General features: G+C 38.3%; 4 protein-coding genes, 1 long non-coding RNA gene and 1 pseudogene across 6 annotated transcripts; 3 read left to right on the forward strand and 3 right to left on the reverse strand.

Moving 5' to 3' along the window:
* Positions 1–3550: 3550 nt before the first annotated feature.
* Positions 3551–18793, forward strand: LOC104119020 (protein MICRORCHIDIA 1-like). The gene is made up of 18 exons (XM_009630411.4): positions 3551–3840; positions 3922–3996; positions 4225–4259; positions 6591–6669; positions 6759–6848; positions 7062–7137; positions 8228–8306; positions 8426–8554; positions 10184–10282; positions 13828–13935; positions 14023–14172; positions 14442–14531; positions 14998–15049; positions 15124–15235; positions 16161–16395; positions 16597–16685; positions 18229–18271; positions 18413–18793. The coding sequence occupies exons 1-18, from the start codon at positions 3588–3590 to the stop codon at positions 18518–18520; spliced, it is 1902 nt and encodes a 633-aa protein (XP_009628706.2). The 5' UTR covers positions 3551–3587; the 3' UTR covers positions 18521–18793.
* A 7709-nt stretch (positions 18794–26502) lies between these two features.
* LOC104119039 (uncharacterized) lies at positions 26503–40483 on the forward strand. Of its 2 annotated transcripts, none has more exons than XM_070195243.1 (13): positions 26503–26728; positions 26894–27052; positions 27524–27775; positions 27880–27999; positions 28234–28314; positions 29881–29976; positions 30499–30594; positions 34161–34214; positions 34303–34506; positions 37987–38112; positions 38365–38430; positions 39153–39425; positions 39611–40483. In XM_070195243.1, the coding sequence occupies exons 1-13, from the start codon at positions 26666–26668 to the stop codon at positions 40085–40087; spliced, it is 2067 nt and encodes a 688-aa protein (XP_070051344.1). In that variant the 5' UTR covers positions 26503–26665; the 3' UTR covers positions 40088–40483. The 2 variants fall into 2 exon arrangements, with proteins under 2 accessions (XP_070051344.1, XP_009628729.1); XM_009630434.4 differs by having other exon boundaries at positions 26505–26728; positions 39126–39425.
* Positions 34513–37629, forward strand: LOC117273142 (uncharacterized). The gene is made up of 2 exons (XR_004503099.1): positions 34513–34836; positions 37426–37629. It is a non-coding gene; the product is annotated as an uncharacterized lncRNA (long non-coding RNA).
* A 713-nt stretch (positions 40484–41196) lies between the features above and the next one.
* Positions 41197–42815, reverse strand: LOC104119043 (serpin-ZX-like; annotated as a pseudogene).
* Positions 42816–52198: 9383 nt separating this feature from the next.
* Positions 52199–52618, reverse strand: LOC138904698 (uncharacterized). Its single transcript, XM_070193206.1, has 2 exons — positions 52358–52618; positions 52199–52315 (listed from the first exon to the last, which is right to left on the reverse strand). The coding sequence occupies exons 1-2, from the start codon at positions 52616–52618 to the stop codon at positions 52199–52201; spliced, it is 378 nt and encodes a 125-aa protein (XP_070049307.1).
* Positions 52619–69322: 16704 nt separating this feature from the next.
* LOC138904699 (uncharacterized) lies at positions 69323–71868 on the reverse strand. The gene is made up of 2 exons (XM_070193207.1): positions 71731–71868; positions 69323–69607 (listed from the first exon to the last, which is right to left on the reverse strand). Exons 1-2 carry the CDS (start codon positions 71866–71868, stop codon positions 69323–69325), a joined length of 423 nt encoding a protein of 140 aa, XP_070049308.1.
* Between the last annotated feature and the right edge of the window lie 221 nt (positions 71869–72089).

The raw sequence follows: 72089 nt of genomic DNA on the forward strand, positions 1-72089 counted from the left end.
TTAGCTTGTTCGACATTGGATTTGGCTTGTTCGTGGTAAGTAACTCTTCTAATCTTGGAGCTGAGGGTATGGACCCTGAATATTTGTATTATGTAAATCGTTGGGAGGTGACGCACATGCTAGGTGACGGGCGTGTGGGCGTGCACTATAGAAATTATGACATAATTATTTCTGTGAAATTTTGTAGTTAAATAATCTTGGCATTTTTCATGCAGTTTTATGTGTTAAAGAAATTGAACTGAAAAGCATATTAAAAATTAAATTATGTTGAGGCTATGTGTCAGTATTTTGGGGCCCGTAGAGGTCATATTATTGTGAATTATTTGTTTTAAATTGAAAATTCATACCCAGTCATATTGTTATTCATTGATACATCATATCATCATTTTTGGGCTATTCTCATGATATTGTGAGCCCATGAGAGAGAGGCTGGAGAGATTGATGACTGAAGGAGGCCGAAGGCCTGATTGTGAGGATATTTTTGGATCGGGCTGCACGTCGCAGCAGGCCATATTGGCTTTATATATATTATTACTATTATATGGATCGGGGTTGTCCGCTTGCAGCAGGCCTTATTGGCTTATTATGGCACATAAGTTGTCCGTGCGGATTCTGATATGATATTATAGCACGTGAGTTGTCCGTGCAGCACATGAGTTGTCCGTGCAGATTATAGCGCTTGGGCTGTAGGAGCCCCTCCGGAGTCTGTACACCCCCCAGTGAGCGCATGTACGTACTGAGTGCGAGTGTCGAGTGATGAGTGACTAGGAGGCATGAGTGATTGTGAGGTATGCCCGAGTGGCATGAGTGATTGTGAGGTATGCCCGAGAGGCATGGGTGATTGTGAGGTTTGCCCGAGGGGCTGTATATGAGTGATAGTGAGGTATTCCCGAAGGGCTGTTGTTTATGATTTTATCATTGAGTTGCATCGCAATGGCATGCACACATGACATACAAGCATAGAAATGTATTTTTCTCATGTTGTACTGCATCACATCATTCATGATTTTCACACATTTTTTGACAGATGGGCATAGTGATACATTTATTTTTACACGGGTTATATGGAAAGAAAAAGAAATATCTCATTTATTATTGAAAGGATTTTTAGGAAAAATTATTGTTTTCAAACTTATTCATATTTTCAGCAATTTCGGTAAACGATTTGGGTTTTCACTGATGTAATTGAAAGGAAGAACTATTATTTTTGAAATCATGATTTTGTTGAGCATTGTATCTGTGAGTTACTTCTGATATTATTTGCTTTATGTTGTTATGGATTGTTGTGGACTATTGATTTTGGACCCGACCTTGGTGGAAGCTCGTCACTACTTTCAACCTAAGGCTAGGTTTGTTACTTACTTAGTACATGGGGCCGGTTGTACTGATACTATATTTCTGCACATTGCGTGCAGATGTTAGTTGTTGTTGTTGTTGCTGTGCTCGATGGTTGCGGGATTTGAAGATGTACCTGCGTTCCTATTGTAGCTGCCTCTTGTTCATGGTAGCCTTAGATTTATAAAAGCTCTGTTTATGTACTATTCAAACCGACTATGTATTTATTTCATTTCCGCTTTGTAAAACTCCATTCTTAGAAGCTCATGATTTGTACTACTAGTTCTTGGGGATTGTATAAGATTAAGACCTTTAATTACTTAAATTGATTTAATAATTATTATTGGAATTGCATAGTTGGTAATTGGCTTACCTAACGGGTTGTGTTAGGTGTCATCACGACTAGTTGGATTTTGGATCGTGACAACCACATTCCTCAATCACAAACACAACCACTAGCCACCATTACTAATTATTACCACCCACCACCACCATCCTCAACCATAATCTCTATCACTACCAATCATCACTAGCTACTACCAAAACCACCACCAACCGCCGCCTCTAGTAGGCATTTACAAGCACCACTGTTAGCCATCACCACCACTAACTACGATCTTTTAAAATTTTTTATTTTATTGATAGAATATTAGATTAATTAGTATTTTATTTGATTTTTGTGTTTATTAATTTTCAAATAAAGATAAATTTTATACATTCAGATGTTGAAAAATAAACAATCTTAATCATTGTATTCAGATCTTGATACGCGTCTTAATATCCAGACGTGTATTCAGATTCAGATGTCTTAATCTTAATGCACATCTTGATATTCATATGTGTATTCAGGTTCACACGTATTATTCTTGAAAAAAATAAATAAGACCTAGGTGTTTAATGGGAATAAGGCTTAGTTTAAGTGTCCAAATGAAAAGATGAGGGAAGTTTGAGGGGCTGGATATGTATTTGGCCTATAAGAATAAATACCGAATAGGATGTATAACTCATATATTAGTTATATATCTATCTATACTATATTAAAAGCACGAAACCCCTTGACGAAATATTGTTCGCCTTTTTTATCCTTTAAAAAGTAATTTTACACTAGATAATATCGTCATTTAACTATTTACCTAATATTTAAGATTTTAAAATAAATAAAATATTAACTATTAAGTATTTCCTTATTTGAACTACGTATAAATTCCTAATATTTAGGAGTTTAAAGTCAAATAAACTTTTATATATATATATATATATATATATATATATATATATATATATATATATATATATATATATATATATATATATATATATATATATATATGTATGTATGTGTGTGTGTGTGTCCCTTATTTGAATTGAGTAAAATAATCAATCTTTAACTCCAAAAATATGAACCCTCTCACGTTAGGTAGACGTATAATTTATTTTATTATAATTATGAGTATGTTTACCTAAATATTTATAAAGCTTAAAAGTACAAACAAAGGCAAAAAACAAAATATTGATCGGGTTAGATAGCTTTTTTTTATGTGTGAGTCTAAAATCTTTCCAATCAATCGGAAAGCCTACCATCTAAAAATTTGTAGAGTAATTTATATCAATCCCTTTAACAAATAATTCCATGTTAATAAATTATATTAACATTTAAAATTTTATGTAATATTTAAAATTTTAAATCCAACTAATTAAATTTTACCATAATTTTGATGGAATATGATTTAAGGATCAATATTCGCACTAAAAACTTTTCGATGGACGAGTCTAATTTGTCTATTTATATTGACACAATAACTATATCATAAAAATATGAAATATTAACATGAAATGTTGATAAACTTTGATCCTTCATAAGTGCCCTTCATGTTGAATAAAAATCGTAATTATAATTAATAATCTAATTTTGGTAGAACTAACATTTAAGATTTTAAAGACTTTCATAAGGTAGAGCTTATTTTTTTATTGAGTTAATTAAATAGGATCGACATTAATCATCATTTTCATAATTTTTCACTTACTTCCTTTAAGTTTAATATATATATAACTCAAACGTAATTCTTAAAATAATATTTATATCACTTTTAAAAAAAAATGATACTTATAGATTAAAAAATATTATCAAACAAGAGATCAATAAAACAATACATATATTATTTTTCATAATACATGCTACGAATGACCTCAAGTGTTTGTTTTGAAGGAAGTATAAAGTGTTACATACTTCCCTCAAATTGAATTATTTCTCAATGTCGCCTAAGCAAGAGAAGCCCCCAATCGAGGTCGTCGAACTCGACAGTAGCGACGACGAAGACGCCGGCGTTTCCGTCGTCGGGAAGAGAAAACCAGACATGCCTCACGGAGGAACTTCACTGAGTAAATCACCGGTAATAGAAAGTCCCAACGCGATTGTTCCATCCAATTACAGGCCACTGGAGTCTCGAAGTTTCTGGAAAGCTGGCAATTTTGAAGTTGGTCGTATCAAATCAACTGCTATGCATGGTTCATTTCTCATCTTTTATTTTTTCGCAGTTCAGAGTTTACTTTTACTGCCAACATGATTAAATTTTATTTTACCTGTAGGTGAATTGGAACATGCGCGTGTTCATCCCAAATTTCTGCATTCCAATGCTACTTCTCATAAATGGGCGTTCGGAGGTAAACTTTATTACTGTGTACTTTTTCATTTGCATGTGGCACTTTGATCTAGTTTTAAAAATAAATGAACTTTGGATTGTTTTGGGTTTGATAGAAGTCTAATCTTATAAATCATAGTCTTATGGTGGTAGAAGATAGTTAATTAATAAGTACGTTTTGCAACTTTCACTGTGGATCCATTTTGCTCTTGTTATTGTACGACCACTGATACTTTGAATGTCATTGCAGCAATAGCCGAGCTTTTGGATAATGCTGTTGACGAGGTATTTACTGTAATGTTGATTATTTTTGTTGTATTGTGTTCTATGCGGTGAAAATAGAAGTTCAGGCTTTCTACTTATAATTTATCGATTCTGCTTGAGGTCTGGTTTCTGTTGAAACTACAGCATTGTCGCCCCATATGTCTTTAAGAGTTCTGCTATATTTTGCTGCTTTGGTTAACTCACCTCACACACTCGCTTTCATTGTCGTCCGACGGACTTTCCTTCAATTAGAAACCTATTGTCACAGAATCATGTCATTTCCTCCATGTTGAGCACAATCTAACTAAAATATTACCAAGTTGTTTCATTTTAAGCTTTCTTTCCCTTGTTTGCCGATAATATCCTCATACAAAAAGTTAGTAGTGGTACTACCGAGGATTTAGGCATTTTTGAATTGGTTTCTGGCGAGAAGAATAGCTTTGAATTGTTCTTACGGGCCATTGCATTTTTGAATTAATTGTTGTTAAAGTTGAGATGTTCATCGTTTGATTGGTAGACATCACTATTCGCAAGAGAACCATTCTCTTTTTATTTCTATTATTTTCATTTGACTTCTTGTTGTCTAAGGTGGCCCTAAGACGTAATTGTGGTATTCAAAGGTTAAATATCCTAAGAGGTTTTGCAACTAAAATGTGGTTCTTTTGTCTAAGTTTCTTTGCAGAGGTAGACATGAGGCCTCACAAGATCATCTTCTTAGCCAAGAGCTTGTTGGTCCCCTTGGGGAAGTTTGATTGAGTCTTGTAGTGAATCTTGTTTCTAACAACTTTCTAATTTAACATAGCATCAAGCAATCAGAACCAAAAGGCCGCAAGTTTACCCTTCTTTCTCTCCCCCTTGTTCTGTGCTGAGTAGGTAACAGAAGCTCCATTTTAGTAAGAACTTTAGGTTAGACACCTGTTGGTTTGGATACCTCACAACTTTCTAACCTTCGTGTGTTTCATTTCCTCCTTTTTCGTTTTGGATGGAAATTCAATTATTTTGAGACTTGAACATCTTAACAATAATTCTCACTAACCTTTGGTTTCTTCAATTAGACTTTCTAATACTCAAGGTTATCGCATTTGGCTCCTAACATTTTGTGATTTTCAGTTGTAAATATTTATTTTTCTCATTTGTTGTTTGTTCTAGCAAATGTGCCAGAGAGTACTAAGGCACATTTTCTTGATGAGGAAGAGCAGTGAGACACATTCTCATGTCTCTATATTATTATTTTGCAAAATATTAGAGGCTGCAATTGTTTAATTAATCTAAGTAATTGTTTGCTATTCCCTCTTCATTTTATATTTTTTACTCATGAAAGAGGTGTTCTTCAATTTATGGTGTCCTGGAGTAAATAAAAGGGGTGATGCCAGGCACTGTGAAGGAGTTAATTTTCAGCTGGAGTGGTGGAAAACGAAAGAGAAGGCGTAGGGCATGGATGTGGTCTTCTCGCACTAATGTGGGTCTTTTGGAGAGAAAAATAGGAGAGCTTATGAGGGTGTAGAAATGAATTTTGTACAGTTTTGGAGTAGTTCTTATCCCTTATACCATTTTGGTGCACTCATTAGATTCCTTTGTGTATTGAAGATCCGGTGTTGTTCGTAGAAAAACCATATGTTTTTGTAGGTTTTACTTTTTGATATACTACTCGTATACGGGCTTCTTTATGCCCCTTCATTAAATTTTATTACCTTATAAAAAAAGAACATTCTTATGTTGATTTTTTAAATAAATTATGTGATTAACTATCCTCCGTTGTTCAAGACTAAAGATTCTTCGGATATTTTGCTCACAGCTTCTCCCCTTTTCTTGGACCTACAATAGAAATTTTTCTGTTAGTTCTACCTAAGTTGTTGTGTCAGTTGCATTAGGGCAAAAAGGCCTAGATCTTTTGATGAGTTTTCTTCTTCATTATGGGCATGCAGATAACATAGCTGACAATTTTAGCTCTTTCAACCTGAACCGATCACCACTTTCTATTTTTAGTCCTGTGAGAAGTTTCCTTCTACAGAAGCTTATACGCTGGCAAACTCATATCATTTAACTGAGAGCCACCATTTCCCAGCCTTCAACATCGAAAGTCGTATGATTTATTTGGACGAAAATCTTTCTCCACCATGCCGACTTATAAAAAAATCTCTGGCTATGCTGCTTGCACTGGTAGATTCTGTACTTTCACTTTCATGTGACTCTTGTTAAACAATTTAGATAATGTGGTGAAGGGAAAATCAAGATTGTATGTTAAACCAGTCTCTCTTGCACTTGTATAAATTTTCTTTTGTTTAATGGCCGTTTTTCTTCTTTGTCTTAATCTGGATGCTTTGTTTGATAAGGTTTTTATCTGCATACTAGATAAGCAGTGGGGCAACTTGCGTGAAAGTTGACAGAATTTATAACCCAAGGGACAACTCTCCTGCATTGCTCTTCCAGGGTGTGGTATTGCTGTTATTTTCATCACTATCATACTACACTTTTTACCTTGTTACAATTGCCATAACATATACTATATCATCTGAGCAGACGATGGGGGTGGTATGGATCCAGAACGTCTTCGCAAATGCATGAGCCTGGGTTATTCTTCAAAAACATCAAACTCAACAATTGGACAATGTAAGCATCTAGAGTTTCAAATAATTGGATTAGGTGTATTAATTTGTATTACTGGCATAATCTGTTTTTGCGCTCCGTTGGTGCTTGGGAATCACTTATACTTCTGTGAGGTTTTGAGGCATTTTATGCTGCTTGACTTTTTCTTTTTGATGAATATGCTACTTGATATTTTGAAAGCTAATTTGTTTTCTTTGGTCTTTTCCTGGAGTTTAGATGGTAATGGATTTAAGACGAGTACCATGAGGTTAGGTGCTGATGTAATTGTTTTCAGCCGTTCATCTCAGTCAGGGTATCTCTCTCTCTCTCTCTCTCTCTCTCTCTCTCTCTCTCTCTCTCTCTCTCTCTCTCTCTCTCTCTCTCTCTCTCTCTCTCGTAGTTATGGAACCTGAGGGTCCTTCAAGATATCACATTGATTTCAATAAAGAATTTTTAGGAGTTGTTTTATGAATCACCAACTCTCAAGGTTTATATTATGTCCCTCTTAAGAAAACATAGCTTATTATATAATCTATCTATACTGTTATAAAAGCGGGAAGCCCCTAAACTGAAAAGTTAAATTACCATAATATCCTTCTTACTGATTTAAATATCCCATTTGTTAAAATATAAATAAATAATCTAAGTTTTTTTGAAGGGTGTAACCCTTTAGATTAGTAACTAATTATTCCTATTTTCTATTTGGTTTTCAAATAGAGCAAGGTAGGGAGCACCCTTGCTCTGATGGTAAGCACCCTCCACATCCAACCAAGAGGTTGTGAGTTCGAGTCACCCCAAGAGCAAGGTGGGGAGTTCTTGGAGGGAAGGATGCCGAGGGTCTATTGGAAACAGCCTCTCTACCCCAGGGTAGGGGTAAGGTCTGCGTACACACTACCCTCCCCAGACCTCAATAGTGGGATTATACTGGGTTGTTGTTGTTGTTGTTGTATTTGGTTTTCAAGCGTTGCTACTGTTGGTTGGTTTTTGTTAAATGGGAACAGAATATAAAAGGCTATCTTAACCCTTGCAAACAAAAGATTGATCCCTTAATTGAGAAAAGGAAGAAGAACAAAATGACACGAGTCCAGCGGCTGTGATTATACCAAAAGTCAAAGCACTTTACTGAATACTCATTTTTAAATAATGATACAACAATATTGCCCGACGTTTTATGATGCAATTATCATACCTTGTTGTGGCTTCAAAACCAATTCAGAAACGTTTCCTTGAAGTGTTTTATTTCAACGAGAAATCGCTGCGAGACTCCATACTATATGTCAATTAAAAAACCCTGTCATCTGAAACTTACTGCTCACTCGTATTACCAAACTGTTAGTTATGTTACTAGAATTGATATTATGCTTGATAATCTAATTTGATATTTTCTGCCCTTTATGGTCTAGCCGAGCAACTCAAAGTATTGGTCTTCTGTCCTATACATTTCTTCGGAGAACAGGGCAAGATGATGTGATTGTTCCAATGGTAAATATTCTTTACAATCTGTTGAATTTTTTAATATTTGGCACTTGAAGCTTGTAATCTGTTATTGAACATGAACATCTATTCTTATTCTTTCTCCTTTTAATTGAAAATTGATGCAGATCGATTTTGATATCTCTGACCATTGGGCTGAACCAATACTATGTGGCTCTCAAGATGATTGGTCAACTAACTTGAAAACAATCCTTGAGTGGTCCCCTTTTGCAACAAAGATGGATCTTATGCAACAGGTTGGTTGGTTAATTGGTGCAGATACTATAAAGCTACTTTTTTATTTTATAAATTTGTTTTGTGTGAAAAACCGTTTTAGAAAGTTACTTTATAGATTCAATTCTTTGTTGCAGACTCAGAGCTTCGATGTGTTATCTGAAGTTCTTTTTTATGAGAAGATGCCATGATCACAAAACAATCAAATATTAAAATATGCATTTATGTTAACTCATTAAGCATATCAAGACAAACCTACGAAACTCTGAGCGAATATGTACTTCCTTTTTCTCAAATTTAGATACACAGTTTTTCTCGGGGTTTTTTTTTTTGGGGGGGGGGGGGGACATTTTCTCTTTCCCATTTTTTGATCTGTTCGATTGTTGCTCCTTGCTTTTGTCTATTTGTAAAATCATAGATCTGTCAGGAAATTATTCAGGGTGTGTTTGGACGCTGTGTAATTGCTAGGCTGTGCAATTACGTAGACTAGTAATTTACAAAGACATGTTTGTTTGCCATAGTGTAATGTAATTACAAAGTAAGTTTCAGCATCATGTTTGGTTATATTGTGTAATTACGTAGCTAAATATTCTGAATTTTTAAAATAGAAGTGATTATCAAAAATTAAATCAACTTTCTTTCAGATGAGCAAATAAATTAACTTTAATTTGTGACTACTATATATTTGAATATAAGAAATATTAAATATTACTCCCGCCGTCCCAATTTATGTAGCATTCTTTCCTTTTTAGTCCGTCTAACAAAAGAATGTCACATTTCATTATTTAGAAATAATTTATTTTTAGAATTCCGACTTTATCCTTAATGAATTGATTTACAGCCACACAAATATCTATGGTTTGTTTTAGACTACAAGTTTCAAAAAATTTCCTTTCTTTCTTAAACTCCATGCACAGTCAAAGACCGCCACACAAATTGAGACAGAGGAAGTACGTTATTAATGGGTATTTAAAATACATTCTCTATAAAATTATATTATCAACTATGAATTTAAATTATATCATGTGAAGAGGATATGAAATTCATTATTTGTTGCATCTTTTAAATAACAAAAAATAGACATGAGTTTAAAAAGTTCTTTTTTTTAAAGTAATAAATTATTTATGCTAATGAACAGAAAACAAAGCTAGTAAAGTAAGAAATTATTTTAACATGTGTTCCTCATAAAAGAATTCTCATAACAAAACTTTATAAGCAATTTTATCTAATTGCTCTAGCATTCATATCTGTTGAAGAAAAGAAATGGAAGAAAAAGAGTGTAAAAAGAATAATATATTTGGAAAAGAAAAATAATAGAGAATTGAAAAGTCATCTTCTACACCCAATTCCATGTTGACCAAGTAATTTGCTTGGCGAGACAAACACACCAAAACTGTGTAACTGCATCGAGTTATACTCAAATCTAATTCCAAGGTGGCTTTCCAAACAGGCCCTTAGTGAAATTACTGCAAAGATTTGGGATGATTTGACACCACGTCCACTCTTGCTTGAGTACATAGCATATAACTCTATATATGCAACTATAGCAACTGCATGTACATGATTCTGCTAAATAAAAGCAATTATTGTTACAATAATTACTTTTATTTGTTATTACTGAATGTTCTGTCTTTCTCTTGTATGTTCTCCAGTTTGAGGATATAAAATCACATGGAACTAAGATTATAGTCTACAACCTATGGCTGAATGATGAAGGAATTTATGAGCTGAACTTTGATGACGATGATGAGGTATGTCTATTTCCTGAAAACATTTGGCTCAGCTCTCTCCAGTCTGAGCTTGGATATCTTGGCATGCTAGCTAATAAAGGTCAAAGGATTCTATTGCGCCTTTCACCTAAGACTGAATTGTCGACCATAAAAATTAGTACTTAGAACTTTTTGGTTTGCTGTGAAGGTCAGAACTTTTGGATTTACCCTTTGTAAACATGTTAAAAAGAATAAGGACGGAAAGTTTATACATGGCTATAACCATTTTTGTAATGTCCAGTAGTGTTAGAGAGTGCTACGCCTGTCAGGAGTTTATAATAGTTCTGGACTACTCCACCTATTGTCTTAAGATTTTCTGTTGGGTGCTTAGATTCTTTGACATGGTATCAGATTCAAACTTCGGGGAATTCATAATTCTCACAACAGCCTTTTCTTTTCATGCTCTATCTCTTTGAGTTTCTCTCTTTCAACTCAACCCATGGAGCTGCTCTTGGCTTCGCTTTCTCTCTCTATATTCAACTCATCGAGCAAACTAACATTGCTCCAGGCCAACTCATTAATCTGATGAGCCTAATATGACTCCCTTTACTCCAAGATCGAGCCTCCTCTCTCTCTATTTCTTAAAAAAGGTTCAAATCCATGTGTAAACCCCAGAATTGGGTTACACATTCGGAGGGAGTTAGAGAATGTTACACTTGCACAGCCTTGTGATTGCACTCTCTAAACCTGCAAAAACTGCGTATTTTTAGAGTTGATTTTCATAGACTATTTTGGCTTTCATTTCCATATAGGTGTCCACAACCTTGAACTTTCTGTTGTCCCAATAAAAAGTTTGTTCTGTAGTAGAGAGACAACTCTGTTTTGGTCCTTATTCATTAAAAAAAGAATGAAAAGAGAACCCAAAGAAAAACTCTATTGGTCGTTTGGAGGTATGAGTGTCAAAGAAAACCTTCTAAAGATAATTATATTTGAACATTTAAAATTTTATTTGAACCTTGTAAAGATGGAGTTCGTTTAGAGCTTTTTTTCTGCTGCGGTCAAGCTTCATGTGATTGGCAACCCACAAATTCCTTTTTCTCCAGAAACTTTTAAATTTATGGAAGCTTCTTTACTTGGGGTTGACCTTCCAGCAATCCATAAATGTCATCTTTCGATTGACGACCATGTGAAAAGTATGTTATTGGAAACATCCCCCTATGCATTTTTTGGACCATCTGGGAAGAAAGGAACAATGCTTGCTTTGAGGACAAGAGGACTCACATTGCTAGAATAAAAAATACTTGTCTTCAAATTTAATTTCTTTGGTGTAAGAAATGTTTAGTTGAAAGCTTAGATCAGTATATGGAGTTTCTGGATGTGCTAACTAATTTGTAACTGGAAGTATGTTGTTATAGGTGTTGGCTAAACTTGGTGTAGTCTTATGTACCATCTTGGTACTTTTATTAATAAAATCTTTACCTTACAAAAAAATGTTATTAGAACTCATAAATCAACATGTTCACCATTTCCAAAAACCAATCGCTGACAATGTTTGATAGCCTTGGTGAATAATTGGTTCCCCACCTTTGATGTTGTATGTCTATCCATACATCTCAAATCCTTGCCGAACTGCTGGAGCATGTTAGCAAAATGCTTTTTGTGCTTCTTTAAATCCCAATTCCCTAATATTAACTGATCATTGTTTAGGTCTAAGAGTTATGCCCCAATACATGATGGTTGAATTTATTTTTGAAGCGATCCATGAGAAATTATGTTTGATTGTGTTCGTTTTGATCAAGTAATAATTCTATTAGTAATAAATATGGCTAGAAAATGCGTATATACAAGAAGTATACCAAAAAGTAAAAAAACCTAAAAAAAAGATATGATTTTCTACGAACGACATCCAATCTTCCATACATAAAGGGACCTCATGGGTGCACCATGAAGAAATAGGGGACAAGAGGCTATTCCTCATATGTACAAAATGCATCTCAACACTTTCAAAAGCTCTCCTATTTCTTTATATCCATACGACCCGCATAAGTGCTAAAGGAGGAACATCCCAAGCCCGGCGTCTTCTCTTATGCCACCCCAATTGAACATAAGCTCTTTCACTGTCGTGCTATTTTGTTGAACTTGTAATATCAAGTTTTCAGACTAGGTCCTATTGGTTGTTATGGGTAGAGCTTTTCTACTTTTTCAAAATCTTTAAACTTGTGTCCTTTTTTTTCTTTCAAAGGGTAGAGCCTCATTCGGGCCGCCCCGGTGCATGACAAGATGCACGAAGTGACGCTTAGATGGTTTGGGCATGTGAAGAGGAGAATCACAGATGCCCCAGTAAGGAGGCGAGAGAGGTTGGCCTTTGGCGGGTCTGAGAAGAGGTAGAGGTAGGCCTAAGAAGTATTGGGGAGAGGTGATTAGCAGGATATGGTATTGCTTCAGCTTACCGAGGACATGACCCCTGACAGGAAGGTGTTGTCGAGAATTAAGGTAGATGGTTAGTAGGTAGTCGAGAGTGTTTCCTTCCCATACTAGTAGTATTAGTGTTAGTCTTGTATTCTATTATTACTAGATTTCTATTTCGCTTCGTTTTCTTATTATCTTATTGTTATTACTGCTTGTTACTATTGCTTTCTTCTCATCTTTCCTTGAGCCGAAGGTCTATCGGAAACAACCTCTCTACCTTCCAGGTAGGAGTAAGGTCACTACCCTCCCCAGACCTCACTTGCGGGACTATACTGGGTTTGGTTTGTTGTTGTTGTTGTAAAGGGTAGAGCCTGGCTTTCATGTAAGTAAGGCATCGTCATTGAGTTTCTTATGAGGATGTTTTACACAACCTTTAGGCGTGGCAATGTATTGCACATTTTAGATTTCGTACATGACCAGTAAATTTTGAGCGCATTGTAATGTTGAGCACACTAATAGTTGATTTAGTTTGGTATAAGCCTCAATGAGAGGCCAGTTTCATGGAGTGGCTCTTGTTAACAACTATGTCTCAACCTGAAACTAGGTTGGGCCAGTTACATGAATCTTCTAAATACATTGTGATCTAGTTGGGCCAGTTTCATTCCAGTACTTAGTAATTTGTCTTTTAGGACAAACCAAGGCTTCTCTAAAACTAGGAATTCTCCAAATTTCTCACCTATCCTTACAATATTGTAGAATCTCTTAGCGGGCTCTAGAGATTCCTGTGAAGCATGAACCTTATGTAAGTGTGTCTTTGACTTGCCTTGATCCCAACAAAGGAAGAAAAAGGAGAAAGAAGGTCTTGATAAACAAGTGGTTTTTGACGATTCCGTCTATGTCTAATGCTCTTGTTATGGAGTAAACTCATAATTCTCTTCATACAATAAGCAGCTAAACGTCATCTCCATTAGGCTAGAACTTTATTTCATTCATCTAACATGATTATAACTCCTCTGATTACTCTTAGTATGTGTCTTATAACAATGATTGTTGATGTATTATATTTTTGGACTCACGGGTCATGCCGCTGCTGTTCTTTGAAGATTTCCTGCTTTTCGCCCTCATCCTCCTCTTGCTATTTAAAGGATGTCGTATTTTTTCTTTTGTTGGTCAAGCAGGATATAATGTTGAGAGATGAAGCTAATTGTGGAAATACATCAAAAACAAACAAGAGAGCGCTTGAACAGCAATCCCATATTTCCTATCGCTTACGCTACTCACTAAGAGTAACCACTTAAATTTGCTTAATTCCTGTAAACATCCCTGCTGAATATTTTGCTAATGTATCTTAATGCCTGTGTATCTCTTGTCAGGCATACACATCCATATTATACCTCAAAAAATTTACAAATTTCAGTATCATACTAAGAGGGAAGCCCGTTGAGCAGTTTAATATTCTTGAGGAGTTGAAGCACTCAAAAGTAATCACCTACAGACCACAGCTTGCTGGGACATCAAAGGAGGTACGGTATGATAAGGGTTCTTGATTTTCCTGCTTCGGGGGCTGCATGTTCAAATTAGATTAGAAGAGTCCAACTTTAGATTGTAAACTGTTCTATTGTGTTAAATATTCACAATGAGAATAAAATAGCAGTTGTAATATTATATGAGTTTCTCCTCACATATGATTTTCTGAGTGTGGGTATTCACTAATTGCAAGTCTGTTGCGAAGCTTGTGGTAATATTTGACCATCATCTAAATATGTGGATTCAAACAACTTTTCTGCTGCAGATCTTGGTTGAAACAACTTTAGGCTTCGTCAAGGACGCTCCATCACCAGTTTGTGGATTCAACATTTACCACAAAAATCGCCTCATCAGGGTATGCGATGTTGTGGTTGGAGAAACATGTCATCTTCCAGAGCAGTTTTTTTGTTGCAATATCTTTCTTTTTTTTTGTGCAATCGCCTCACCTGAGTATTTTCAAAGAATTTTGATTACCATTATATGCAAAATATCTTTTTTTTCTTAGCTGAAGAGTTTAACAAAACAAGATTTTCTTTTTCTTAGTTGAAGCTGTTAACAAAAACTTTATCTGCTTTGGCCTCAGTTTAACCCCTCCCCCCCTCCCAGCGGGAAAAGAGAGAAAAAGAAAGAGGACAAACATTTGAGTAGACCTTGAAATTCATGAATAAATATTGGGATGTATGCGGGCATGTAGGTGCATCCAAACTTTGCAGTTGGTCTGAAATGAATTTTGCTGGACTTGTGATTACTTTAATAGATAACTTTTCTAAGTTAAACTTGAAATTGCCTATTGCTGATTATGTTCTTCTGGGTTTTCTTAGCCATTCTGGAAAGTTACTGCAGATGGTTCTTCCAAAGGAAATGGTGTTGTTGGTATGTATTTTGAGTTCAATTTAGACTCACTCTACTCATTACGACGATGATGTACTCAATTTCCCTTGACTCAGGTGTTCTGGAAGCAAATTTCATAGAACCTGCACATGACAAGCAAGATTTTGAAAGATCGTCTCTGTTTTTCAAGCTGGAGACTAGGCTAAAGCAAATGGTGATGGACTACTGGTATGTTCTATACCGTAATTTCAGATATTTAACAGGAGTTAATTATCTTTTTGTATGTTCAGTTATGTAAATTTGTTGGTCATATTTTCAATTCCTTGTTGGTTTAATCTTCTCTCAGAACCCTTAAGGGTTTTTTCCTCCTTTTTTCTGGATGAAATGGGGGCTGTGGAAAGACTAAAGAGAGGTTCTGCTTGTACTTTGTTGTGTGCATTTGCAAGTCTGAGTACTACATAAATCAACTAAGCTTTAGCAGTTCAAATATAATTTCAATGTAGTACATAAATATACTTTTTGATTGAAAGGGGAAATAGATGTAGTTCAGTGGTAATTATGCCTTCAATTTGCGAGTGGGCTGTCAAAGGATGGCTTGTTTTGAAGAACTTATACTGCAAAATGTAAAATAGCAAATAGTGAAACATGTAATTTTGACCTCGCGTCTGACTTCAGATGGTTCTGATTCATTTTGTTGGCTAATCTGAGTAATAATCAAATGGGCTCATGCTGAGAGATTTAAAATCTTAAACTAATAGAGATCTAGTAATTCTCACTTTTTCTTTAAAACTCTCTCGTAGTCAAATCCTGCTTCAAGTCATGAGCTAGCTATAGCACATGTGGCCAGTCTTGATTGTTAGTGCTCCCGCCCAAGATTATACCCTCTTGATCTTGCTTACTGAGAAATACAATTAAACGTTCCATCAGATAAAAAGGGGATGGGGTAGAGGTTATACTTTATTTTCCCAGCTTAAGGTATCCTTGGCTGTACTTTTCTCCTCTATCCTGTCTCCATCTACCTACTATTACTTCTACAAAACTACCGCCAAAATTGTAATTTGTCATCATCATTGTATTTTATCAGTGTTAGTCACTAAACTAGTAGTACTTCACAACTTGTGATATAGTCATGTCTCTTGTGATCATAATACAGGAAAGGTCATTGTCACCTGATAGGACTGAAGCCTCTTGAACCACATTTGCAAAATCTTCAGAGAGAGCAAGTGGCTAATGCTCAAATACAGTCGCCAACTATTGACCGTCAGCCAGTTACCGGCCTTGCAGCTCATCCCAGGCCAGATTTCCGTTCTGTGCAGAGTGACAAAGTGGGAAGAACCAATTCCAATAGGGAATTGCCAGCTGTACAACCTATTACAGGGAATGCAACTGTAGGACCTGGTTCTTTCTTTTCTCGGCATTTATTTGAGTTACTTTATCGTCTATGCTGGTTTTGCATGGTTGAGAAGTTAATGTGACAACATTCATGTTCCTAAAGTTATCAAATGTCTAGTTGAATAATGTCAATTTATTATAACAGTACAAAAACGGGGTTGACTGTTTCATTTTTTTCTTTAATGGAACATTTGCAGGGATCTGTTAAAAAAGATACACAAATAGCCAGTTCAAGTTGCATGTCAATTGATCAGATTTGTGAAGAGAATATCCAACTCTTTAGGAGGTACATGCTTCTTTAAAAATATGCCCTCTTTAAGATGCAGCCTCATGGCATATAGTTAACCTTGCATAATTGATTAATCAATGATGGATTTATACACTTAAAGAGTCATTTGGTACCTCATATAGGATAAGGTGGGTGTATCCCTTCAGATTGGATTGTTGATAACAGGATTCATGGCCATATTGGATAAGGTGGGATTATATCCACCCAGATTGTATTTCTATTAGGGAATTGTAGGCCAAATTGAAATCTTTGTCCTACGTATGCTATGCTGGAGTACTCAGATAAAATCTTAGTACAAAAATGACCTTAGATAATGTTTAGCAATATCATAGATTTGTTATCAAAAGTTAAAGGAAGAGAACAAATTTTAAGCCTTTTGCTACTGTAGAACTCTTCTACATATGCATTACTGTAATTTTCGTTTGTGTCCTTGTTCTTTGGCTTGCAATTGCTTTTTTTTTCTGTTACTAATCTCTCTCTTCTTTTTCTTTTCAATAATTACTTCCTTCTTCTGGTGTGTCTCTTCTTCGTTTGTTAGTTATGCTTTCGGGTTTATCTTGTTGCTCATTCTTGTTGTCAAAGTGTTGTCACAACGCCAAAAAATGAAGGGTCGTGGCCTGGGTTGGCTTACCAGGCAAACCCTGTACCTTGTGCTAAGACAAACTAAACAATCATAACCACGAAATATAACAAAACAGAATATGAACGATCTTTGGCCCGCTCTGCCAGTATTGTCAAACCTGGTCAGAAAACACATCGTAGGAGCTGCACATGATTAATCGTTGACAAGTTCTGGTGGAAATTAAAGGATCATGATGTGATGTAAAAAGTCATCTCTCCTTCATTAGAACAGAATAAAAGCCTTTAACATGGTGGGTGGCAGGAAAATCAAGGGGTGTAGTGGCATGCAAAGTGTCTTGTCTAGCAATCAATGAAGCTTGGAATGGACCATGAAAGAATAGAATTGAAATCCCAATAGAGACAGAAAATGCTAGGTGATTCTTCCCATATATCTAAGCCTTGGTGGACAAAATTATCTGGCACTTGGTGCTGGTGCAAGGCAGCAAGTACCCCGTGGGTTAGTTTAGGTACGCGTAAGCTGGCATGGACACCACCATTATTTTTAAAAAAAAGATTAAGGGTTGCAGTGTAAAGCAATTGAATTTGAGGGGAAGAAGATTCTGCAGAATTCATGCTACTGTTTCCTCTCGAGTTTGTTGATCAATGGATGAGTGACAACCGCATGTTGCTTCTTGTGGCATGAGCCTTCCAATATGAGTACATGATTAATGTTTTGAACCTTTGAATTTGGTTTTGCACTTAAATTTGCCTTGGAGATTTAAAGATATAAGCTTCTCGTCCTTTATCTCTCTTACATCTCTGATTTAGGAAGCCTGAATGTAGTTTCTGGACTAATCCTTATTTCCTGTTTCCTTCTCTAGTTTGTATCGGCTTTTGGCCTCCTCGTGTGATCACAAAATGTTTAGCAACTAAACTGATTGGCTCTACCAGTTTAACACTTTGAATCTTTGTTCGACAGGTGTGAGTCATACATCCAAAGGGAAACCGAGTTGAAACGTACAGTATGTAGCACTTCCATGCGGAGCATGTGTTTGATACTTAGTTTTTCTTTTATGTTATGTTATTGAACTTAGTCTAGTAATGGCACCTTTTTTATCTAACAAATTTGCATCAATTTTATTCTGTCCTGTTGGATGACACAGATAGAGGAGCTTGAGAAAGAATTAGAGGACACTAAAAAGAAATCTGCCGATCTTTCTTCACGCCTGGAAAGTCAGAAAAAGCTTAAACTTCTGAAACAATTTGGGTAGAAGGCATAACAAAGGGTCTATCCTCTCATGAATTGTATGCATTCGGCTTGATCATGTTGAATTGATAACCATAGGCTTCTCGGTGCATATTCTAGGGAATCTTCAACCTTCCATCCCCTCCCCCCCCCCCCCCAAACCCCCTTATGGGCTTTCCTTAATCCCCATCTCTTTTGTATTTTATACAGCAAATGCATGGGCGCACAAGTCCCCTAAACTATTCTACTATGTAGTGGCGTATGTATGATGCTGTCTGTTTATGCTGCCCCAACCAAACGTTCCCTCCCCTACCCCCACCAAAAAAAGAAAAAGAAAATTTAATTAATAATCATTAAAAAAACTCAAGATGAGTTATGGCTGTCCAACGGGACGTCCCGTCCCGTCTCGGTCCCGTCCCACTTAATTTTAAACGGGATGGCCCCATGTTAAACGGGACACGGGATGGCCATTTCGTCCCGTTTATCCCGTCCCGTTTCGTCCCGTCCCGCCCGTCCCGTCTGTCCCATCCCGCCCATCCCGTCTGTCCCGTCCCGTCCCGCGTCCTGCTTCTGGTATGATTTTACGCCCATATAACAAAGATAGAGATCGTGAGAACTTAGCAAAAATGGTAGTTGTATGTGGCTTACCTTTTACCTTTCCTTCTCACCCTGCTTTTGTTCATTATATACAAGAAACTTATAATCCTTCTTTTCAAGGTTTTCCTAAGACTACAGTTAGAAATGATGTTTTTAAATTTCAAACCGAATATCTTCAGTATATTCGTTGTGTATTTTTTTACTTAGATTGTAAAGTGTCCATCACATATGATATAGGTCGTAGTCCTAATGGTTGTGATTATTTAACTGTTACATGTCATTGGGTTGATCATCACTTGAACATGCAAAAACGTATTATTGGTTATAAATTTGTTGATTCAAAACACACTGGAGCATATATTGCAACTACTGTTTTACAAATACTTGATTTTTATGGACTCATTGATAAAGTTTTAACTATCACCTTAGATAATGCTTCTGCTAACACAACTGCAGCAACTAGTTTAAGAACTAGATTTTGTCCAATTAATCCGCCAATTTTTCATGTTAGATGTGCATGCCATATTTTTAACTTGGTTGTAAAAGATGGTATTAATTTATTTTCTGATGCTTGTAGTAAAGTACAACATGCTTGCGGCTATATTTTTCGGGCTAATAAAGTGAGTAGAATTCGTGAATTTGCTCAACAATGTGCTAGTGCTAACCTTCCATATAGAAAAGTTCCAAAAGATGTTTGTACCAGGTGGAATTCTACTTATGAAATGCTTAAAGTTGCTTATGATTATCGGGTGCCTATACAAAAGGTATTTAATATGCATAATGGTATTCCCGCTGATCAAATTGTTGATTCTGATTGGGATCAGATTAAAGAGCTTACTAAATTTTTAGAAAAATTTTATTATGCTACAAAACAATTTTCTGGTATATATTATCCTACTATTATACAAATATTATGGTATATTTGTGGAATTTCTGTTGTATTTGGTAAGTATAAAACTAATCCAACTTACGCACCGGCCATTAATGAAATGATTACAAAATTTAAAAAGTATTTTTTCCCTATTCTCCAAATTTATTTAATTTCTACTATACTTAACCCATCTTTAAAATTAAGAGGTGCTAAGGGACTTGTTCGTAAAATTTATGAGAATTTAGCAATTCAAGAAAATGAACAACCATCTCTCGAAGAATGCCAAACAAACATATATTCTTATGTTAGATCAATATTTGATAAATATAAATCTATGAAAACAACAGGTGGTGAAACTGCTCCTTCTACTTCTAAGTCTAGAGTAGAAGTTCTATGGGAAGATATGGATGATATAACAGGTTTTGATTCCTCTATTGATGATGAACTTGATTCTTATCTTAATCAAGGATTGGAAAGTATTAAAGACGAAGAAGGCAACGAACAACTTTTAGCATGGTGGAGGGAGCGTGGCAAGGCTTTTCCAACACTTTCCATAATGACTCGAGATATCCTTGCTATTCAAGCATCATCAGTAGCATCGGAGAGTGTTTTTAGCGCGGCAAGATTTCAAATCGGAGATCATAGACATTCATTAGCGGATGACAGCCTAGAGATTTCCGTATTATTCAGAGATTGGATTAATTCAGAAAGAAGAAATCTTGGTTTTGAAAAATTAACCACTAGGGAAGAAGAAGAATACAATGAGATACTTAGCACTGGGAGCGATGACGGCATGGAGCTCATGGAACATCAATCAACATTGCCAATTCCAGAACAATGTCCGAGAGAAATTATAGATAAGTTACAACGAAGTTATATAGGAGCTTACAAATATTAGTATGATAATTTTTTATTGGCTACTAAGAGGCCTAGTTCAAAGTTCAAACAGAACCCTTCCTAGAAGGTGGCTGCATAGATTAGGTGCTCTTCAAAAGAATTATATTTGTATGTGAGATTTGAAAGTTCTATTAATAAAATAAAAGGCTCTAAGCGTTGAATTTGTTTTATGAATTCTCTTACACTCGAAATTATATTAAATAAATTATAACTCTATTATATATTTATAATTGCTAGAATATTTTATTACAAGTCTTTTGTTTTAATATTTTATAATTCTTTACTTAGTTTCCTAATTTTCGTTTAATTTTTAAATTTATTGAATAAGTCAAAAAACTAGATGTTGCAAACTTTAAAAACTTAGTCATTGCCAAAAGAATATCCGTTGTCAAACTCAATGCTTAAATAATTTTTTTTAAAATGGCACTTAAGGCCCGCGAACCCGTCCCGTCCCGTCCCATCTCGTTTGTTAGCGGGATGGGATGGGCCTACCGTCCGTCCCGTCCGGTTCCGTCCCGTCCCGTCCCGTTTGTTAGCAGGACGGGATGGGCCTACCGTTTCATCCCGTTTGTCCCGTCCCATTTCGTCCCGTCCCGCCACCGTCCCGGCTAAATGTCGTCCCGTCCCGTTAATTTTGTCCCGTCCAGTCCCGTCCCGTCCCGTCCCGTTGGACAGCCATAAGATGAGTGAATCCCACAGTGGGGTTTGGTAAGCGCATTAGATGAGTGAATTGTTAAATTGGTTTTTTGCTTGTCCTCAATTAAATAAATATTTTTTCCATTTAAAAGAAAATAGAAAAAAAAATATTTCTCCTCAATGTTTAAATTTATTAAGCAACTTGTATTTAAAAGATATGGATAAATCTTTTTCTAATAAAATTTTACTTTTGGAGAAAATGAAGTAAGGGTTGAACAGAATCCTTCTCATGTCAGCAAGTTCTCTCATGTTGGTGACTTGAACATTTTCATAGTATCAAAACCTAGTACGGAATCATTCTGATCAAATGACCTTTGTTAGTTGACAATCTGCTAGCATAGGAGCATGCTTGTAAGGTGCAATGTTTGATAGCCAATTGTGCTTCCAAATTTCACGGCATTTACTATGTAACAAGCTTTCTAAAATCATGACGACAAATCTGCATTTGTTGCTTCCATGAGTTTGGAATATGGGTGATATTTTTCTTTATACAGAATTGGTTAACTCATCTGCTTAAACTTGTTATAGCATACTCAAGTTCAGTGGAAACTTTCCCCATCTTGTCATCCCCTCTCTACCAAAATAATGTTATCAGCTTGTCAATGTTCCTGCACACCTTCAGTTATTTAAACATAGACAGGGTAGGACAGATTTTGCAAGGCCTCTCTCCAGATTATTGAAAAATCCCTCTCTCCTTTGCAGATGTAGTTGCATGAAAGTTGGTATTCTACCAATCTACCCCCTTCCTTGAACCAATGATGAGAAAGAGAAAGATGATAAAAACATATGAGCCGGATCGAATGCATGTTTTGTACTAATAAGAAAATATGTTCTAACAATCGAGACGTTTCCTTAAAGATTGGTTCAGTGGTGATGTCCCTGTCTTGATAGCAACTATTCCAAGTTGCATTCAAGAATCAAGTATCCGTCTTCTTGTACTGATCCATGATTATACGTCGTATCCTTTTTGTGTATTTCAGACTTCAGAGTTCATACTGTAATGTAAAGTAAGTTTTTAACGTAATAGGCTCTTTACATCCTAATTGGATTCGTTTTGAGTTTTGACAACATAATACTATGTAATAAAAGAGAAGGTAATAAGTGAAATCCATTTTTCTTTTCCTACGTTAGGTTCTTCCATATCTATAACAAGATATCACACGTAATCTACAACCGGATCGAAGCTATTAGTACCAAAATACTATTGGATAACTTTAATTATTTTTGGACTAAAGCTCAAATAAATTCGTCTTAAATGATTGATTTCTCATCCCACGCCTACTACTACATCCATTCGAATAATATTTTCCACCGTAAGTTTATTTTTTTAAAATGCAATAGCTTTTTCACCACACTTATTCATCAAACTAAGGAAAAACATCTCTTAGTGCGGTACAGAAAAAAATTACTCACAACAGTTTGGACAAATTGGTAAAAATTATTTTGGTTTTTTCTAAAGAAGAATTGTGCAAATTGAAAATGTATCTGATGGTCAATTCTTTATTGATACGAACTTCTCTTTGGAAAAAAAAAGAAAAAATGACATTGTGTAGCCGCTCTCGAAATAATAGCAGAATAATGTATATTTTTTGTGTATATATATATATATATATATATATATATATATATATATATATTTCGGTACGATATCGGTATTTCGGTATTTCATTTTAAATACCAAATGCCATACCTAATACCAATATGTTTTAAAACTTAAACCAAATATCATACCGAATACATATATATAGAGAGAGAGAGAGAGAGAGAGAGAGAGAGAGAGAGAGAGAGACACACACACACATATTTCGGTATATTATATGCAAAAAATATACAAATTTGATCTACTTTTACGACTATCAAATATAAATAGTTTCGGCCGTGGGCTAAAAGTGATTTTTGCCCTAAAAAAAAAATAATCTCCTAAAAGCAAATAAAAATGGAACACAAGAGCGGGCCAAAAACAGATAAGAGATTGCAAGGTGAAATTTTTGCTGGTTGTCCATTTTCGTATTAGTTGTTTAGTAAATAAATTATTTATTTCTCTGCAGTTAATGAATTTAAACCTCCATCTTCCAACTTATTAAAATAAGGATAAAATTTTAAACAAGTACATTTGCCTAAAGAGATTTTTTCATTCCTATACACTATTTGAAACCTTATTACGAAAAATATTCATGTTTTAGTATTTATCACGACCTAAACACATTTTAGTTACAAAATATATACAATCCACCTTAAAAGGCTCTCAATCCATTATTTGTGCCTTCAATCAAGGAATTTAATTACACATTTTTTCTTTTTTCTCTCCTTTCCCCCCTCTTCTCTCCAAACAATAGAAGCAATGAATTTCTCTCACCCTAATCCTAATTAAACCTGGAGGGTTGTCCTCGTCTTTTTACCTCCTTTCGTTCTCTTTTTCATTCTTATGCGCCTTATGGCGAAGTGAAATATAGTTATATGACAAGGTTTCCTATAATGACTAGAAGTAGGAGTTAGTAATTTTGTTTCTCTTTCAGGTTAGGAAAAGGATCAATACTTGATGGGATGATCTCGGCCGTTTTTATCTCTTTCAACTTCAGTTTTTGCTCATTCGTGGTGATTTTTTGTACTTTCATAATTGTTAAAATAGATTAATAGAACTATTTGTTGCCAAAACGAGAAAAAAGAAAAGAAAGATGAGGGATGAATATGAGTGCTTTTCTTTTCTGGCAAGTTCAACACTGATTATTTCTGTTTATTTTTGTTTCCAAAAAATATATAGTTGTAACAGTTAAAAATTCATAAAAATAGTTGCTTGATGATCAAGACATAATTAACAAAGCCAAACTTAATATAAATATGATTAATCAAAATGTTCATCATTCTCCTGTTAGTATTTAAAAACACAAATCTAAACATTAGGCTTTTTCTATTTTTTTTTTAACTTTTTAAAAGAAACTTTAAGTTGAAGATCGACATAGACATTGCGCAAGAGATTAATATAGAAGATACAGAGAATTTTTGGTAGCTAGCTTCCTTGAAATTTTTTAATTTACAACTTATCTACAACTTTCATACATTATTTCTACCTAGTTAAAAACAACTACGATATCATACAACTTAAATACAATTTTTATACAGATTTTATACAATATGTCTTTTGTATATTTTGTATCTGATTTATACATAATAAAAATAAATTTCATACAACTAATTATATATTATTCAATTTATCTACAACTTTCATACATTATTTCTACCCAGTTATATACAACTACAATATCATACCACTTAACTACAATTTTTATACAAATTTTATACAATATGTCTTTTGTATATTTTGCATCTGATTTATACATAGAAAAAATAAATTCATACAACTAATTATATGTTATTCAATTTATCTACAACTTATCTACAACTTTCATACATTATTTCTACCTAGTTATATACAACTACAATATCATACCACCTAACTATAATGTTTATATAAATTTTATACAATATGTCTTTTGTATATTTTGTATCTGATTTATACATAGTAAAAATAAATTTCATACAACTAATTATATATTATACAACTTATCTACAATTTATCTACACATTTCATACATTATTTCTACTCAATTATATATAACTACAATATCATACAATTTAAATACAATTTTTATATCAATTTTATACAGCATTCATACAATATTTAAATAAAACAAAATATACAAACAACAAAATATAATTTTTTTACAATTTTACTACAACTTTACTATAATTTCGTAAGTATAATGTATGTCATGTCTTCTTCTTCTTTTTCTTCTTTTCTTCTTCTTCGAGTTTCAATCTGAAATTCAGCCAAAATTAAGTCTAATCTTCACCAAAACATCCTCAAATTTGAGATATAAACTCCAAATAATATTCTCAATTGTTTGCAACAACACCCAATCCAAACAAATAATGGTTTTTGAAAACCCAAATTCGAATTCAAAGTTTCAAAACTTTTTAATGGCTTTAGTAAATTCCGTATTAGGTCAAACACAATCATATAAAATGGGAAGGACTATTATATTTCTTTTCTCCGTGGCATCAACTGCTTATTTAATTGCTTTAGTTGGGTGGGGCTACCTCCTGCTCTGAGTCGTTGGGTACAATGAGACTTAGAGGCCCTATGGTCATAAAATTTGATGGAAGATTTTTCCAAAAAAAATTCACTTTTTTCAAAATCAGCATTTGTTCATAAAATATTCAATTTTCACTTGAAGATGCATTTTTGAAAATTTTCGAAAATTTGAAAAAATGGCAAAAAATCATTTTTTAAAATTTTCACTCAAATCACTCACAAAACTTAAAAAATAACCCAAACTAAAATTTATGTCCAGACACAACTCTAAATTTCAAATACCATTTTCACCATTTTTTCGAATTTTACAATTCTTATTTCCAAACGCCTAGTCAATAATAAGAACTGCTCCGCCACTCAATTCTGCAGATTATTCAGTAATCAATAAAGTAAATAACTGTATTAGTTGGGGCCCTGAACTCCCACTTATTAAATGCCTGCTAATAATTCCAAGTTCGTAAATCTATTTTCCCGTTTACCAAAAGGATGTTCATATGCCGTTAGTTTTTGAAGCTAACTCCAGGAATTTACAGAAAACTTTTGTGGACAAACTATTTGAACACCTTTTAACGGAGGTGTGTGGTAGAGTATTTAGAGCTTGAATCTATAAAAATGGAGAGAGATTTTTGAAAAAGAGTGAAAAATGTAGAGGGATTTTTGAAGGGTATGGGGAGAGAAACGTGGGGAGTGATATATAGACGTTAGAGTGATTTAAGGATTTAATTATTATCGTTAAATACCCAAAACTATATATAATTGATAATTTTGTATATATAATATAGTTAGATTAAAACTTGAGCAGGAGGTTAATAAAGTATGAAATAGTGTATAGGAAAATAAAAATCCAATTTTATTGGATCCGACTAGTAGGCGGGTCGGCAGGAAGATGAACCCGTACTCAAACGTTACCACTCTGTTGTCTGTCGAAGCTGAGAACGCTACAGCAGTGTTTCGACTCAGTGAGTCGTTGATCAACAACAACGAGAAGAAGAAGCAGAAGAAAAGGAAGAACGAAGATGAGGAAGCGCGATTTAGCTATTCTGATGCTATCTGCTTTCGCTATTTTCTTTTCTCTTCAGGTATTCTTTTTTCTCATCCTCATTTCTCTATTCAACGCCATTCTCATAGTGCCAAAAAATAGCACCGATCTTCAAGAACCCTAGCTTCTTAAATACTGGAGTATCACTTTTCCTAAAAATTCCTACTTTAAACTTGTATTTATTGGCTATGTATATAATTACCAGCACGAAGGTGATTTATCGTTCAAGGAGGCATGGTTTCATCTATCCGAAGAGTATCCCATCAAATACGAGGCCGAGCGTCTTCCTCCCCCAATTGTTTCCGATCTCAACGGTGATGGCAAGAAAGAGGTCCTTGTCGCAACTCACGATGCCAAAATTCAGGTAATTTCCTTAATTACAATCCCATAGGATCAGAGACTAGATATAGGATTTATAGTCAGTGAGTTCCAAGTGTGCATGTATAAACGATTAGGTTTGACTAATAAGATATAAAGGGCAAGCCAAATACTTTACGGATTATACAAGTATAGAGAGTCCTCAGAGGGCATTTTTGTTTAAGGCTGCTCACCTTTTTGAATATAAGGAACTGGGAGAGTAGAGGTTATTTCGATAAACCAATGCATAAGCTGAGGCTCCCTACCCTCTGGAAAAAGCTATGCGTGCGACTGCACTATTGAAGCAGTCTCAATCTGCCCTTCCGTTCGATCTTTGGTTTATTCTGTGTGGCTGGACAGTACACTAGGCTTGACAATTTCTGAGCAACATTTAGTAAACTTCTTAATCAATTTTCCGATGAAGCTCAATCTACTTTGTTTGCTGGAAAATTTCTTGTCTGTCGTTTGGTTTTTTTAGGTTTTGGAACCACATTCTAGGCGTGTTGATGAAGGTTTCAGTGAAGCACGTTTGCTCGCGGAGGTGTCCCTCTTGCCTGACAAAATTCGTATTGTCTCAGGCAGACGAGCAGTGGCGATGGCCACTGGTGTGATAGATAGGAACTATAATCACAGGGAGCCTCGTAAGCAGGTCCTAGTTGTTGTTACCTCAGGTTGGTCTGTGATGTGTTTCGATCACAATCTCAAAAAGCTATGGGAGGTCAACTTGCAGGTGCTTTTATGCTTGGAGATTCTCACATTTTGAATTACAGAAACCTCTGATATACTTTCTGATAAACTTATGTTCTATTTGTTCTTCCTGGTTAATTCGTACAGGAGGATTTTCCACATAATGCTCATCACAGGGAGATAGCAATTTCCGTAAGTAATTACACTGTAAAACATGGAGATTCAGGCTTGGTTATTATTGGTGGAAGGATGGAAATGCAGCCTCATGTATGTAATTACTCCTTTCTAGAAGTGACCAACCCTATTAGAATGTTATTTCATTACGACTTAACTTTGTATTTACAAAGTAAAAAGGCCCAGAAAAAATTACAGCTTTGTGGGACTTCTTGACACTTGTAGAATCTGTTAGCTAGTCTCTTACCCCTTTTTTGGTAGTTTTCTTCGAGTAAGTAAAAGTTACGAAGCGAAATTTTCTTATGTTACTTATTTCTTCCCTTTCAGATGTATATTGATCCATTTGAAGAGATTGAAATGGCTGAGAAAAGTGCAGAGCAGCACAGAAGAAGTGCTGCTGAGAAGGAGGTAAATATTCATGCTGTTTGAAGTACACATTTCTTCTTGCTCTTAAGGTTACTATTATGTTCCCTGTGCTCTATTTATTGCTAGCTGTGCTCTTTTTTGTTCCCCATTATCGCTGAAACATAATATTACTTATCATAGTTATCCCTTGACTTTCTTCCGTTTCATCTTCTCTTTCTTTCTCATGGGTTGTGTTCGGCTAACACACAATGTAATTCTTGAGGTTTTGGCTATGCTGACATGATTTTCTTAAGAAGAAAACTAAATTCCCATATATGTAAACTGAGAACAACCATTTACTTATAGAATTAGCTAAGAATATTTCTAGCATTTTAGGTGCCTAAAAAGATTATCGACTTCAAAGGATGATGGTCTAGTAAATATTTCTTTTGTTGCATAATTTTCCTGTACCAAAGCTCGAATTGTGATTCAGTAGCTAGTTAGGCATTTTTATAGTTCTCCTCCCTAGTTTTTTTTTTTAATGGAAAGCAATGTAGTCATGACACGTTGCATCATCTCTATTGTTGTAAATAATTCTCAGTTATCTGGGAATTAGTGGGCTGTAGTTTGCTTTCTGTTATCAATGTGATGTCTTGAAACCTTATTTGTCCTCTTTCAGTTTCACTTGCCTTTATTGCATCTGGTCTCGGGTTTTGGGAGGAGGGGGGGGGGGGGGTAGAGGAAATGGAGTTTTATCAGTTAAGTCATTGTTACCTTTTAAAAAAAACATCAATTAACTCGTTATTTGGGGAAGATAGAAATTGAATACCGAATGTGTGTGTTTTCTTTTTTAAGAAGATAAGTAGCTTGTATGTTGAAAAGAAGATAAGTCTTTTCTTTAATTCCTCTTCTTGACCGGTGTGCTTCTCACTTGCTTATACCGGTTTAGAAGAGGAATTAAAGAAAAGACCTAGTATCGTGGCTTTCACTCAAGGAGTCTGACTTGAAAATGACTTATATCAGTTCTGGTTGCCTGTAAATTTGGGAACATGACGCCCTTTTTATATTCCCTCTTTCATATTTCGGCTCTGATCAAAGAAAAGTATTCTTTCTGCATCCCTGTTTGTCATATTAAATATCACAGAGACAAATTCTAGATGCTTACATAGTCCACATGACTCTGTTCTGGTTGAAATAGTTATAGCTCTTACATGTGCACAAAGGGCTGAGCGTTTATCATTATCCTTTCTCACTTCTTCTTGCTGATTTTGTAATTTTGTGTTATTGAGGTCCTTGAAGTACTTATAAACATGCAACCTTTCTAGATGATAATGCTTATGATCCGCATGGGGTTGGTTGTATTTATGTAGTTCAGGGGGGTGGAGAAATCCCAATCAATATGCCTATTATTCCCTTTTATATTTGTCTAGTTTTGCTTTCTTTTGGTGGTGGGGGAGTTGATGCTGAAAATGAGGAAACTGTTCCTTTGTGTAGAGGCTGTTTTAAATTCAGTTTTGTAGTTATCCTCTTTTCGCGAATATGTTTTTTTCAAAATATGCTTATGGTAATACGTTATTCCTGGATATCTTTTTTATTTGGTGTCCAACTTGACGTACTTGTTTAATGCAGGCTTCTGAGAATTCAGGAGCTGTTGATTTACGCCATTTTGCACTTTATGCACTTGCTGGTCGCACCGGTCAACTTCGCTGGAGCAGGAAGACTGAGGTTACCCACTAACTCTCCCTCCCCCAAAAGGAGCCTTTTCTGCTTCAAGTTATGTTTCCCCAAAGAATGAAGATGGTGTTAGTATTGTCGCTTATTTTCCTTCCGATATTTCTTGGTGTAAGTTTGTTCTGGACTACCTTTCAGGTCAAATATTTCATCAAGTGTGTATCCTAGAGGTATCTGTACCGTAGACCAATATTAATGTTTGCATTGCATCATTGCTGGTCTGATATTTATTGAAAAAAGGTGTCATGAAGTTAATAGTGAAGAAAAATTTCAATTTGGAATTGAACATCCTGTGAGAGCTAGCTAGATTTATTATCTTTTACATCCAATTCTTTGCATTAATCTCACACGTGCTTTTACGACTTGCTGGTGTTGTTTCTAGCATAGAGTTTGTGATGTGAACATAGTCAGTTTGGGTTTGGGTAAACTCGAGAAGACATCTTTTTGAGATTTTTTCTATTAATGATCTTCAATCTTTTCTAAGATATTTCTTTCTTTTTTGTCCTGATATTGCAGAATATTCAGACGCCATCTTCTGATGAATCTCTTCTAATTCCACAACATAACTACAAGCTTGATGCACATGCTTTGAACAGTCGTCATCCTGGGGAGGTATAGAAACATACTAGCTCATTGAATGCATTTGGGGTGTCATCAATTGACATATTTTTTGCTCTGTTCCTTATCTTTGAAAAATATCTACTTGAAACTTTTTCATTTAGGCAATCTCATAATTTTATTAAAAACTTAGGGGTTACAGTAACGCTTTCTGTTTTGTTTATTTAAGTTAAAATAGTATATATATAGTTGACGAATATTGGGATGTCACTTTGTAGAAGAACGAGAAGCCTTTCTCTTATTATAAGTGATTTTTCCATGTTAGTTTTCTGTTCGCTTTCTTCCTGTCATAGTTGGTGTTGCAGTGCAATGTTTAAAAGTTCATACTCTTGCTTATTACTTCCTCGCCTTTTTGTTTGACGATTCTCCTTATGATTGTTGTTCTAAGAAAACCTTAAGTAGATGAAGTTGAAACCAAAAAAAGTTTTTGATATGGGGGTTTACAGTAGAGATTTACCTATGAGCCCTTACTTCTTGCCTATTTATGGATGACCAAACCAATAAGTACAAATAAGGTTTCATGGTGCATGATATTTGCACATGAAAAAAGGGCAGCCCGTGCACAAAGCATCCCGCAGGGTCGCACCCCTAGGGGTGTGATGTACATTCTACTCTAATGCAAGCATTATTGGCTGCTTCCATGGCTCGAACATCTGACCCACATGTCACACAGAGACAACTTTACCGTCGCTCCAAAGCTCCCCTTCCAATAGCCAAATATTGGAGTAGTACTTTAGAGTGTAATGGTTTAAGAAAATGTAAGAGTGAGACAAAACATGTACACTACAAATTTAGTGTCCAATTGTCCATAAGAACAATAAAGGTGAAGTGAAATTAGACGAGATTATGTTGCCTAACTGCAAGATATTCAGATATCTAGGTTTAATCTTTTAGGAGAATGCCATGATATGTGAAGATATAGCACATGATTGCAATAAAGGAGCGGGTAATGGAGTGTCTTTTATAAAGAATCATGTTATGTTGTAGATTCTCTACCTTTTGGTATACCTATTGTATACGGGATTTTCCCCTTTGTTAATAATATCATTTATCTTATCAAAAAAGGGATCGTTTAATGGAGTGATATGCAGTAAAAGATACCTAAAAACGTAAAAAAGTCAAGTTCCATAGAATGATCGTGAGACTAACAATGTTATATCAAAGTGATTTGGGCCGTATTTACCTAAAAAGTAAAGCCAAGTTTCATAGAACGACTATGAGATCAACAATGCTATATGGAAGTGAATATTGAACTTCTATAGCCCAAAATATCTACCTGACGAGTGTCATAAAAATATGTATATTAAGAGGGATGAGCTGTCATATGAAATTGGTCAATTGTAGGAATGATCACATCCAATAGAGGATGCAAGTGTTATTGTGGTGTTTTCACTAAATAATTTATTCATGTGAGAAGATCCCGCTATAAGAAGATATTGGAAATAAGGTACACCCAATCATGTATACAGATTGAAACCCTGAGGGTCACCCAAAAAAAAAAAAAAGGAAGAGAAGAAGTTATTCCTCTCATATGTTCAAATCAACACCATCAAAAGCTCTTTTATTCTCTCCTTCCATAGCATCCAACATTAGTGCTAGTGGGGCAACTTTCCATGTCCTTGGCCAACTCTACCTTAACGCGTTTTTCATTGTGTCTGACATCGTCCTTTGTCTTCCAAACCAATTCAACACTTCCCACCAAAGTCGTGTTGCCACCTTGCTTAGTCCACATCCTTTCCCGAGCATTTGCACATGAAGCAGCAGCTTAGGAATGTAATTCTCTGCCTTCTCGTGTTCTCGGCTATCGTTCCTTCCCCTCGTTACCATCCAAGCAAAATGCACACTTTTTCTTAACGCTATAGCATCTAGGTGTCCAAACTCATGAGTGTTGAAAAACGAAAAACCTGATTGTTTCCTTGTCATCAGCTTATGATAGTATGGCAATTGATCACTGTCCATCTCTTCTTGCTCGATAAAACTCTTTTTGTAGAGTGTTTGTAGTATATTTTGAAATTCAGTTACCCCTCAGTTCCTCTTGAACCTCATTTCCCAATGAACTCCCCCTTCATGTGACACAAGATCTGTTGTATTATGATCTCTCGCTGGCTTGGTTTTGGCATTGTATACAAAGGTTAGGGACGTAATTAACGCGAGTTGAATGCAAGTAGTGGTGTTATAGAAGTCCTTGCAACTAGCAGACTGATGTGAAGCAAGATTTTATCACCTATGAGTGGAGCACATGGATTTTAAAAAGGTGGCCATTCTTTTGATCTGATTTTAAAAGATGGAAAAAAAAGATGAAGAAAAAGATAGGATATTTTTCTATTTGAGATTATGGGTGCGACCCTTCCCCGGACCCTGCGTGAACGCGGGATGCTTTGTGCATCGCGCCACCCTTTTTACTCCGGAAACAACTTCTCTGCCTTATTAAAGGTAGGGGTAAGGTCTGCGTACACACTACCCTCCCCAGACCCCACTTGTGGGATTACACTGGGTCTGTTGTTGTTATGCTTCAATTTTCTCTTTGGGGTCGTTGTCTTCCCTTTCTCGAGTTTGTAACGCCTTTGCTTCCTCTGCTTCTGTGTCTTGTTCTCTTGATTCACTTCTATCCTTTTCTTTTTATTCCTAAAAACTAAAACTGCTCTTATTTGAATCTTTTTGTGCTTCTCTTCAACTCTCGTTGTTCAGTTACTAAAGCAATTAAATTTAAATTATATGCTCCAAATAAATTCTTTGTTCTATGGGTGATCATTGAAAATAAAAAATTATTTTTGCATTTGAAATTATCTTTCCGTGGCTTTGTTGAAACAGTAGAGTTTCATTTGACTATTTGAATTGTTTTATTGATATTGTCGTTACAGTATATACAGGATGCTGAATAAGTAATTTGCATTTCAGCTTGATGTTACAAGTACTAAGTCATATATTTTCGGTAATTTGTATTCACTATGAAATGTGCGCTTTACGTAGAAAAAGCTTGCTATTCGCTGCTTCTTTCTTTTCGCTTAAAACACTTGGGCAACATTAGGGTGATTCACACATATAGAGGATAAAATGAGATATTGTCGCCTGAGCTTGCGTGGACCTCCAAATGCACCCGTCTGTAGCTACACATTATAATGTTTGAAGGTGCTAAAAGAGAATAAAGTAAACTTAGAATCAAATCAAAGAAAGTAGTCTAAGAAAACCCCAATAACTTGAATATTGCGGATTTAACTAAGAACACAACATAATTGTTTCAAAAGATCCATATAAGTGTTACCAATTAGATGGGTCTAAGGCTAATTTGTTATTGTTACACTTACGTTAGGTCTGGTGTTTGTTATAGTATTTTATGATGTAAGACTTGTTTGTTATGGAATGAAATCAACCTGAATAGAGCTAATGGATATAAAAACCTCTTGCAGTTCTGCCAACCAGTTTGAGATTGGCCATTGATTGATATTCATTTTGTTGTTTCATCTTTTCCCACTACTTCTGCCTTGTTTGTTGAGAAATGCGTTATTCAACTCTAAAATCATATTCATCACTAAGCTAACTTGAACTGTTTGCAATTTTAGTTCGAATGTCGGGAATTTAGAGAATCCATTCTTGGAGTTATGCCACATCACTGGGTGAGTATGGCATCTTACTGCTCTATACTGATCGTCATTGCACTGCATGTAATTGGTGATGGCACTAATGCGAATTCTTTCGGACCAGGATCGGCGGGAGGACACCAGGTTAAAGCTGGCACACTTCAGGCGACATAAAAGGAAGGTGGTTAAGAAAGTACCTGGGAAGTCCGTCACTTACCCTTACCATAAGCCTGAGGAAAATCATCCACCTGGGAAAGACACTACTAAAAGAATCTCAAATGTTATTGGAAAGGCAGTAAATTACGCAAAATCAGCAAAACCCAAAAAGGTGATGGTTTACTATGGTTTTTTAGCAGTTCCTCAGTTCTCTTCGTCCTTGCCTTTTTTCTCAAGACTGTCTTGTATTATGTTCTGATAACTATTTGCCATTACTTTAGAAGATGTGTTTCTGATCTATCCTTAGCTGTGATCTTTAATTAATAATCTTAATGGCGTAATATTCCAGGATTCTGCAAGTGATGTACTCGTCAGATCTCAAATTGCTTGGAGTTCTAAATTTTTGTTAACATTTATGTAGAAAAGCTACTTTGTGAATTGGTTATTAGAGAAAAACTCTCTTACCAAATATGCTTTAATGGCGTTATGTTTTAATTGTTTGGTAATGTCACGCCCCAACCTCGGGGAGCGCGACCGGCGCTCAACAGAGTTACCCCGGTTGAGCAAGCCTGCACAATGCCGTCTACCTAACTCACCCATGAATAAAGAGGAATACATTTCATTAATTAGACAGTAAGAGGTCATGTGAATAACACCGGTTCATTTCCATTAGTTACGTCATTAACAAGTCTTCAAAACAGTACACTGTACAGTCATAGTTAAAGTGGAACAGATGATACGATTACAACATTTTTAGTTCAACCTTCCCAAAACCAGATACAACCCACACTATGTCTACGGAGCCTCTAACATAAACAAAAGATTGCTAAGACAGTGCCGGCAACAAGGCCCCGGCTATACCTTAAAATGCTATGGACAAAGGACAAGAGACACATGACCCCGAAATGAAGTGGGGCTCACCAAGTCAGCTAAGGAGAGGGTGTGCTGCTGTCATTGATCAACACCACCTGCTATGGAACCACCTGCATCCATTAAAGATGCAGCGCCCCCGGAAAAAAGGGACGTTAGTACATATGGAATAGTATAGTACTAGTATGTAGAACTAAACACCCTATCATTAGAATGAATAACAGTAAACGGAGAAGGATACATGAAATCATTAAGAGATTCAACATCATCAAGGTGTCAAGTTAGGGGAAAGGTAAATTTCAAGTAAGTTACAATCTTTTTAAGTTGGGAGATCCTTAGCATCGATACACCACCGTGTTCTTAGCATGGTGTCCGATCTCAGCCCGATCGGCTAAGCCGTCTCACCCCAAGACATCCACTCACAATACCACCATGTGCGCGGCATGGCGTTCGATCTCAGCCCGATCGGCTAAGCCGTCTCACCACAATGCCGTGTGGATCGACATCACATCACATCTCGCTAGCAATAATCTCATCCCATTCAAGAGGAAACATCTCAACACATCATTCTCATCCCATATAAGGGGAAACAACCTCATCACATTAACACGGGGATTTTTCCCTCAATCACTCCTGCCCCGGCACGTGTAGTTTCGGGGTTAGGTTATTTTGACCTACCCTTCCTCGGTGACTAAACGATACTCCCAATCATTTATTATTTAACGGATTTCAGACCCTTTTCATAATCTTTTACACATCTTTCCATTTCACTGGCACTGGTAGCCATAATTTTAATGTCGTTCTTGGCACGTTGGCCGTAATTAATATTTCATGCTTACTATTTCACTTTCAAACATCATAACAGATCGTCAACAACAAACATTTCCATTCAAGACTTTTGATACACATTTGAGCAATTAAGGGTCTTAGGCACATGTGATTTCTTACACAATTCGACATGATAGCTTTCATTAGAATCACGTTATTAAGTCATAACATATTAACACACAGCCCATACTTAAATCACCTTCTCAAATAGTAACTCAACATAACAAGAACATTTGGAATGCATATTGAACGCATTCATCTTTTGACACAAGACTTATTCGGAATAATCAATTTATAATGAGCAACATGGGACTTACAAGGCCATGGTGGGGTTCAATTCTAAAAGAGGAGTTTAGCCAACATACCCCGCTTTGAGCTTTCCTTAATTCACTACACAGTTCCGGAAGTCCTAGCAACTTTGATCTATTTGAAGATATAGCAAAAATGAACACAAATTAGAAAGGAGTTCATGTTTCCAGCCCATTTGAGCATTTTATCGAACACTAGGTGGGCATTATGATTTCTAGCTTCTCCTATGGTGGATTTCCTTCACCCCACAACCCAAGGTCTACCCATTTGAGCTCAACTACCTTCCCACAACTCATGATTGTACATGCATGCATAGATACACTCTCACACCCAAGAATCACACCCCTCATTAACCATCTTCTACCCCAAATTCGAAATTGAGACTAGGACATGGAACCTTACCTCTTAGATGAAGAATTTGTGAGCTTCTCCTTGTGAATTCTCCAACTTTGAGCAAGAATTGATGGATAGAAATCTTAGGAACTTTCCCTCTCACTCTATGGCACTTCCTCTCTCTAAAAATATCAGGTTTTCACCTTACAAATGATTTTCAACGACTATGTATCGAAATAGGGTCGGGTTAAAAAAATTAGAAAAATGAAGCCCGATGCAGATCTGTGGTCGTATATGCGACCGCATAACGCTTTTGCGGTCCGCAAAATGGACCGCATAATAGCCCTCCGGAACTGGGCATTTCGGCTTCACTCTGCGACAGGTCTGCGGTTCGCAGACCAATTCTGCGATCGCATAATGCGCCGCAGAACTTCCCTCCGTAAATTTCTATGTTGGATCTGCCATGGATTGTGCGGCCCGCGAAATGATTATGCAGCCGCATAATGGACCGCATAATGGCCCTAAAATTAGCTCAAGTTTCTGCTTCATTCCGCGGCAGATCTGCGGTCCGCAGATCAGTTCTGCAATCGCAGAAAATGCCTTGCATTGCCAAAAATTTTCTTCAACTCCCCAACGCACTGTCCAACCCAAAAAGTCTCGCCGCGAAGAATCTCTACAATCATCAACGCATAAGTCTACCTCGGCACCACGAAACCCCGGGTTTTAGGTAAAATTTTACGGTGCCTTACAGGTAATTCTCATACTCAAGTGTCAACCTATTTTGTAGAGTGAATGATTTGGCATATCGAAACTTGTCAGTAGAGGCGAAATTATATGAAAACTGGTTCGAGCATTTTCAGGCCAGGTAGTGATTGCTAAATATTGAGAACTTATGCCTTACCTACCTACAGAGGGAGGGAGGGAGATGTCTTTCTACCCCTCAGTTTGCACAAAATGACCGTGATGTGATGTCATACAGATTGATATCAATAAGCAGGTTTTAGGGAAGTAAAGGCATAGCTTTACTGCATCTACAAATGATTAAATCCTGGTTTTCATCTCGTTTAGACTGTAACATCTTTTCCATGGTTTTCATACTATATCACTAACATAATCCCTGTTTTGTGTTGGAAATTGCATTTCTGTAGGACCATCTAGTAGAGCAACATTTTTCTGCTGGCAGCTAATTTGAAGTTAGATCATGCATGGATAGTTAAGACCTATTCGACCATAATTGAGAATATTTTGACTATACTGCGGTCCTCAAACTATTTTAGCACTCACTTACATTTTCAGCATTTTATTGGTGCAGCCTTTGCCCTATATTCCTACTATCACCAATTATACCAAGCTTTGGTGGGTCCCTAACGTTGTTGTGGCTCATGAGAAGGAAGGGATTGAAGCTGTTCATATAGCAACTGGTCGTACTGTGTGCAAGGTACGTACTGTCGCTATCACATATTTGGTTTAAAATACTTGTGATTGATGATTCTAGTATTGCTGTGTGTATGTTAAAATATAGGGACATTGCCCAAGTAACAGAGGTCTCGAATAGTAGCTGTATGCCAAATGCTAAGCATGCTATTTTTTGTGCCAGAAAACTCTTTCGAGGAAACTCTGGACCCTTTTCATTCTCACTATCTCCTTGTCTGTTAGTTTGTGGTTTGATGTGAGTTCATGATTTCATCAGCTTCACCTCCTAGAAGGCGGGCTTCATGCAGATATCAATGGCGATGGAGTTTTGGACCATGTCCAGGTAAAGTATAAATTTTTGCTCACTTTCATCTTTCTCCATTTCCAATGTGAATTCCATAAAAAAATTGCGTACTAATATTGCGGACGGGATAAGCTCAATTAGCTTTGATATATGCGTCCTGCTTGAATGGGAGTAGATATGGATAATGAATCAAAGAATAAAGCAGCAAATAGATTGCTCAATCAAGAGGAAAAAGATGGAACTAGAATCTGACGAAATGACCAGTTGCAGAAGATCTTTAGGACACTAAACAACTGGCCTAAAAACTGAACTTGGGGAGTAAACTTTATACTTAAAAGCATTAAACTTTACAGTGGAGAAGTTTCTTTAAAAAACAGGATAAAATATGTGCAGAGGATGAGATAATTCTAGAGACACTCAGTTTCTCTTGAGCTTATATATCTTATGACTGACATGTATCTAGGATACTGGATGATAAAACTGAAAGTGGAAGGTAAGAACCCCTTCTTTTCTGAAAAGGTTAAAAGCTTTTTTAGGAGAGAAATCAACCTGACATATTTTCAAAGATCACAGAACTGGCGGATTAGAAAGCAAGGTGCTTTAACTCTAGATGAATGATTAAGGTTAAATGTTGGTGGCTTAACAGTACTGTTTTTGTAAGAAATCAATCAGCATTTTCACGCCTTTTTGTCTTTTCTTTTCTTTCCTTTTTTTTTTTTTTTTTTTTTTTGCAGGTTGTGGGGGCCAATGGTGCTGAACAGACTGTTGTTAGTGGATCAATGGAGGTGTTGCGTCCCTGTTGGGCTGTTGCCACCTCTGGTGTTCCAGTGCGGGAACAACTTTTCAATGCTTCTATTTGTCGTCATTCTCCTTTTAACTTATTCCAGCATGGTGAATTCTCCAGAGGATTTGGTCACACTTTTGATGCAACTTCTCTAGAGGTAGCAACGCCTATTCTCATCCCCAGAAATGATGGTCATCGACATCGTAAGGGAAGCCATGGAGATGTTATATTCTTGACAAATCGTGGCGAGGTATCCTTTTAACTTGGAACAAGCGTTTAGTTTTAACAGTAACGCGCAATTGTTTCTTCACACTGAGTAGTTCGAATTCTGAAAGAAATGATTCCTCATGCCATGGACATGCTTAATGTCTTATCTTCCATGAGATTTTGGGCACATTCATTTTATTCAATTATTGAAAGCGGATTACTTGTCAGGTAACATCATATTCTCCGGGCTTGCATGGACATGGTGCTTTGTGGAATTGGCAGATATTGACTGGTGCTACATGGTCAAACCTTCCATCGCCTGCGGGAATGATGGAAGCTGGTACAGTGGTGCCGACTCTAAAGGCATTTCCACTGCGTGTGCATGACAGTCAAGAATTGATCCTTGCAGCAGGAGACCAAGAAGCTGTCGTATTATCTCCTGGAGGGAGTCTGTTGACTACTATTGACCTCCCTGCACCTCCCACTCATGCCTTGGTGTCTGAAGACTTTTCAAATGATGGATTAACTGATCTTATCTTTGTTACTTCAAGTGGAGTTTATGGTTTTGTTCAAACTAGGCAACCTGGTGCACTCTTCTTTAGCACACTCGTAGGCTGCCTTATAATTGTGATGGGAGTGCTCTTTGTCTCACAGTATCTAAATTCTACAAAGGGAAAACCTAGAGCAACTTATGGTCAGTGGTGACAAGTGAGACATACTGATAGTTTCTAGGGTGGCGTAAGCCACGAGATCCCCGACTTGGTGCAGAAAAGAACTACTGCATTGGGATTTCAGCCATACGCATCGGGGGAAGGGCTTCAGTTTGTGCGAATGGACCGGCTTGCAGAGAAAAAAGTTGGGAACTCTGTAAACTTTTAGAGAGCTCTTTTTCTTCTTAGTCCTTGTTCTAGTATATGATTGAGTTGTATATTACTGCAAGACTTGTTGCATATAAACTATGCCTCTAGGGTTAGATTAAGGTAAGTTTTTCTGTCAACATTTCATCCTTTGTCGTTTTTACTAATCCCCAAATGCTACAAGATTCTCAAGGTGTACTATAGCAATTAGCATGTTGCTCAAATTAGTGCAGTTTTGTATTCATCTGCTGTTTTCATAGCTACATCTTCCCCAGGTCTAGCTAGACATCCCCTCCCCCTATCCCCCACCACCCACAGAAAGAAGATATACTGTGCACTTGCTGTAGCTGAGATGGACATGCAAAAATAGAAGCAAAGGGAAGCCTTGCCACTGTCTTTTGCTACAGTAAGTTGATTGATAGCAATATAGTTTCATTGCCTAACGTATTGATCTGTGAACAGACTCCTGTGTGGTTTTTAGATCGAAGTTTACTCAGTTTCTTTTTGTTACACGAAGGATGGTGCCCAGCTGTCCCCTTCTGCTACTTGGCTATACTAAGAAAAGGGAACTTGGGATTGTCAATTATTGATTCTCATCATACATCTCTAGTAGCCAAACAAATGATCAGTAAGTAAATAAATGAATAAATAAATAAAACAAATCTAAAGGTTAGCGGACCTTGAAATGGTTTATAGTCTACTTCACGAGCCTTCATTGCACGTCTGTTGAATTACCTTATTTTGTTTGTCCAATTTGGAAGGAAAGTTCAATTATTTTCTGGTTGAATTTCTCAAAACATCCTTCTGTGCTTGTGCAGTTGGCCTAGCTTACATAACTATGGAAATGTGTGGAGTAGGTTCAACTTCTTTGTTCTATGAAGATGTTGTAGATGCCATGGGTAGAGTTGAAAAATCCGCTATTGGTATATAATCTACTATTAGTGAGGTTAGCAGAGCGATACTATATTATTGCTTCACTAGCTTATTGGAGAAATCTCTTTACAAAATTGGGAATAACATACCATCCATCCAGTGATTGATAATGTAAACATGCATAACTAGTAACTGAAGTATGGAATATAATTAAAAATGACTCCAGAGTAATCTAAACTTTCGGTTAGATTAAAAACTTTCTATATCCGCCATAATGTGAATTCAGAGATTTCCAAACTCATTCTCTGTTCCTTCGATTGGCAAACTAGCTTATGGATTCAATAAGGTCCCTATGAATAACACCACACCAGTAGATTCGTCTCTTATAAGGAACAAGAATGGATGGTCAGCAACAAAATCTATTTCCTGCTCAATTACCATTTGATACCCTCCAAAAGGACTTCCTCATATACCTCAATAAAGGACTTGTGGAAAACCTCTGAAGCAAACAATTCCGAGGAATCATCAACCATCTCGGTCAAATCACCAGCACAGAAAGGCAATCTGACTCTGAGGCCAATTCCCTTTAGAAGGTCAGAAGCTTTAAAGTCAAAAATTATTCTGAATTTAGGGATAAGAAATTTGCCCACTTCAACTTTTCCATATGGAACATGGTGATTCAAAAAAAATTTGCCCACTTCAGCTTTAAAGCCTTGTCGTATTGTTTACTGAGCCTTGGGGAAGAATCTCTTCGATGAAATGATTTGTCTTCTTTTTAGCCCACTGATCGACTTGATTGGCAACCTCAGCAGCCTTAATTATGACAAACACAGAATGAGAAGAGTTAGCTCATATAATACGCTTTAGCCAAAAGTTTCTTTTTCAAGGCAGCCAACAAAGGGAGATTGCAGTAAACAAATTGATGACAGTACCGGCTAGCGGTATGAAAAAAGAATTTCGGGCCGTTTTACCACAAAAAAGATTTCACTTTTTTTTTTCCGGGATGTTCGGCCATGAAAATGTCAAATTTTACTTCTAAGTTGATTTTTAAATTTTTCGAAAATTTAAAAAACTCCAAAAATATATTTTTCAAAATTTATTTTAAATCACTCACAAAAATTTAAAAACAGTTCCATATTGTATTCATATCCAAACACAGTTCTAACTTTCAAATACCATTTTCACAAATTTCACTTTTTCCCGGATTTCACTATTTTTATGTCCAAATGACTACTTAAAATAGGATTCTTCAGTTCAACAAATTAATAAAGGCCTTATATATATACCTTGTGCTGAAAATCAACCGACTCTGAAGTAGCTTTGTAAACTTCATGCACAACTTCCTCAAAAGAAGGCTTAAAAGTGAGTGATTTGTCGACCCAAACAGTAAACACCATTAGCAACACACAAAAGCGGACCTCCATAGGGACTGTCATCAACAAAGGTGGAATTGAGAACATGAGAATAAAGAGAGTTGAGTTCATCAATGGAGTTGGACTTGAGGAAACGGAGCAGCTGATCCTGAGTAGGTCCGTTGGAGCCGGCAGCAATGAGGCCAAGATATTTGAATTGAGAGAGGAGAGAACGCCATGTTTCTATCCCCTTTAACCTTTTTGGAGAAAACGTCTTTAGTCAGCTTGAAAGAAACGCCCGTCTGCTTGCTGATTGGCTCCTGAAGATCATCCATATCTGAAGAAGATAATGAGTTAGTGAGTTCAATGATCACAAAGTTGAAAAACTTTTGCAAAAATTCAAGTATTTATTCCAATCCGTATATACATAAGATTTTGATAAGGATTTATATATACCTGCTGCATAATTGGCCGTTGTCAAAATGTTGCTGGCGGCGGTAATAACGGAGAGATGCTTGTGCGAGCGCGACTTATAAAGGCGGACGGAGAGGGAACGTTTAGCGAAATCAGCAGCATCCGTGCATGGCAGAGAAAAGAGGTGGTAGGGGCGCAGCTGCGGGTGGAAAGCGGCGGAGGAGCAGCGGAGGGAGAGTCCCGACGGCAATGATACAGATGCCATAGTCGGATGCACTATTAGAAAACTGCCAAAATCTATCCAAAGCATACCGATCGAAATCGGTTGGAACAAGTGTAATTTGGTCGCAAAAGTCAAATAACCAATTTTAATTAAATATACCTATTCGACCCAAAATTCAGATCTAGGTTTAAACAGTTAGATTTACTAATAAAGTGGAGTTAATCTTAGCCAATGTTAATATCCAAAAGATGTCTTAACCAATTTTGTGGCGAGATAACATGAGTATTATCTAAGTAGAAATAAATGGTGGCAATATGGTTATATTCAATGATCCAAAAATGAAGGAGATAACATTAAATAATAATAAATAGCAATGAATGACATTTAAGTAAATAAAAGCATGTGAGTCACCCGAAAAGGGTTAGATTCTTTGGTATTCTTTCTAACAATGATTGATTGACGAGCCATTGAATATTTGGGTTCTCCTTGGATCGTGGGAGAAAAGTTAGACCAAAATCACAAGAAAAAGGTATATTTTGTATGTGTATAATAAAACAAGAATCTTTAGAGAATGTCAATGTGTTGTCTTACAAATGAGTGTTCAATGTCCCCCATCACTATATTTCTTTCTTTTATAAGGGGACATATGCTACAAAACCCTAATAGTACAGATCCAGAAAATATTCACAGGAATATTTTCTTTAAAGTTTTATCTAAAACTAGCCGTTACTATTCTGTTTAAGAAGAGTGCTCGTACTCGGCCTTGATCTCTGTTGACTCTTTAACCTAACCCATTATCTCTCGTTATATCACTTTGATCTTGAATTCGCTTTTGTTGAAGTCATACTGATGACACGTGGAAGCTCTCGAAGGCCTTCTTAATGCTGATATGGTCTAAACATAACTAGGTTAATTTTTGGCCCATACAATTAGTCCCTCTGCTCGTTGAGGTCGTCCTCGCGGGCGAGTTCAATGAGTGAATAATGTCGTTCATGGTCGAACTTGTCGAAAAGATAATATGGGTCGTAGTCGTTGTAGTGAGCTGGCGATGTGGCTTTCTGTGGGCCGCATATTTCAAACCTTTGATTTTCCCGGGTGATCTGCTGGAACCATTTGGTCCAAGAGATGGAGTGACATCATGACGTCATGCGTCATGATGAAGCTGATTCTCGACGCATTGCATCAATTCTCGTGTGACCTTTGATTGGCTCTTCCATTTCGATCTTTGTGCCAATCATGACGAACCGTTTCGATTCTGGTGCCCCAAACCTTATAAATGGGGGAGGACTTGTTGAAGTTTAAGTTTTTTACATTCTCTTTACTTCTCAAGAAAACGTTCTCTCCTTCTTCGTATGATTTCATCGCCTTTATGTTTTCTTTCTCTACCTTCTTACTTACCTTCATAACAATGTCGAATCTTCATCTGATGCCCATGTGGAAGATCACCGTGTCCCTTTGGATGTCGTGTTCCCTGATCAGGGGGAAGCATTGCAGTCGCCGTTGAGGAGGAAACTCTCCCCTCTGTGGAGGAGATTGTGCCTCGATACCATGATGTCAAACCCGATTTCCACAAGTCACCGGAAGTGGTGACCGAGAGGTTTCAATCTACGATGACGAATTGAGCGTTTAGCCGAGTTTAAGGCTAAGTTCGGCCTTCCCGATCACATGGAGCTGGTTCCTGCCGGTGACGATGAAGTACGAATCCATCGTCCCAGATTCTGCACCCTCTACACCTATCCATTCACAATCGGCTATTCGTTCCCTTTCCCACAGCTGATAGAAGAATTTTGCCGCCATTATAACGTGTGCCCCGCATAGCTCAACCCTTACATCTTCAAGGTGGACAAGATATTGGCAAAGTTCGTCGAATTATCTGAGGTCAAGATCACAGTACGCCACTTGGTGCACCTTTTCGCCCCTTATTTCTATCGAGGGACGTTACTGAACCTTTGCCACCACGGGGGAAAATGCTTGGTGGTGAGGATGGACGACAAGGGTAGTCGACATTTCTGGCTCGATTATTTCTTTCTCAGGACTGAGGCCGTAGTGTCTGTTGCCGCCGGCTTCGTTGAGTCCTGGAACCCCACCCGTAAGTGCTCGTGATGTTTGCGTTCCTTTTTTTTTTTTAAATTTTTTTTTCTTATTGTGGGTCGGTCAATCAACTCTTCTTTTTTTGCAGCTACTAATCGACCTCTCCTGTTGGTGGCACATATCGCCGACTGAGTCAAGCAGATCCTTCCCTATACGGCAGGAATACGTGACTGGTTGAGCTTTTTCCAAAAATTCAGACCAGCTCTCCCCTCGACAGGTAATCCCTTCCCTATCGTCGATGATATTTTTATGAGGTTTGTGTTCATCCTTTATACTGATCTCTTCCTTCTTAATTTTTCTCTAGGCTGTGTTATCGGGGCCGCGAGGAGGGCTAGGGCCCCCGTGCCCTCGTTCTGGAAGAGGAGGGCCACTACGCCTTCAATCCGCGCCCCTGTCCCAATTCCAGCTATTGCAGCTTCTGCCTCCGTCCCAATTCCAGCTGTTGCAGCTTCTGCCTCCACCCATATTTCACCCATTGTTGCCTCTACTCCTCCTTTATTTTTGCTTGCTGACGAAGACGACAAACGCTTGCCCAGTGACGGGGATCTTCGACCTCGAAAAAAGAGATCTGTAGATGTGGGTGGCGGAGTTCCTTTGGCCATCGACGCCGTGGAAGAAGGTTTCACGTTGCGTGAGATGACGACAATTTGTGTTAGCGTTGATATTGGGCCAAGCCTTGAGGCTTCGTGACCCGTAGAAGTCAATGCGGGTATGCCCTTATATTTCGAGGGGGAAACAGTCGAGGAGGGGGCACTTGATGACGGCCACACACTTCCGAGGTAAGAGGAGGTTTCATCCTCTCGGGCAGCAATGTATGCCACTTTGCCCACCGGTGACAAAGAGAAAACTATTGCCGAGGATGGTGACGATTGGGGCTCTGATATTTATTTGGACGATCTAAAAATAATCGATGAGGGGCTCACCCAGCTCGAGGTGAGACTGGAGGGAGGTTCAAAGAGCATCACGATCCCAATGGATCGTGATTTGATTGTGAACACCGAGGAGGTAGTCTCTGCCCTCGGTCCTCTTTGTTCAAGCGTCTAGGGTGAGACCCTCAAGAAGATAACTGACATTACTCTATCGAAGAGTATCACTGGCCTCACTCTCAGGGTAAGTACGACTGCTGTCCGTCTTTTTCCTAATGCCTTAGCTTATTTTAAGTTCTAACCTCTTTTCTTTGATTTGTAGATGGTTATTCTGGAAATTGAGAGTGCTCGGAGGGAGAAAAAGCGCAAAGAGATTTTTGCGAAGCTGAAGGGGAAGTATACCGAGTATCGCGGTAAATATGGGGATCTCCAAAGTTGGCTTCGTGAGGGCGGTGATGTGCGGGCCCTGAGGGAAGACTTGAAGAAGAGGAACGAAGAGCTGATGGAGGTTGTAGAAAAGTGCAGCATCCTCGAGGGACTTTGAGGAGCAAAGAAGAGGAGCTTTAGCTCAGCATAGGCGTGGAGGCCCAATGTAGCGACCTTCAAGCTTAAGTGGTCCAACTGCGAGGCCAGCTTGAAGAGTGCTAGTTCCAGGTGGAGGCTCTCAAGGGTGAGATTGCCGATAAGAAGGAGGAGATCGAGAAGGCGGAATTCTCTTGGTTGGATGCTCGGAGGAAGGTTGACATCCTTGAGATGGCGAACAAAACCCTTTGTGCTGAGCGGAAAAATGATCAGTCGACGGTGAGGGCTAAGGAGGACCGGATCGAGGAAAGAATCGGGGAGCTGGACAAGGAAATTTCCGAGCTGTATGATCGAGTTACTGCTCTAGAAGCTGAGAAAGCCTAACTGCTCGCGCGATATTTTTCGTCTAATGTTTCTGATTTCCCCAACGTCCCTCTCGAGCTATATGAAGAGTGGATTCATGCTGAAGCCCGACTGGATGTGTTCTATGACCTGCACGCAGCATGCTCTATTTTTGAGGTGGCCCTTGAGGATGCTCGGGTCAAGGCTCGCGAGGCTTGGCTTGCTTGTGGATATGATCCTTCTACGCCCCGCCCTAGTTCTGAGGGGGATGAGGACAAGGACGAGGACGAGGACGAGGACGAGGATGAGGACGAGGACGAGGACGAGGGTGTGGATCGACTCGTGGTTGGTTCTTGGTATGATTCTGCCTATGGTCAAGATAGAGATGGCAAGGGCGTTGAAGTCTGAGGCGGCGATGGTGTTGAAGGTTGGGGTGGTGATGACATTGAAGTCCGAGATGGCAAGGGTGTTAAGGGCAGTGATGAAGATGGCCAATAGTTTTGTTTTAACTCTTTTTTTTGTACTTTTATTGGCGTCTTTGAGCGCCTTTGTAAAAACTCTTCAAGTATGAATATCAAGGTTGATCTTTGTTTTATACGTACCTTTTTCATTTGCTGCGATTTGTTTCTGTACTTATATGTTTTGCTTTTGTGTTTGCATGTATTGATTCTTTATTCTTTTTATTGCCGTCATCTTCTAACTGACCGTAGCCTTAGTAGCTGAATATCCATGGGCCATATCGACCCTTTGTTTATATAGTTAGAGTATGTCTCTTAGTTGAGATTTGGCCGAGGGCAGATAGGTGTTTTTCAAGCTTGATCAAACTTTACCTTTCATTTAGTCATGGCTGAGGGACGATAGGCATTTCTTCTAGTCCTTTTATTGATCGACTTGGAGAATCTTGAGGAGTTGGGTAATGAAAAAAGAAAATCGTTCGTTCTTCGTATACTTCAACTCGAAATGTCCCTCTCGTAGCCTTGTTACAAACCTCCTTGAGAAAACCCTAGTGGGACAAAACTCAAGTGAGGGAAAAAAGAGTACGCCTTGGGGGGCACTTCTTATTTTCTAGAAGTTGAAGTATTTGAGGTGGCTGATATTCCAATTGTTTGGTAGTTGTTTCCCTTCCATTATCTCTAGTTGGAATGAACCTTTGTTTGTTTTGCCTGTTATTTGGTATAGCCTGCCCCAGTTTGTTCCCAATTTGCCTTCTCGTGGATCTCTATTTGCATGGGTTTTGGATTTGAGTACGTAGTCCCCGATCTTAAGCGGTCGGACCTTTGACTTCTTCTTGTAGTAATGTTCTGCCTGTTGTTTTTGGGCGACCATCCTTATGTATTCCATATCTCTTAGTTCGTTGACCTCATCGAGCTCTTATCCACTACTCTCATCATTGCTGGTGCCGATATCATGGAAGTACCTCAGGCTAGGTTCTCTAACCTTGACCGATATAATTGCTTCTATTTCGTAGACCAGTGAATAGGGCGTCGCTCCTATGCTCGTCTTCGGTGTGGTTCTATGTGCCCACAATACTTCTGAGAGTATTTCTGGCCACAGTCCCTTGGTTTCTTCAAGTTTCTTCTTCATGTTGTTTAATATGGACTTATTGGAGGATTCAGCCTGCCCGTTGCCTGCTGGGTGGTAAGTTGTTGAAAGTATCCTCTTAATGTGCCACTTCTTGAAGAATTCAGTGGCTGTCTTTCCCGTGAATTGGGGCCTATTGTCGCAACTTATCTCCTTGGGTAAGCTGAATCGACATATGATATTTTCCATATGATGGCGATTACCTCTTGTTCGCGCACTGGGGCGAACGCTCCTACTTCCACCTATTTAGAGAAATAGTCAGCTAAAACTAAAAGAAATCATATGTTACCTCACCCCAGCGAGAGTGGACCCACAATGTCTATTCCTCACTTGATAAATGGCCATAGAGAGGTGACAGAATGAATGTATTTGCCCGCTTGGTGAATTATTGGGGCGTATTTCTGACATTGCTCGCATTTCTTCACAAATTTTGAGGCATTTTTCTTCATGGCGGGTCAGTAGTAACCGACCCGTATGAGACACCTGACGAGTGCTCGAGCACCAGAATGAGCACCGCAGTGGTCTTTATGTACTTTCTCGAGAATGCGATGGGTTTGATTCAGACCTAAACATTTTTCAAGAGGACCGCCATATGTTCTTTTGTACAAGTCGTTATTAAGGAGGCTATATCTGGCCGCTTGCATTGTTAGATTTTTAACTTCCTTTTTGTCGTTTGGGAGGTGCCATCCTACAAGTAGGTAATAATACAATTGCACTAGTCCCAAGTTAAACTTGCAGATTTTACCTTTATTTTGTCTAGTGACGAGTTGAGGAGATGGACTACACTTTTATCCCCGGTCGTGATGTTTCTGGTGGCGGCGACCAATTTGGCAAGGCGATCTGCTTCAACGTTCTGAGCTCATGGGATCATGTCAAGCTAGCATTCGTCAAATTTGGGCAGCAACTTATATATCTCCGCTTGATATTTTTACAACCTTTGTTCTTTGATTTGGTAAGTCCCTATAACTTGGTTGACCATGAGTTGAGAATCACAATGGAGTCTCAGCCGCTTTGCCCTACAATAACGGCCTCATACTCGTCCTTGTTGTTAGTCATATCCGGACACCTTATGGATTATCAAATTACTTCGCCGGTAGGGACCTCTTGTACGATTCCCAATCCAAAAGCATTGGATACGCCGTCGGTGTACAGGACCCAGAGGTCTTGTGTTTGAAGAGAAGCTTGAGCGACTTCCTTCTCGACCTCTGACATTACATTTGCGCTAAAGTCTACGACAAAGTCGGCGAGAACTTGTGACTTTATCGTTGTTCGAGGCTGGTATGTGATGCCGTGCTCACTTAGCTCGATGGCCTATTTGGCCAGTCTCCCTGACAGCTCGGGTTTATGTAAAATTGTTCTTAATGGAAAAGTGGTAACAACCGAGATAAGGTGGTGACGAGTGCAAAACACCACTTAAATTATGCTCGCTAATCAAATATAGTATAGTATAATATTGTATCCACAAGGTTTGGCTTTAAACATTATTCTCGTAGTTTCTAGCATGATTGCTATCCAAGATGATCAACAATTGAGATTTATATGATTTATAACTAAAATTAACTAAGATCTAAAGTTATTGACTAATGACAATTGAAACAAGGATAAGCAAGGAAGTTATCAGTGGGAGAAAATAAGGATTGATAGGATATACAACAACAACAACAACATAGCAGTAATATCCCACATCGTGGGGTCTGGGGAGGGTAGTGTGTACGCAGACCTTACCCCTACCTTGTGAGGATAGAGAGGCTGTTTCCAATAAACCTTCGACTTAGGAAAGCATAAGCACCACATTAATGAAAATATAGACAAGAAGGGACAGTACCAAGAAGCCATATAAAAGCAGAATAAAAACAACCAGATAGTAAGGTGATCAACAATGAAAGAAACAACAGTTAGTCATAAAAAGCTACTATCAACAGAAAGTGAGATTGCATGCCAATACTACTGTTATGAACACTCTAGACTACCTACTTTACTACCCTAATCCTCGACCTCCATACCTTTCTATCAAGGGTCATGTCCTCGGTCAGCTGAAGCTGCTCCATGTCTTGCCTAATCACATCTCCCTACCTCTTCTTTGGCCTACCTATACCTCTCCGTAGGCCCTCCAATATCAACCTCTCACACCTCCTCACTGGGGCGTCTGTGCTCCTCCTCCTCACATGACCAAACCACCTAAGTCGCGCTTCTCGCATCTTGTCCTCAATAGGGGCCACACCCACCTTGTCGCAAATAACCTCATTTTTTATCCTATATAACCTGATGTGCTTGTACATCCATCTCAACATCCTCATCTCTGCTACCTTTATCTTCTGGACATGAGCGATCTTGACTGGCCAACACTCAGCCCCATACAACATTGTTGGTCTGACTACCACTTTGTAAAACTTACCCTTAAGTTTCGGTGGCACCTTCTTATCATACAAAACACTAGAAGCGAGTCTCCATTTCATCTATCCCGCCCCAATGCAACGTGTGACAGCTTCATCAATCTCCCCATCCCCCTGAATAATAGACCCAAGGTACTTAAAAATCCCTCTCCTAATGATGACCTGCGAGTCCAGCCTCACCTCCCTTTCCCCTCCTTGAGTCTCGCCACTGAACTTACACTCAAAGTATTCTATCTTGGTCCTGCTCAACTTGAAACCTTTAGATTCCAGGGTCTGTTTCCATACCTCTAATTGCGCATTCACACCATCTCGTGTCTTGTCAATCAATACAATATCATCTGCAAATAGCATGCACCACGACACCTCCCCTTGGATGTGGCATATCAGTACGTCCATCACCAGAGCAAACAAAAAAGGGCTGAGTGCCGACCCCTGATTCAACCCCATCATCACCGTAAAATGGTCCGAGTCCCCACCCACCATCCTTACTCGGGTCTTTACTCCATTATATATGTCCTTAATCAACCTAACATAGGCAACATGTACACCTCTAGCCTCCAAACATCTTCACAAAACCTCCCTCAGAACTTTATCGTACGCCTTTTCCAAGTCGATGAACATCATATGCAAGTCCTTCTTTCTCTCCCTATACTGCTCCATCAATATCCTAACAAGATGGATGGCTTCTGTAGTCGAACGCCCCGGGATAAACCCAAACTGGTTCTCAGAAATAGACACACTCCTCCTTACCCTTAGCTCTACCACTTTCTCCCAGACTTTCATAGTATGGCTAAGCAGTTTGATACCCCGATAGTTATTGCAATTTTAGATATCACCCTTGTTCTTGTATACATGAACCATCGTGCTTCGCCTCCACTTTTCAAGTATCTTCTTTGTTCTAAAAATGACATTAAATAACCTATTGAGCCACTCCAAGCCTGCCTTGCCTGCACTCTTCCAAAACTCCACCGGGAATTCATCTGGCCCGGTCGCTTTACCCTTGCTCATCTTACGCATATCCCCCTCAACTTTATCAACTCTAATCCGCCTATAATACCCAAAGTCACAACGACTCCCGGAGAGTTCCAAATCACCCAGGACAATGTTCCTGTCCCCCTCCTCATTCAAGAGACTATGGAAGTAGGTCTGCTATCTCCGACGGATAAGCCCCTCATCCAACAAAACTCTACCTTTTTCGTCCTTGATGCACTTCACTTGGTCCAAGTCCCGCACCTTCCTTTCTTGCGCCTTGGCTAACCTGAACAACCTCTTATCCCCACATCGGCCCTCGAGTTCCTCATACTAACGACTAAAAACTGCAGTCTTGGCCGCTGTAACTGCTAACTTTGCCTCTTTCTTAGCCAATTTATAATGCTCCCTATTCGCCCTCTTCTCCTCCTCATCTACACTTTCCACTAGCTTCAGATACACTGCTTTCTTGGTTTCCACTTTTCATTTCACCTCTCCATTCCACCACCAGTCTCCTTTGTGACCACCAGAGTAACCCTTTGAGACCCCTAATACTTCTCTCGCAGCTTCCCTAATGCATTGCGCAGTCGTGGTCCACATAGCGCTTGCGTCCCCACTACTTCTCCAAGCCCCCATAGTCACCATCTTGGCCCCCAACTCCTGGGCTTTAGCTTCCGTCAAGGATCTCCACTTGATCCTACGTTGGATATACATCACCCTCTTCCTCCTCTTCCTCGTGATCTCAAGGTCCATGACTACGAGCCTATGGAGGGTCGAGAGGTTCTCACTCGGGATGACTTTGCAATCAGTGCAAAGACCTCTATCGGACTTCCTGCAGAGTAAATAATCAATCTAAGTCTCGGCCACCGAACTCCGAAAGGTGACCAAGTGCTCCCTCTTCTTTGGGAAACGCAAGTTTGCTATCACCAAATCAAATGCTCTAGCAAAGTCCAGCAAAGACATTCCTCATTCGTTTCTATCTCCAAAACCGAAGCCACTATGCACATTATCATACCCCCAGACGACGCTCCAATATGGCTGTTGAAATCTCCTCATATGAAAAGCTTCTCGGTATATGGGATACCACGTACCATCTCATCCAAATTCTCCCAGAAACGCCTCTTGACTTTCTCATCGAAGCCTGCTTGGGGTGTGTACGCACTGATTATGTTCAAAGTAAAACCTCCAACAACTAGTTTAATAGTCAATCACTAGTTCACGAAGGTCCTTATCAACCAAGATACCTACCCCATTCCTGCCCCCACCCTCCCATAATACCAAAGTTTGAAATTGCCCACATCACGTGCCTTATCTCCTACCCACCTAGTCTCATGTACACAAGCTATATTAATTTTCCTTTTTTCGAGAATCTTCGCTAACTCTACAGATTTTCCAATCAAAGTTCTTATGTTCCAAGACCCCACTCTAAGCCTAGTATCTCCCTTAGCCCTCTTACCTCCTTACCCCCCGCACCCCCTCCCTCGCGCTGGCACCTCCGAGGACAAGACCTTACCATACGCAAGATCTATCCCGAAAACAAGGGACAAAAATAAAATGAATTACTGAAAAATAATCTACCACTAAAGGTCGCAAAACGGGTGAAGAAATAAAATAAAAGAACTAACGGGAACTATAATCTACAACTGAAGGTCAGACAAACAGGTGAAGAAATAAAACAAGGGGACTAAAGGAATTATAGTCTACAACTAACAGATAACAAAATAAGTGAAGAAATACAATACAAGAGCTAAAGGGGGATATAATCTACAACTAAAGATCCCAAGGATATATGAAATAAAGATTAAGAATAAAGATATAAACAGGTAGATAACAATATAAACAAGTAGGCAAAGCTATCACTAATGCAATTAAATTGACAATGCTAGAGCAAATACTAACTAAAGATTCAAGAACAAAATAGGCAGGCAATGGGATACAATTACGCTAAAATATCAAACTATTAAAATATCAAGACAAGAGAGGAACAATAGAACTTGGATTACAGCAAGTAGGGGTGTCAATGGTTCGGTTCGTCCGGTTAATTTATAAAATTGATACCATACCAATTTTTTCGTTATTCTATTATGTATAACCAAAATTAGACTTTTCGAAACCGTCCCAATCATGTCGGTTTCTAATCGGTATCGGTACGGTTCGGTTAATTTTCAGTATTTTTTTAAATAACATGTAAAATTCATCAGTGGAAGTAGAATGCAATAACATACGTTCTTTTATAGGACTTAGCAAAACTCTCTAGACATTTTTACTATTTAAAGATTGATGAATTAAAAAAAATAAAAGATGTCTATAGTATAGATCCATCAACTATTCTACAACAATGTAAAAGAAACCAAGCAAATGCAAAAAAAATATAAATCACATGAGTGGAAATATATTAACCAAGCTGAGACTCAATAATAAAGTATATAGAAGATTAAATATTCAAAAAGATAAATCTAAATTATATAAAAGGAAACATATTCAATAAATTATAGTTTGCTACTCATTATCGCTAGAATACTTTGTGTCTTGCTAATAAAGATACTTGAAATAACTTAGTTTAAGTAGATGTAGCATAATAGGTTTTAGGAATTAGTATTTTGAGTTTAATTATTTGTTGGCTTGTAATAGTTTGCATAATTCCAAGGCCCAAAGAAAAATTTAATGCATTATTATTTTTAAACTTACTAGATAAATATATTTTTCACATATAAAATTTATTTGGTACGGTTCGGTATTTTTTCGGTTTATTTTTATAAAATAAAAAACCTACCCTAATTATCGGTGCGATTATAGATTTATATAAAAACCTCCGGTTTCTTAAAAAGAAACCTGAAAATAGGTTCGGTCGATTTAGTCAGTTTTTGAATATCCATTGACAACCCTAGTAGCAAGGAGGAGTGTAATCCAATCGCAGAGTGATTCTTGTCTTCTTCAAGATGACGAAGAAAATGGCAGTCTTTTTTGATTCTTTGATGTTGAACAAGAACCAAAGGTAAAAGAAAATTCAGGTGTCCATAATCTTCGAGATAATTTCGCCCAACTTCGAGTTACAGTGAAGGACTGAAGATGAAGTAGTTATCGGTGAGCAGCAGGGGAGGGGGGTCTCAAAAATCAGAAGAACTTGGTAGTGGGTATTTGCAAGATTATGAACAATTCAAAGAAATCCCGAAGATGCACCAACTGAGCTTGAACTGGATCCTTTGGGTATCCGAATTGCAAGGTTTTGAATCGCCGATATGGCAATTGCGCAGAGAGAGAGAGACTAAAGTGAGAGAAGCTGTTCTCGTTTACTTGCTGATGAGGCTAAAACAGGGATTGATAGGATATGTGTAAGATAATTATTGGGGATCTAACTCTAGATAATTCACTTCTAATGTTTAAGTGAGTCTTTCGAATACACTCAATTATTAGTTCAATTGTTCAGCTAAAACTCCTCTCTCGATTAGGTCTTAACTTCATGAGACTAACCAATTTAAGCACGTGAAGATATGCACGAATGCATAGTGGATTAGTCTTTAGTAAAATCTCTTTAGATTATTCTCCTAACTAGGTTTAATCAATGATTCAACTAGCCTCTTTCGATTATTTAGAAGAATTAATGAACTCAACCAACAATATAAGGCAAAGATATCACAAATTATACCTCTCTCGATTACCTGAACAAGTGAATATAGATGCAACAGTTAAATCATCCAAAACGCTTCAATACATAAACCTAGAGTTATAATCCATAAACGATCATCAATACACCAAATCTATCAAACGCTAAAGAGAACTACTCCATAGATATGGCACAATTCATCACAAATAAAGTTAAAGTATAGGAAAACAAAAATTCGATCCTAACTCGGGTCTTGAGTGAGGAAGGAATGATGAAATCCTTGTGCTTGTGTTCTTCCAACTCCTCCTTAGCCTCCTTAAGTCGAATATGTGTCAAAAGTCCAGAAAACGGCATTTTCCATGTATTTATACCAAGTAGGGTCGGGCCCAGATGAAATTACCTTCTCATAGCCGAAATTGGATTTTCACTCTGTAAACTTGCACAGGCGCACCACATGGGGCGATGCGCCATGCGGGGCATTAGTGGGGAAATCCAGAGAGCTAGTTCTGATAGGCAGTAGAGAATTGCACAGCCGCGACAGTGAGGATTTTTCAGAGTATAGAATTTTCTTGCATTTTGACGTCCAGACTTGGTCCTCGACACCCGACACGATCCCGACTTAATCCCTTGGGGTTGTACTCATACTTCAAAGCTCCAAATCACTCGAATTCATTCTGTAACATCTACATAGCTCAGAATCACTCCTGCAAGGCATAAAACACACAATAAGTGCAAGTCACTATCAATTAAAGCTCAACCAAAGTAAAGTGCAGTGAATTAGAGTGAAATAAGTGACTAAAATACGAGATTATAGCCTACCATCAACATGCCACACTTAAACCATTGCTCATCCTCGAGCAATCAAACTACACTTCACATAGGCACGACCGTTTTAAACAACTCTCATAACTCATCACACCAAGAATATTTAAAATAGATTAAGCACAATAACGTAACATCCTCGCCTCAAGAATTGACTCAAAATCACCACGCATTATTTATAACCCGCTCACTTACTCTAACATAGAGGTCAAGCATTACCTTTCCTTCATGAATCAAGTGCCCTCATATCACAATAGAGAGTAGTTCCGCACAAAATAAAATTTAAGTACAATTAGGAACTCAAAATAGAATGGATTCACTCACTCTCAGAAATAACATTCATATGCCACAAAAGATGTACCATAGGCTTGACCATAGTGTACTGCTATACTAATTGAGCTCATTCAGTCAAGGATCAAATAGGACTTTAATTGGTTATAATGTAGGCTGCGGAATGGGTAGGATAAATTTAGATAAGAGAGTGACTATACCTCTCTGAGCACTTTTATACATACATTTCATTGTTCAAAACCCCACACTTATGTCAAACCAAAACTCCACCTTCACATCAATATACATTAACTCCCTATTTCTTTAAGCACAATTAAATGAAGTTACCACTATCTAGAGGCATTTTTCACAATCATACACTTATTATTTCTTTCTTTTTCAATTCAAGTGGCTCTTTCTTTTTCAAAACATTGCACCTTTCCCCTTATTTCAATAGTTCCACTCAAAAGCCAAACCAAGCACCCCACACTTCAGCTTTTAAAAGTTAATAACAAATTCAAGTGCTCACGAGAGGTACAAGGTTCAAATAGATGGTCAATTCAAATAATTGGGTAAGGCTCGTAATGTGATTGCCAACGAAACAAGATTACATGCTTAGAGGGGTTAACTAAGATACATAACAATTAGGTGGGCAAAAGCATATAACTGGCTCAACAAAGAAATGCCTATATCACTTCCAAGACTGAACAAAACTACTATTTCGCTTTGCACACACACGAGGCAAGTTATAGACATCAAATACAATGTACAAAATAATACAAGACCTCTCACACACATGGCACATAACTCGCTCAAGATTGGACTATCAAAATACTCCAGTCAAAGCAGTTAAGCAAAGTCAAGATCAAACAATTTAAGGTACTTATACAAGAGTCAAAAACTGAGCCTAAGCGTCACAACTAAAACACTTACTCTATTCTTAAGGTATAATAAAGTTAAGAGATATTGCCTTTCAATTCAAATCACATCATAAGGTTTCCTACCACTAATAAAAATAAAAACTAACTACAGCCGGTTCAAACAAAACCCTTGGAAAAGAACCGCGGCACAAAGAAAAATCAAGGAGAAATTATTACACTACCTAACAAAAGAAAATCTTTTTGTCTTTTTCTTTCGACTTTAATCCCTCAAGAAACTAGTCGATGATATCCATCGTCGGTAAAAATTAAAAATTTTAAAATTTTTATATATTTGTTTTCAATCTCTAACTACTAAAACTAAGGAAACAGGGAAATAATATACATACATACAACATATCCTCCATCCCACACTTTAAGTTATCGCATGTCCCCATTGCACACAATTAAAAAGCATAAGGTAACAGAAACTTCCTTGAATTTTTCTTCTTTTCCGAGAACTTATGAACTCCACCCTTAATTCTGAATTCATTCCTCGCTTCCGCTCCTTGGGATTCTTTATGGAGCTCATTAAGAACAATTCTTCTGAGGATACCTGTAATACCTGCTCTTTTATTTCTTTCTTGTTCTCATCTTGAGTGGTGAATTGCTCGTTCATGATGATCCTTAACTTGTTTCTGCATTCTTTCACAGGATCAAACCATATATATTCCTGTAAATCCCCAAAAATAAAATCCACATGATCAAGGTTAGAATAAGAAAATAAAGAAGAAAGTCAAGTGAATATTCCTCTGGTATGTCCGAGACCATTTGTTTCTCATTCTCTTCTGCTAAAGGTTGCAACTATGGAAAGCTAGATGAGGGTTTGAACTCTTCTCCTGTTGCTTCACATTCAACCACAACCTTATTTTTGATCATCTTAGTTGAATCAGAGTCCACTTCTATCGTGGAGATCTCCCGTTGTAGACGCTCATACTCTTGGGTAGGCTCATTCTCGTAGGATATCTCCTCAATATATTCCCTATTACAATGCCCTGAGCTTTCTGCAAGTATACTTACTATTCGACTCACTTGTGTTGTTAGGTACTTAATGGCTTCATCATTTTTCATAAACCTTTCTTCAACACTATTCATGAACCTATACATAAGCGCTTCTAAACTACCATTCTCCTCCTGAGGTGGTTGTCTCACTTCCCTTTCATTCCAGTTATAATAAGGATATTCATCCCAACCTGTGTTATGATTGTGCCCATATAAGTCCTCATACCTTTACGGACTGGAAATAAAGTGAGACTGTTCAAAATACGAACCATAGAAAGAATACATACCTGCTTGACAGTCCACCAATAGATGATTTTCACCGCATTTAAAACACATAGCATACTGCTGATAATGTTCAACTGCCAACTCTTCAACCATTTTCCTAGGCTGGTTGTACTCCATCTTTAACAACAATTATAGTTCCATATCAAAAATATCTTCTTCAACTTGTCAGGTACTACAAAAACAGATCTTGAAAAGAAGTTAACTAACAAAGAAAATAAAATAAGAAATAAAAAGAAGCAATGAAAAGAAAAACTAATTCCCGAATTAGCGCCAAAAAATACTTTGAACACTATTGATTTCCAATCCCCGACAACGACACCAAAATTTGACGAGCGCAAAACACCACTTAAATTATGCTCGCTAATCAAATATAGTAGGCGTTTGGACATAAGAATTATAAAATTCGAAAAAATGGTAAAAAAAGTTTTTCAAGTGAAAATGGTATTTGAAATTTAGAGTTGTGTTTGGACATAAATTTCAGTTTGGGTTATTTTTGAAGTTTTGTGAGTGATTTGAGTGAAAATTTTGAAAAATAGCTTTTTGCAGTTTTTTAAATTTTCGAAAATTTTCAAAATGCATCTTCAAGTGAAAATTGAAAATTTTATAAACAAATGCTGATTTCGAAAAAAAGTGATTTTTTTTTGGAAAAATCTTCCATCAAATTTTATGTCCAAACGAGGCTCATAGTATAGTATAATATCCAATCCACAAGGATTGGATTTAAATAGTATTCTCATAGTTTCTAGCTTGATTGCTATCCAAGATGATCAACAATTGAGATTTATATGATTTTTAACTAAAATTAACTAAGATCTAAAGCTATTGACTAATGACAATTGAAACAAGGATAAGCAAGGAAGTTATCGGTGGGAGAAAATAGGGATTGATAGGATAGGTGTAAGATAATTATTTGGGATCTAACTCTAGATAATTCACTTCTAATGTTCAAGTGAGTCTTTCAAATTCACTCAATTATTAGTTCAAACGTTCAGCTAAAACTCCTCTCTCGATTAAGTCTTAACCTCACGAGATGAACCAATTTAAGCACATGAAGATATGCACGAATGCGCAGTGGATTGGTCATTAGAAAAATCTCTTTCGATTATTCTCCTAACTAGGTTTAAGCAATGATTCAACTAGCCTCGTTCAATTACTTAGAAGAATTAATGAACTCAACCAATAATATAATGCAAAGATATTACAAGTTATGCCTCTCTCGATTACACGAACAAATAAATATAGATGCAATAGTTAAATCATCCAAAAATGCTTCAATACATAAAATTAGAGTTATAATCCACAAACAATCATCAATAAACCAAATCCATCAAACACTAAAGAGAACTACTCCATAGATATGAAGCAATTCATCACAAATAAAGTTAAAGTATAGAAAAACATAAATTCGATCCAAACTCGGGTCTTGAGTGAGGAAGGAATGATGAAATCCTTGTGCTTTTGTTCTTCCAACTCCTCCTTATCCTCCTTAGGTCGAATATGTGTCAAAATTTCAGAAAATAATGTTTTCCATGTATTTATACCAAGTAGGGTCGGGCCCAGACGAAATCACCTTCTCCTAGCCAAAATTGGATTTTCACTCTGTAACAATTGCACAGGCGCGCCGCTTGGGGCGACGCGCCATGCAGGGCATTAGTGGGGAAATCCAGAGAGCTAGTTCTAATAGGGAACGGAGAATTGCACAGCCGTGGCGCCCCACGCGCCGTGGCAGTGAGGATTTCTCAGAGTACGGATGTTTCTTGCGTTTTGACGCCCAGACTTGGTCCTCGACCCCCGAACACGATCCCGGTTTAATCCCTTGCGCTTTCTCAGACTTCAAAGCTCCAAATCACTCAAATTCATTCCGTAACATCTACATAGCTCGGAATCACTCTTGCAAGGCATAAAACACACAATAACTGCAAAACAATATCAATTAAAGATCAACCCAAGTAAAGTGCAGTGAATTAGAGTGCAATAAGCGACTAAAATACGAGATTAAAGGAGATTATGTGCCTTTGAATTCTCGAACCAGGACTGCCTCAGTGCTACTTCGGAGACGGCGATATATACGAGTAGGTGTATCTCGAGTTCATTCTTTGAGAGTAAAGGTCATGATGATAGATACTCCTTCAGTTCTCGCAGTTCCTGCACAAACTCCGGTATACATTCGAGGCCGTTATCTTTGTTGAGTACGCCAAAAATTCTATGACATCTATCAGATGACCACGAGATAAATCTCGATAGGGTGGCGATTCGATCAGTCAATCTTTGGACTTGCTTCTTAGTAGTCAGTTGTTTAGGCATCCCTTCAATGACCTTGATTTGATTTGGGTTGACTTCAATTCCTCGCTGTGATACTAGGAAACCCAAAAATCTTTCCCGAGGCTACGTCGAACGTGTACTTTTTGGGCTTTAGTTTCATCCCATACTGTCTTAGTATGTCGAAAGCTTCCTTCAAGTGGTTGATATGGTCATCTTCCCTCATGGATTTGATTCGCATGTCATCGATATATACATCCATGGTCTTGCCAAGTTGATCTTTGAATATTTTTGTGACCAACATTTGATAGGTGGCCCCTGCGTTCTTCAATCCAAAAGGCATGACTCTGTAGCAATATGTTCCCCGGTGAGTGATGAACATGGTTTTCTCTTGGCCCTCTTCTTCCATGAGTATTTGGTTATAATCCAAGTACGCGTCTAAGAAACTTAGCAGCTCATGCCCATCTGTCGCGTTAATGAGTTGTTCGATAAGTGGCAATGAGAATGAATCTTTCGGGCATGCTTTGCTTAGGTCTGTGAAGTACACACACATCTTCCATTTCCCATTTTTCTTTTGGACCATTACCGCGTTGGCTATCCTTTTGGGTACTTCGATTCCCTGATGGAGCCGTTTGCTAATAGCTTCTCTACTTCCTCGTGGATGACATCGTTGATGGTGGGGTTGAACTTTCATCGGATCTGCCTTACTAGGGGATGGAAATGGTCGATGTTCAATTTGTGTATGGCGATCACTTTGGGGATACCTGGCATAGCTGCATGGCTGAAAGTGAATAAATCTGTGTTAGTTATTAAGAATTGACTAAATTTACATAGATCTCGAAGTTTGCATCCGATGTATGCCTTTTTGCTGGGGTCACAGTGGTCTAATTGATTGGGGTCGAGGTCCTCTATAGTTGATTCTATGGCTTCGATCGTTTCGTGGTCTATAATAACGTCCCTTGCTCCTTTTTGTGGCAACCTCGACCCTGCTGATTTCTATGCTTTTCCTTATCCTTTTTTTTTGTTGAGTTTTCATGCTATCCATGGCGATGCGGTAGCATTCCCAGGACGTGCACTATTCCCCTCGTATGCTGAATATTCCCCAAGGTGTTGGGAACTTGATCACTTGGTATAAGATAGGGGGGATGACTCTCATAGGATGTATCCATAGTCATCCTACTATGGCGTTGTACGTGGTGTCTTGGTCCATGATGTGGAACGTTGTCTCTAGAGTTATACCACCAGCAAGGACGGGGATTGTAATTTCTCCTGTTATTCATTCAACTGCATTGTTAAAACTGGTTAGTTGATGTAGCGTGGCACTATCTTGTCCTCGAGTCTCATCTGGGTGAGGACTCGGGGATGGATGCTGCACGCTCCACTCCCATTATCTACCATGATACGTTTAACATCAATATATAAAATTCATAAAGTAATGACTAGAGAATCATTGTAAGGGAAAGTCAAACCGTCGGCATCTGACTCGTCGAAGATGATGCTTTCTTCAAGTACGTCATACCGTTCATTGGTGATTGATATTTTGAGCTTGTGGGTGGTAATGAACTTGATGCCGTTGATGGAGGCGTCGTTGTTTCCACCAATAATCATATTGATGGTACGAGCTGGTGAGGGCGGCTTCGGTGGGTCTTGACATTCTCGACCCCTGGCGAAGGTGCTTCTTCCTTTGCCTCTCAGCATCTATTTGAGGTGCCCTTGCTGCAAGATGTTCACTACCTCTTGCCTTAGGGAGATACAATCTTCTGTTTTATGTCTGCGTTCCTAGTAATTCACAAAGAGTGTCGAATTTCCTGGTACTTATCATACTTCATCTTTGACGTTCACTTTACCTTCGTTCTGAGTTTCTCTAGAGCGTAGACTATTTTTGTAGGCAAAATACAAAAATTGTGAGCAGATAACAAAGAGGGAATGCCTTTCTCGTTCCTGTGAGTCCTCATCTTCGGCCTAGATGGGCCATCATCATAGTGAAAGGAATGGGGGGGGGGGGGGAGTGGGGCTGACACAAAGCTTATGTTGCTCCCTATTTGGCCGTGAGATTGGATGACCCCTTCTCATGTTTTCTCTTTGTTCTTTCCTGGACTCGGTTTGCACCAAGATGAGTCGCTGGGTTGGTTCGTTGAGGTCGTTATCATCTGCTCGGAATTCGGCACAATAAGCATTATGGATTTGATCCCAAGTGGTTAAATGGTACTTCATCAATCGGCTCAGTAGCATTTTGGTCGCTCTTGAACCCTCTCTACTCAACCCGTTATGAAAGGCTGCGACTGCCATCCCTTCAGACATATTTGGTAAGTTCATCCTTACCCTATTGAACCGGGCGAGGAAGTTCCTCAGTCCCTCTACTAGGGATTGCTTGATGGCGAAGATGTCGTTTACTCTCATTTCAGCTTTCTTGGATCTCGTGGTTTCTGTAGTCGTGCATGGAGCTTGCTTGTTGAACACATTTACTAGGGTATCGGTTAGCCATGCTTCGAGGAGCTTTTTTATGACAGGAGGCATCCTTTCTCCTTTAGACGTGGAAGCCCGTTTCCCATTTGGTTTGGTTGAGCTACAATGAGGGGGAGGCCATCTCTCGCACCTGGGGGAGGCAGTGGGTGTTACATCGTCGCCTAGTGTTTCGTAGCTCTCATTGATAGCATTCGTGAAATTACTGGGGACGTCACCCGTTGCCCTAGTTTCGTTTCCTTGATTATCTTCCATGGAAATTTCTATACGTGCAGAAAGGAGAAAAACTTTGTGGCTTGTTAGGTTAGCAAATAACGTGAGTTGTAGATCTAATGGAAACTAAAAGATTAGCTAAGAAATCCCCACAGTCTGCGCCAAACTGTTCGACCCAAAATTCAGATATAGGTTTAAACAGTTAAATTTACTAATAAAGTGAATTTAATCTTAGCGAATGTTAATATCTAAAAGATGTCTCAACCGATTTTGAGGCAAGATAACATGAGTATTATCTAAGTAGCAATAAATGGTGGCAATATGGTTATATTAAATGATCCAAAAATGAAGGAAATGGCATTAAATAACAATAAATAGCAATCAATGGCATTTAAGTAAATAAAAGCATGCGAGTCACCCGAAAAGCTTGAGATTCTTTGGTATTCCTTTTGATAATGATGAATGATTGATGAGCCTTTGAATTTGGGTTCTCCTTGGATCGTGGCAGAAAAGTTAGACCAGAATCTCAAGAAAAATGTATATTTTGTATGTGTATAATAAAGCAAGAATCCTCAGAGAATGTCAATATGTTGTCTTACAAATGAGTGTTCAATGTCCCCATCACTATGTTTCTTTCTATTTATAAGGGGACATATGCCACAAAACCGTAATAGTATAGATTCAGAGAATATTCACATGAATATTCTCTTTAAAGTCTTATCTAATACTAGCCGTTACTACTCCATTTAAGAAGAGTGCTCGTCCTCGATCTTGATCTCTGTTGATTCCTCGACCTAACCCTTCATCTCTCGTTAGATCACTTCGATCTTGAATTCACCTATTCTTGAAGTCATACTGATGACATGTGGAATCTCTCAAAAGCCCTCTTAATGCTGATATGGTCTAAACATAACTATGTTAATTTTTGGCCCATACAATACCGACCACTATCGGTCGGTAACTGTTGTACCATAATATCGAAATACAGTATCATCTGACACATTTTACATTTTTGACCGAACTCGGTCCGAATATGGTCAATATTTGACCAAAAGCTGGTCAAACTTGCTTATTATGTACGAAAACATGTTAAAATAAAATAAACTCCTCATTTCCTACCGATATCGGGCGGAATACTGAATTAATTTTTTCCCGCCCAGGTTCTGTTTTATTTTTTCATAAGTATAATTTTTCAAAAACATTTGATGAAGTTTCTGACCGATATTGGTCGAAATTAGTGGTCAAACATGGTCAAACGTTTATAGATTATTGTTATCTCTAATTTACATATATTTGACATCCTAAATTGTAATATTTTATATATATATACACACACATATATATGTAGATCTATATATACACAAACATACACACACATACACACACACACACACACACACACACACACACATATATATATATATATATATATATATATATATATATATATATATATATATTTATGTGTGTGTGTGTATGTGTGTATAAAATATTACAATTTGTGATGTTAAATCAATTAAATATTATATACATATATGTATGTCACGACCTGAAAGCCGTGATAGGCCGCGATGGCACCTAACGCCGCTGTTAGGCAAGCCCACAAGTGAACCTATTTAATTACCCCTTTTTAGCTTTTAAAACAAAAGTTATCTTTTTTTAAAAGAACGAAATAAGTAAGATCTCATGCAACCGTACACTCTTTTCTCAACAAAATACCAGCGTGAGAAATACATCATCTGTAATTATAGTAATGATAAGTACAACAGTACATAAATGCTAAAATCCCCCCAAATCCGGTACCACAAGTGCATGAGCAATCTAGAGAATATACAAACTAATACAACTATTGTCTGAACAGTAATAGACAGAAATAATAAACAAGGTAGAGGGAGACTCCGGTGCTGCAGATCGAATCAAGGCAAGCAACTCACCACTAAGTCTCCGTAGAAGTGCGGCTACACGCCCGTATGACCATTGGTAGTACCTGTCTCAATACCTGCAGATTCAGTGCTGAAGTGTTGCATGAGTATGAAAAATAATGCGTACCTAATAAGTATCTAGTCTAACCTCGAAGAAGTAGCGACGAAGGGTCGACTTGACACTCACTACTGGTCAAACAGTAATAAAAATACATAACGTAAACATGGTGAGTGTACAACAAGTAGCAACGGAGCAATAAAAAGTAATTACAGTAATTCAACACATGAGCCTATATCAAATCACTAAACATGTCATAACATGCCTTGAAGGCGCTAACTCAACTGTTATCAAAACAAATTCAGTCTCAAATATTAAGCACGAAGCTGCCGAGGCGAACGGCCCGATCCCATAAGAATAATGGTACTCAGTACTGCCGAGGCGAATGACCCGATCCCGTAAGAGTAGTTTATTATACTGCTGAGGCAATCGTCCCGATTCCATAAGAGTAATTTATTACACTGCCGAGGTGAACGATTCGATTCCATAAGAGTAATTTATTAGAATGCCGAGGCGAATGACTCGATAAGAGTAGACAAATTTACCGCGCTCGTGGAAGCACATGCGAGTAAAGAAGACAAGGATCCATAATTTATCAAATATTTCCCAATTTTTCCAAAGTAAGAGGCTAAGTCGGTATCTCTATTCAAATCCTCAATCTCAGTCATAATCAAGAAAATTAATACATAGGATAGTTACAAATAGCACAATTAAAGGCATGTTGTGAATCTAAGTCTACCCGGAAATATCATGCATATAGGTACGTACGGACTCTCGTTACCTCGTGCGTACGTAGCTCCCCACAACAAGTAGCACACAACAATTAATACACTTAAGGGGATAAGTTCCCTCTTATAAGGTTAGGTAAGAGACTTACCTCACTTTCAAGTCCACTAACTGCCTCTTTAACCTCACTAGAGCTCCCCAAAAAAAGCCGAGCAATCCGATGCTAATCAAAAGTCGTATGAACTAATCAATAAGTGATCAAGAGTTCATAATTTAACCACTAGAGTAATTCACCACCCAATTTGGAAGGTTCCCAAAATTAATCCCCGAGCCCACGAGTCCGGATTCCGAAATCTTTTGCAAATAAATGTTACCCATAACCTCACAAATACAAATATATAATTTTTACTCAATTCCATAATAATTTTCGTGGTCTAATCCCATTTTCTTTTTATATCAAAAACTAGTTTTTTCAGCAACTACTAATATTTTCACATTTTACCCGTAAAAATCTACCCATAATCTATGTATTTAACTTACATCAGGTATAAATTACTCACCTTACAATGATTTATGAAAATCCCTCTCCAAGAAGCTCCAAATTCGGACCACACAAGTGAGAAATGGGAAAAATAAGCCTAAGTCCCGTCTTTAAATCAAGCCACTGCCCAATGATTCCTTCTTCGAGATCGCGATAGGGCTCTCGTGATCGTCAATGCAAAATGCCATGCCTAGAAAAAAATGCTCTTCACGAACGCTAGACCAAACTCGCGAACGCGAAGGCTTAGCTGACCTGCTCATCGTGAATGCGACGGCCTCAACACAAACGCGAAGGCCAGAGCACGACATGAAGGCCAGTAGCTTAGGGTATCGCGATTGCGTTCCCCTTCTCGTGAACGTGTAGGAAAAAATGCAACCCAGCCCTTTTCCTTCATCGCAAACGCGACTCCTTCTACGTGTTCGCGAAGAAGGAAACTAGAACAACAACAACAATTCTTTTTGACTTAGTTTTGGGTGGTCCGAAATTCACCCGAGCCACCCGGGACCCCGTCCAATTGCACCAACAAGTCCGTAAATATAATACAGACATGTTCGAACCCTTGGAACATATAAAACAATAGCGAATCTAAGAGTCCCATCCCAAAACCAAATTGAATCAACTTATGAACATCAAACTTTTCAACTAGCTCTGAACGCGTCGAATAATACTTAGACCACTCGGAATGACACCAAATTTTGCGTACAAGTCATAAATAACTATACGGATCTATTCCGGGTTCGGAATCTCAAACGAACCTTGATAACACCCAAACCTACTTCAAACCAAATTCAAAGAACTAAAAAACCTTCAATGCGTCAACTTTCAACATTAGGCTCCGAAATGCTCCCGGATTACTCGAAACTCGATTTGAACATACGCGTAAGTCGAAAATCATCATACGAACCTATTGGAACCATCAAATTCTAATTTTGAGGTCGTTTACTCAAAATGTTGACTCAAGTCAAACTGGGGCATCTTAGGCCACTATTAAGGAACTAAGTGTTCCGATGCCAACCAGAACCATTCCAAACCTAAACCAACCATCCCCGCAATTCATAAAATAGTAAAAGCACTTTATGGGAGTCTTAATTAGGGGAACGAGGATCTAGAAAGCAAAATGACTGGTCGGGTTGTTACATTCTACACCCCTTAAACAAATGTTTGTCCTCGAACGGGTCTAGAATCATACCTGGAGTGCTGAATAATTGTGGATATTTGCTCTGCATGTCCTCCTCTGCCTCCCAAGTCCCCTCCTCGACTAGTTGAACCCTCCATTGTACCTTTACCGTTAAAATCTTCTTGACCTCAACTGGCGAACCTGCCTGTCTACAATAGCAACTGGCTCCTCCTCATAACCCAAACTCTCATCTAGCTGAACCGTGCTATAATCTAACACATGCGACATGTCGGCATGGTACTTCCGGAGCATAGACACATGGAAGACTGGATGACCTTCCAATAGACTGGGAGGCTAGGCAAGCTCGTAAGCAACCTCCCCAACTCGCCTCAACACCTCAAATGGGCCAATAAACCTTGGACTCAGCTTGCCATTCTTTCCAAACCTCATGATACCCTTCATCAGTGAGACTTTCAAGAAAACCTTCTCGCCCACCATAAATGATAAATCGCGTGCCTTCTAATCTGTGTAACTCTTCTGTCTGGAATATGCTATGTGAAGTCGCCCCCTGAATCAACTTTACCTTCTCTATGGAATCCTTTACTAAATCCGTTCCATATAACCTAGCCTCACCAACCTCAAACCATCCGATGGACGAATGACATCGCCGACCATATAAGGCCTCAAATGGAGCCATCTTGATGCTGGACTGATAACTGTTGTTATAAGAAATCTCGGCCAATGTCAAGAATCTATCCCACTGTGCACCTACGTCAATAACACATGCCATGAGCATGTCCTCTAGAATATGAACTGTCCGCTCCGACTGCCCGTCGGTCTGCGGATGAAAGGCCGTGCTGAGCTCTACTCGGGTACCCAATTCGCTCTGTACTGCTCTCCAAAAATGCAAAGTGAACTGAGGGCCTATATCTGAAATGATGGAAATAGGCACACCATGCAATCAGACAATATCCTGAATGTAAATCTGGGCCAATCTCTTTGAAGAGTAAGTAGTCTCCACCGGAATAAAGTGTGCCGACTTGGTCAGCCTGTCGACAATGACCCAAATGACATCAAACATCCTCAACGTCCGCGACAACCCAAATACAAAGTCTATAGTAATGCGCTCCCACTTCCACTCTAGTATAACCATCTGCTGGAGTAGGCCACCTGACCTCTGGTGCTCATACTTAACCTGCTGGCAATTTAGACATCTTGCTACATACTCAGCTATGTCCTTCTTCATCCGCCGCCACCATTAATGCTGCCTCATGCCATGATACATCTTCGTAGCACCTGGATGAATAGAATACCGAGAACTGTGTGCCTCATCTAGAATTTTCTCCCTCAAGCCATCCACATTAGAAACACATAGGTGACCCTGGAGTCGCAGTACACCATCCTCACCGATAGTAACCTCATTGGCACCGCACTGTAGTACTATCTTTCTAAGAACCAACAAGTGCAGATCATCGTACTGACGAGCCTTGATCCGCTCAAGTAATGAATACTGAGTCACAACACATGCAAGAACTCGATTGGGCTATGAAATATCCAACATCACAAGTCTTTTAGGTAATGACTGAATGTCCAAAGCCAATGGCCTCTCCGCCGAAATGAATGCCAAACTACCCATAGTCTCGGCCTTTCTGCTCAAGGCATCCGCAACCACATTCACCTTGCCCAGATGGTAAAGGATGGGTATATCATAGTCCTTCAGCAACCTAAGCCACATGGGCTATCTCAAATTAAGGTCCCTTTGCTTAAACAAATGCTACAATCTATGATGATCGGGGTAAATCTCATAGGACACTCCGTAAAGATAATGCCTCAAGATCTAGAGAGCATTAACTATCGTGACCAACTCCAAATCATGTACAGGGTAATTATTCTCGTGGGGCTTCAGTTGACATGAAGCATATACAATAACTCGCCCCTCCTACATCAATACACAACCCAAGCCAACGCGTGAAGCATTGAAATACACGGTATACATCCCTGAACCGGAGGGCAACACTAACACCAGTGCTGTAGTCAAAGAGGTCTGGAGCTTATGAAAGCTCATTTCGCAATCATCGGGCCATCTGAACGAAGCACCCTTCTGGGTCAATCTAGTCAAAGGCTCTACAATAGACAAGAAACCCTCTACAAACCAACAATAATAACCTGCTAACCCCAAGAAACTCCTTATCTCGGTCGCTGTGGTAGGACGAGGCCAACTCTGGACTGCCTCGATCTTCCTGGGACCCACCTTAATACCCTCATGTGATACAGCATGCCCCAAGAAAGCCACAGAATCCAACCAAAACTCGCACTTAGAGGACTAAGCATATAACTTCTGTTCCCGTAAGGTCTAAGGCACTAACCTCAAATGCTGCTCGTGCTCCCCCATACTATGCATGTAGATCAATATGTCATCTATGAGGACAATGAAAAATGAGTCAAGATAAGGCCTGAACACCTGATTTATCAAATCCATAAATGCCACCGGAGTGTTGGTCAAGCCGAATGACATCACTAAAAACTCATAGTGCCCATACCCGGTCCGGAAAGCCGTCTTCGGTACATCCGAAGCACAAATCTTTAGCTGATGATACCCGAATCTCAAGTCGATCTTAAAGAACACCCTGGCACCCTGTAACTAGTCAAACAAGTCATCAATGTGTGCCAATAAGTACTTATTCATGTTGGTGACTTTGTTCAACTGGAAGTAATCAATGCACATCCGTATACTCCCATCCCCCTTCTTCACAAATAATAGGACACACTAGGTCTGATGAACCCATTCTCAAGCAACTCCTAAAACTCTCGTACCACCGCCACTGAATCCAACGCGGGCGTCTCTGTAGTAGTATCCCAAACAAAGGCCAAATAGGCCAAACAACCCTTCTTGACCATATGTCGAGCCTTTAAGAAAGAAATAACCCGGCTGGAAGTACCAACAGACGAACCCCTCCACTATAATTTAGGAAGCTCAGGCATTGTTAAGGTAACAATCTTGTCATAGCAATCAAGAATGGAATGGTACGGTGACAACAAATCCACGCTCAGGATAACCTCGAAAAGTCACCACACAGGACCGGTAGACCCCATCCATATTAGAAGAATCACCCACTGGCGTGGAAATGTATATATGAATAACCAAAGACTTGCAAGATACATCCAGATAAGTAGCAAATAGAGAAGAAACATAGGAATTTAGACCCTGGATCAAATATTACCAAGGCATCCCTACGGCAGATAGAAATAGTACCTGTGATCATTGCATTGGAGGCGACTGCCTCTAGCCTGGCAGGGAAAGCATAGAATCTAGCCGGAGCACCACCTAACTGGCCTCCTCCTCTAGGGCAAGCGCTACCCACCTGCCCTCCACCTCTGGCCGGGCGGACGGGTGGTGTGGTAGATAGTGTGGTAATCATGGGCCAATGGGACAAAATCTCTTCACGTGGCCAAACTCCTCGCACTTGAAACAACCCCTCGGAGTAGTGGACTGCTGACTTGAAGTCCGACCCCGATGGCCTGAATACCTACTGGAGAAACCCTGAATAGCCGATGGACGGTAAGTACTCTCTGGGATAGCACTGAAATAAGGTCGTGCTGGAGCTCTCCGAGCAAGCGGTGGTGCTAACTGCATGGGCCTGCTAGACTGGCCCCTCATGAACTGACCTCTGCCACCAGGTGGGGCACCACTAAATCCACCAAGCTACCGGGCTGCTTGTCCCTCGGTGCAACCTCTCCACTGCAGTTGCAAATATGCTCAATCCTTTGAGCTATATACATAACCTGATGAAAGTGAGTCCCCATCTCTGCCTCACGGGCCATAGAAACCTGAATCTCAGGGTGCAGACCTGTAATGAACCTCAACACCCTCTATGCATCTATGGGGAGTATAATAGATGCATGGCGAGACAAGTTAGTAAATCTTGCCTCATAGTCGGTCACAAACATATGACCCTCACAGAGTCGCTCAAACTGACCCGGAAGCTCCTGTCTCTCCGAAGGTGGAATGTATTTCTCCAAGAACA

Source organism: Nicotiana tomentosiformis, chromosome 2 (genome assembly GCF_000390325.3).
Source record: "Nicotiana tomentosiformis chromosome 2, ASM39032v3, whole genome shotgun sequence".
Lineage (NCBI taxonomy): Eukaryota > Viridiplantae > Streptophyta > Magnoliopsida > Solanales > Solanaceae > Nicotiana > Nicotiana tomentosiformis.

What these genes read in the sequence shown, in the direction of transcription:
- LOC104119020 (XM_009630411.4), top strand. Translation starts at nt 3,588, where the DNA reads ATGTCGCCTAAGCAAGAGAAGCCCCCAATCGAGGTCGTCGAACTCGAC. An exon ending in CAAATCAACTGCTATGCATG is followed by an intron (nt 3,841 to 3,921) that starts GTTCATTTCTCA and finishes TTTTACCTGTAG; the next exon opens with GTGAATTGGAACATGCGCGT. An exon ending in AGCCGTTCATCTCAGTCAGG is followed by an intron (nt 7,138 to 8,227) that starts GTATCTCTCTCT and finishes TTTATGGTCTAG; the next exon opens with CCGAGCAACTCAAAGTATTG.
- LOC104119039 (XM_009630434.4), top strand. Translation starts at nt 26,666, where the DNA reads ATGAGGAAGCGCGATTTAGCTATTCTGATGCTATCTGCTTTCGCTATT. An exon ending in AATCAGCAAAACCCAAAAAG is followed by an intron (nt 34,507 to 37,986) that starts GTGATGGTTTAC and finishes TTATTGGTGCAG; the next exon opens with CCTTTGCCCTATATTCCTAC. An exon ending in CTGGTCGTACTGTGTGCAAG is followed by an intron (nt 38,113 to 38,364) that starts GTACGTACTGTC and finishes TGATTTCATCAG; the next exon opens with CTTCACCTCCTAGAAGGCGG.
- LOC138904698 (XM_070193206.1), bottom strand. Translation starts at nt 52,618, where the DNA reads ATGGACCTTGAGATCACGAGGAAGAGGAGGAAGAGGGTGATGTATATC. An exon ending in ACTGGTGGTGGAATGGAGAG is followed by an intron (nt 52,316 to 52,357) that starts GTGAAATGAAAA and finishes GTGTATCTGAAG; the next exon opens with CTAGTGGAAAGTGTAGATGA.
- LOC138904699 (XM_070193207.1), bottom strand. Translation starts at nt 71,868, where the DNA reads ATGGGGACTCACTTTCATCAGGTTATGTATATAGCTCAAAGGATTGAG. An exon ending in TGCCCCACCTGGTGGCAGAG is followed by an intron (nt 69,608 to 71,730) that starts GTCAGTTCATGA and finishes GATATTTCATAG; the next exon opens with CCCAATCGAGTTCTTGCATG.